Source organism: Anastrepha obliqua, chromosome 6 (genome assembly GCF_027943255.1).
Source record: "Anastrepha obliqua isolate idAnaObli1 chromosome 6, idAnaObli1_1.0, whole genome shotgun sequence".
NCBI lineage: Eukaryota > Metazoa > Arthropoda > Insecta > Diptera > Tephritidae > Anastrepha > Anastrepha obliqua.
Window position 1 is genome coordinate 78,123,650 of NC_072897.1, and position 72,089 is coordinate 78,195,738.

A 72,089-nucleotide genomic window follows, 5' to 3' on the forward strand; every position below is an offset into this window, starting at 1 on the left:
ACATTTTCATTTTCGCCACCATCGTCTCCAGCACTGAACAAAGCTTCCGCACCTGCAGCAAAAACAAAAAATGCGAAAGTAAGTGAATTAAACGAAACTATTAAATCTGCTTTGACGGAAAACAATAAGTTAACTGCTGAGTTAATTTATATCGAGAAAAAAAAGGTTGCTGCTATTGAGTTATTGACAAAAAGTGTGGTTAGTTTCTTGGAGAGAAATTAATTAACTAAAACTTATAAATCCTTTGAAATATTGTTTGTGAAAGTGCTTAAAAATTAATATGTGAAATGATATTTAAGTTTTAATGAATTGTGCCTTTTAAAGTTGCACTATGTGCCTACTACTATCTTTTTTCAAAAATGAATAAAATGTTATTTTATAAAATTATGTATTAGAAATTTTATTGTTCTGGTGAAAAGTTGTTTTTCAAATTCAATCCAATTGGACTCTTTGTGGCTTTTGTAGGTCGAAATATTTAAATAAATATTTGGTTTGAAGATAAAATTGTTTTAACCAAATAACCTTTTTAACCAATAAATTATGGTTAATTTAATAAAACATACGGGAGAATCTAGATGAAAAAAGTTATATTACTCACTGAAATATTCCTTTAACGCATTTCTTATCGATTCTCCTTCAAATCGGTCAACTGCATTGGTGCCGTATTGAATATTGCGCCTGGAATCGCGATGCATTCCCACTAGCCAATTTTCCAAAACTAAATCCTTCTCAGCAATCAAAAAATTATGTAAAACACATGCACATGAAATAACTGTGTTTACATTTTTGATGTGGTTATCCACGCCTTTTCCAATTCTCCTAAATCTAAAATAGAACCTGTATTACCAATTTTTAAAAATATTAGAATCTCTAAGTTGTATTTACCGGGCTTTTAAATGGCCAAAAGCATTTTCCACAACACGCCGGCACTTAGACAATCTATAGTTGAATTTTTTTTGTTCGGGTGTATTGGTCACACTATGCGGATATGGCTTCATTAAATGCTGAAAGAGACGAAAAGCAGAGTCCCCTATAATATGGACTGGTATTTTTGTGGATCCATACTGCAAGCTCAATTCATCAAGAAGTGCACAACTTTGCAACTCGCGCTTTAGCGATGATTTTTCAAAAATTGAGGAGTCGTTGCATCTTCCAGGACTGCCGCAATGTATATAAACAAATCTATATTTTGCGACTACCAAAGCCAATAATATTACGGAATACCACCCTTTGTAGTTGTAGTAATCAATGGCTTCTTCCTTTCTTGGATGAATTTCAATATGACATCCATCTGTATAATAAAGATGCTCTTGATTAAACGTTATTTTTATCGCATTACTTATAAACCTACCTATTGCTCCAATACATTGTGGATAGCCCATTGCATTAAAATCTGCGACTCCACTCTCAATTTGCGCCCTTGTCAGTGGAACATTTTTCAAATATATTAGAGCCAAAGATGTCCCAACTTCATTGCAAAACTCGATGAGTATTTTGCAAACAGTTGCTTTGCCTACTCCAAACAAATGTCCAATTGATCTGTATTCACTAGAAGATCCTAGTGCATACAGAGCAATTGCCACGCGCTTTTTTAGTTCGTTTTTCTTTTGGCTATTTTTTCAAGTTTGCTGCACAATTTTTCAAAGCAGGATCTTTCCATTCGGAAATTATCTTTGAAAAACTTGTCCCCATTACTCTGGCAGTCTACTTCCCACTACTGGTACTGGAATGTTCCTAAAATATACATTTACATTATACACAAATAATGTATCATAAATCTGTTTACCATACCAAAGACCATACACTTTGCGAACGCATTAAATTGGCAGCAACGCTTAAAATTATTTTATTTCCCCTTAACCTTTTTTTTAAATAATATGTGACCAACTCACTATCAATTATTTTAAAATAAAATGATAAAATCAACATAACAAATTGAATTTTATGCACCATTTTATAATTTTATCAATTTTTATAATTTTTATTTCACAATGTCAACAAAAGACAGTTCAAACACAATTTCTCCCAAACTTTCGGTGGAAACAGTTGACAGTTCTCCCAAACACAACTCCTGCAAACAGGTGTTTGCTTTTGGTGGAAACGTAATAGGACTATGAATAAGTTCGTGCGGTTTTACAACAGATGGCGTAACTTGATTATTATTCCATCGATCCACATTTCCAAACATTCATTGGAGAGCTACTGTCGTAAGGCACAAACGTCAGTATAAGTTTTTTATTTGAAGCGTAAACAACAATATTTTTACCACACTTGAAAATGTCGAATTTTGTGCCAAATAATGTGTTTTTGCGGGGAATTCTTCTTCATTATTTTAATATGAAGAAAAAAGCAGCCGAAAGTCATCGTATCTTGGTGGAAGTTTATGGTGAGCATGCTCTAGCTGAGCGAACGTGCCAGAAGTGGTTTGCACGCTTTAAAAGTGTTCACTTTATTTTGACGCTGTCGGTATATCGACGAAATATCATTCTAATATCAGAGAATGTTAATGCAATGAGAAGGTGCAAATGTTACTGTGAGCTTTTTTTAGTACAATTGAGATTTGAAAGATTTGTAATAAGGTCATTTAGCACACCGAGTTTATAGACACCTCACTGACTTTTGCCCACACAAAAATTAGAAACACCACACATCTTTCACCTCAACACACAACACATTTCTCACCTCGACATTAAACCAATTAAATTTTTACTATTTCCGTATTTTTGAAATAATAAGCGAATACGTAAAATGTATTACATAATTTTTTTTTTTTTCAATTACATTAAAAAAAACGATTTAAAAAAAAAAAATTTATAAAAAAAAGTTTGCGCCGGGAATTGAACTCGAGTCTAACATGTGGCGAGGAAAAATAGGCGGTGCGTTTATTTCTTCGACTGCTTATTTTTTTACCATTTTGTTACTTTTGAAATGATAAGCGGATAAATAAAATTTTTTACAAATTTTTTTACGATTACATTAAAAAAAAATTTAAAAACGAAAAAAAAAAAAATTTGCACGGAGAATTGATGGCGAGTCACGTGAGGAGGGTAAATACGCAGAGCGTTTATTTCTGCGCCTGCGTTGTGAACAAAAGGTTTTGTGCATGCGCGCGACGCGAATAAATTTTAATAAAGTTCTGAAAGTAATTCATGAAGTTTTTCATTACACACATATGTACATAAATGAACGTATACTTTATATGTAAATAAATGATGGTATATGATAATATACATAAGTACATAATATGTATGTACATGTCAATAGGAGGTATTTGCATTCAGAAAAAAAGAACGGTTTAAGATAAATCAACACTTATTTTATATTTTATGTCAATTTATAGTTTATGTATTCGACAGCATTTACATACATATGTATGTATGTACATTTGTATATGAAAAACAATAATGCACATGCGCAAGAACATCATATCACATACATATGCAAGTATGCCCAAATAACCTTGACTTATGTATGTACACATGTCATAGCACATCACATTCTTACAAGAAATCAAATACACATACGCACTAGTGAACGAGTTTCTTCCTAACAAGTGCAAAAACAATTCTGCTCTATGTATGTATATATACCCACTTTATGTCCTAGCATATATACATACATACATATACGAGTATACCTACTTGCCTTCTAAACTTCCTACAAAATAATTGTATTCATATGTTACTACATCCATGCACGTTCATACATTCATGCATATATGCGCGAGCACAGCGTTCCCTTCTTGCTTCCGTGTACTTTTGTCTTTCATCAGTCGATATTCCTAATATTATACTTACAAAAACACAATACTTTGATAGACGCAAAAGCAACAGCAAGCGCAACGCGATGGCCGCTTTCCCACCACACATTCTAAAATGTTCTAGAACACAACAAAAACACATACCTCACATGCGCATGTCGCCCAAAGCTAAAATCTAAGCCTAGCGACTACAAAAACAAAATACATTCGTAGACGCAATCGCAGCGGCCATGATTCTATCAGCGACGGCGCTGAACAATTCAGAACAAAAACAAAAAGTTCATTCATAAGTTAGAGCTCATATTTCAATTTCATTCATAAAACGAGCCGCCCATATGCCAATTTTCGTGACCATTCGAAAATAGTCAATATTGGAATATTTCGCGTGGAATTATTTGCCAATATTTGATAAATCTTAAATTTTTGTCATGTCGAGTGGCCGCGGCTCCGTATGTATGTATGCACCCTTATATGTATGTAAATATGTCTTCTAACTGTGCGACAGTCGCGAGTTAATGCGACTTCCAGCGAATCACACATTGCTGTCCGCAAAGCCGCATATATGTACCTTATGATCAGAAAGTACCGGGAATGTTTAAATTAAACAAAACAGAGTTAAATTTAAGGCAAATTTATATAATATTATCTCATTCAAAATATGACCCGTCTGAAGCAACACACATGTGCCAACGTTTAACCCAGTCCTCCAAACACCCCCGGCAGGCCGATTTGTATTCTCTTTAATCAGTGCGATGGCGCGTTATCATCATGCAAAATCTGAGAATTGTTTGCTCACATTTCCGGCGGTTTGCAACACACAGCATCTCTCTAAGGTTTCAAAACGGATAAATAATATTCTCTATTGACTGTCTGGCCCGATGGAAGGTACTCATGGTGGACTATGCCTTGGCAATCGAAGGAAACAGTCAACATCGCCTTCCCGGTTCTTTTTGCTCATAGGGTATACATATCCCATCTTTTCACTGACAGACAAGAAGACGGTCGCAGTTGTTGTTTTTTATATGCATACATTTTGCGTTCGTTGAAGGTTTGTATATATTTGTATACATATGCGTGTATGCGCGTTTGGCTTTCTGGATGCATCCATGGATATTAGAATATTTTCTCATCAATATGTGTATGTAAGTAGTTCAGATTTGACTGAAGAGATTAAATATAGGAATGCATATTCATATGATTGCCTTTATGGCTGTTTTACATATAAATTAATTCAAAAGAAGTATGAATAATGTTATATAGAAAATAAATTTCTAAATAACAGGTATTAGAAAAACCTGAATACACTATTTTAAATCAATTCTAATTAAACCAAATATAAAAAATGAAATAAAAATATCGAGCAAAAAACCGTGTACAGGACTTGAACATGAGTCAAATGTGGGACGATGTACTGTATATACGACACGTCTTTCACGATTGCGCTAAACTACTATTAATAATGAACTTTTCTAAATCACTCATTTATTCGATTCGCAGTTTTATATGCACATATTCTGCGTTAGTTGAAAGTTTGTATGCGTAATTATATGCATATGTATGTGTGTTTGCGCGTTTGGCTTTCTCATCAATATAATTTGGATTTGATGAAATAGATTATAGACATATGTACATATTTTCTGTTTTGATTGATTTATATAAAAATCAGGTCATATCCAGTATGAACTATTTTATACCGAAAAGAAATTTCCATTTATAAAATACAAAAAAAACAGTATTTTAAAGAAATTTTAATTAAAATAAACTCAAAAATTTTACCAAACTTTCCTGGTTTGAATTGTAAAAAAAAATGTGCAAGAAAAAAAATATGACTTCAGGACTTGAACCTGAATTAAATACGTGCCAAGAAACAAAACAAATTATTCCGCCGACTTTAGCTTCTGCACCACAAACTAACTGCTGCGCGGCCTTCTTAATCGCAAATTTATTCGCTTCGATTTCCTTAGTAGTGTGCCGAAAAATCTTATGAACTTCCTCAGTAGTTTGGTAAACGCAGAAAATATCTGAATTCCTGTCCTAGCGTGGTAAGTAAATATAGAAACCCTCCACTCGCTTCACTCGCGTGGTAAATATCTGCAATTCCCCACTCGTGAGGATAGTTGAATTTGAAATGACCTTATTATGAATCTACAAATTAGAACTCGAAAAAAGCTCATTTAACATTTGCTCCTTCTCATTGCATTAACATTCTCTGCTTCAGGACTTGAACCTGAATTAAATACGTGCCAAGAAACAAAACGAATAATTCCGCCGACTTTAGCTTCTGCACCACGAACTAACTGCTGCGCGGCCTTCTTAATCGCAAATTTATTCGCTTCGATTTCCTTAGTAGTGTGCCGAAAAATCTTATGAACTTCCTCAGTAGTTTGGTAAACGCAGAAAATATCTGAATTCCTGTCCTAGCGTGGTAAGTAAATATAGAAACCCTCCACTCGCTTCACTCGCGTGGTAAATATCTGCAATTCCCCACTCGTGAGGATAGTTGAATTTGAAATGACTATATTATGAATCTACAAATTAGAACTCGAAAAAAGCTGCTGGACAGCACATGCATGAGCGTGTTCCCTAAGCATTAGAGGACATATTTACATACATATAAGGGTGCATACATACTTACGGATCCGCGGCCCCCGACATAAAAAAGTTCAAGATTTACCAAATATTGGCAAATAATTCTACAAGAAATAGGTATTCCAATATTGACTATTTTCGAATAGTCGAGAAAATTGGCATATGGGTGGCTCGTTTTATGAATGAAAGTATTTTGCTCTAAGAAATATGAGCACAAACTTATGAATGAATTTACTTTTGTTTAGTGGAGCGTCTGGAGCGTTAAAAACATTAAAACCTAGGATGTCTTAGGGACTAGATGAAATTAAATTATCTTTGCGAAAATGTGTTGTGCATTTGATTTTTAAATAGCAAAAATTTATGATTGCAATAACTTATGTGCTATAATGCAAATAACGTTGTAGAATTTATATTTTTTTGTAACAGAAGTGGAAGCAACACAAAAAATAAATAGATTAAGAATCATTAAATGTTAAAAAAAATATTACGTAAACTATTTGTTTATTTAAATAATTAGCATACAAAAAAAACATAAAAAAATTGATTTCTGTTATTATAGCATAAAAGTAAAATCGAATTAATTATTAAAAAAATAATTAACAAAAAAATTTGTCTATTGAAAAATTTAAATTTTTTCAAATATTATCTGATGCTTTCCATTTCAATTCAACCGGGCTATTCGGGTCATGTTCTTCGATTTCGATGTAACTGAAATATGTTGCTTTCTGGTCAAAATAATGAGACACGTATTTTTTTGTTCGCCCGAAAAATTTTTTTTTTCAAGAGTTATCGGCAATTTTGTTTTTCGGCTCAAACTCGATTTTTTTTAATTATATAAGAAAAAATTTTTTTTTAATGCCCATAACTTAGTCAAAAATGAACCGATTTTAATAATTCTGGGTTCAAAATGATCGTAATTACTTACACGAGCGACTTCATATAGAAATAATTGCAAAAAAACTAGGTGAAAATTTTTTATTTAGTAAAAAAAAAAGCCGATTTGAATGATTCTGGGTTCAAAATAATCGTAATTACTTACACGAGCGACTTCGTGCAGAAACAATTGCAAAAAAGTAGTTGAAAATGTTTTATTTTGCAAAAAACAAAAAGTGCGAAACAGGATTTTTACTCAAAAATTCATTACTCAAAAACAACTCATTTTAGCTACTGGGCATTCATCTTAATTGAAGTTTGAGGTGTCCTCTTGATTTGGAAAAAGTTATAAAAAAAACAAAAATACACTTTTTGAAATATTGAATTTCGAAAAAATTTCAATTTTTTTTCTTTTTTGCAATTGTTTCTACATGAAGTCGCTCGTGTAAGTAATTACGATCATTTTGAACCCAGAATTATTAAATTCGGTTCATTTTTGACTAAGTTATGGGCATTTAAAAAAAATTATTTCTTATATAATTAAAAAAAATCGAGTTTGAGCCGAAAAACTCTTGCCGATAACTCTTGAAAAAAAATTTTTTCGGGCGAACAAAAAAATACGTGTCTCATTATTTTGACCAGAGAGCAACATATTTCAGTTACATCGAAATCGAAGAACATGACCCGAATAGCCCGGTTGAATTGAAATGGAAAGCATCATCTTCAATTTCACTGATGTTAATCATAGGCGCTATATTTAGACAGCTGTCGTCGTTGCACTGTAGGCATGCTACACTGCAGTATAATCCACTTTTTCGGCATCCGCATGCAGCTCCACATCCTTTTTTGCAATTGCAAAATAACATTTTTAATAAATTTTCCGGAGCAGGTAATTGATTCGTAAATATCGGATAATAGGTATTATTGGAATAGTTCCATACCCAATTTTCGATGATTAAATCATTCCCTAACCACATCTGGATTTGTAGGTAAGCCCGTTCTCAAAATTTTTGATAAACTTAATTTTTCCTTTATTGTAAGACGCAGAAGTAGTATCACAGCCCGTGAAAGCATGTAAAAATAGAACATGTTCTTTACATGCTGGTAGAGATTTTTCTAAACTTTTCGATGAAAATATTTGTTGGTTAACTTTGCCTCGGGATGGTTTTAAAAAATATATTTCACGATCAGTAGGCGCCAATGCCGTTAACACAACCAAGACGTCAATGTCTTCAGAAATTACAACAATATTTTGAGATTCTAAGCTAATTGCTGTATCAACAATTAATTTATCTGCATCGCTTTCCGCTTGGCATGTAAAAATATTGTTATCAGCTAATTTTATTCTTAACATTTCGATTAGGCGAGATTTATTTTTTTTATTCGTTAGAAATTTATCTTGAGCGATTTTTAATGGCATATTTTCATCAAATTCAATATCTGTACTTATATTTTTTAGTGCGCGACGATTCCTTTCAGCAGATTTAATACCGTCCTTCTTATATCCATCAAATACCACGTATGCGTTATTATAATTATTCCTCAAATATCTTACGTAATGTTCGCATATCATTTTGAATGTTTCATTTAATTGCCATTTGCAACGATACATGCCTCCATCAATAACATAATGAACATTTTCTAAGCTTTTCAAATTAATCTGAATTTCTGGGAATAATTCGTAGAAAGTTGATTTTTTTGTCTTTCGCAGTTGGCCATCTTCTAACAGAGCAAGTGGATATGGTGCCAGTTCATAATTCATATAAGTTTTTAGTTCATCATTTGTTTTTTTCAACACACAAATACGTTGAAACAGCAACAATGGATCAACGGGAATAACATTGTCATGAATTTTTATTTTATTAGTTTTAGCCAATAGAGAATTTATTTTATCTTTCCTTAATAACTTCAATTCGCGCACATTTTTCCCTTCGATTTTCTTCATAACTTTTAAACCTTCGTCAAAAGCATTGTAACAATTTATACTTTTATCACCGGTAATTCCAGTGGCAATTGACATAATTGCATCTGTATCAGGAAAAGGACTATGTTCTATGAAAAAGTTTACCAATCTTTTTACATCGATACCATCCCTTTCTATTCTAACATCTGTAGAATCTGTGTTGATGACTTTTATTGAAAGATATGTCACAAAAATTGTCTATGCTTTCAATAATATCTTTACTATAAATAACTCCTCTGATCCATTTATAAACTACACTTTCAGTGGCACCTCGTTTAAAAGGACCCCCTTCGAAGCTCATTCCTTTCATCAATAGTCTGATCACTTGCAATACCAGAAAAGTTTGACTACCTGCTCAAGGTCTCTTCGACCATTCAAATAAAATGGAACGTTGGGAAGATGTTTGTCTTTATCTATATTATTTAAGTAAAATTTAACGTAGAACTAAAAAAAAAATTATTTCCAACTAAATATTATGCTCCAATATATTAATTTTTCATATTTTTTGTTTAAACAATGAAAAAATTAATTGCACAATATAATATTGGTAGAAGTTACAATTTAGAGCATACAAAAGAAAATCCTGTTGGTTACATGGCAATTCATTCAGTCCCTATGAGATCCGAGGTCAAAACCCCCGGGCGCTCCACTTTCTCACATACTGTCTGACATGGAGTATAATTTTTTTCTTTTCGTCTTTTATTATGTACCTTCAACATAACTTCCTGTGCCGATTTTAATTTATCTTTTATATTTTCATGTGGTTTTTTATTGTAAAGCACCTCATACGGTTTTTCTTTAATTGTCGAATGAATAGTTTTATTGTATTGCTGAGCTGCTCTAATAATGGATTCTAAATCACTTATTAAATTCAATTCCTCCTTTAAACATCTTCCTATTTCAATGAGAGTAGAATGCACTCTTTCTACCTGACCATTAGTTACTGAATGTCTTGGATCGCAATAATATATTTCAATACTACATCTATTAGCAAATGATCTAAATTGAGCCGATGCAAAACTTGGTTCATTGTCCACTGTAATTCTCTTTACTTCCTGTAAAGCTTCCAAAATCTTTTCGATTAAATTTGTCTTATCTTCAATATGCTTAACTATCAAGAACTTAGAATAAGAGTCAATCAAAGTTAAAAATTTCAGTTTTTGAGCGTAAAAAATGTCAATATGAACTTGTTCACCTTCTTTCTCTGGAATTGGTGCCCTTCCAATTGGTACCTTTTTGGGTTGTCTATCGTATTTATTCTTATTACATACCTGACAATTTCTAACATATTGCTTGAATTGCTTCACCATTTGGGGCCAATAGTATTGATCCCTGATCTGTGCCAAATTTTCCCTATAATTTCTATGTGCTCTACCATGTGTTTGCTCTATAATATTACCCTGGTCCTCCCTATTCGTGACATCAATTGGAAAACACTTCACACGTAAAAATTTCGTTACCGGAAAAGTATCCATCAACACGGTTTTTATTTCATATGCCACTTCCGGAGTACAAAATATTCCTGTAACCAATTTTGGATTTAATTGTTTAGAAAGAACAGGTATTATATTTTCTGGTTTATCATATTCTATTAAAAATCTAGTGTTACCGAAAATTAAAACTCTTTCTTGGGTAATAATTTTTGCACCTTGATTTATTAATATTTGCTGTTTAAAATGATTCAATGGCTTGTTAGTTTCCCTAATTGAAATTTCATCACTACTCTCGGCTGAATGCTGTGTATTCGCAAATGAATCCTCCGATTCTGAAATTTCATTATTCGATTCTGTTAAATTATTTAACTGCTGTATCGATAGTGCATCTGCTACAACATTTGTTGCTCCGGGTTTATAGATTATTCTTGGCGAAAATTCTTCAATAAATGCCCTCCATCTTTTCATTTTAACATTAGGGTTTCTTTCAGATATCGCAAACGATAGCGGTTGGTGGTCCGTATAAATTTCTAAATCTTTTACAGCATAAAGGTAATGTCGCAATGTTTTCAATGCCCAAACAATAGCATAAAGCTCCTTTTCGTTAGTTGCATAATTCTGTTCCGTTGAATTCAAAGTCTTTGAAATAAATGTTATGGGTTTTCCTCGTTGTGATAATACAGCTCCCACAGCTACATTTGAAGCGTCGGTATTTAAAATTAATTTTTCATTAAAATCAGGTTGCGTTAATTCAATGCATTGGCATAATACATCCTTTAACCTTTCACAAGCGGCTATACCTTCTTGGTCAAGATCAATCCTTGTCTTTTTTGATACATGCTGCGATACTCCTCCATTTTTTCCTTTTAAGTGCTTTGTCAGTGGCTTAGCTATTGTAGCGTAATCTTGAATAAATTTTCTGTAATATCCTGTTAATCCCAAAAAACCCCTTAATTGTCGTAAAGTTTTAGGTATGGGATAATTTTTTATCGTTTTTATAGCCTTATGAGATACTACGTATCCCAGAAATTCAACTTCTGTTTCTATAAACCTTGATTTTTCAAGAGATATTTTCATATGAGCTTCCCTTAATCTTTCAACTATTTGTTTTAACTGCTGAATATGTTCTGTCAATGTCTTTGAAAATATTATAATATCATCAATATCCACTTGGCAAAATTTACCGATATATTCACGTAAAATATCATTCATTGCTCTCTGAAATATACTAGGGGCATTCCTTAGCCCAAATGGCATCCGTAAGTACTCATATTTCCCGTTATTAACTGAGAAAGCCGTTTTTTCAATATCACCTTCCTGCATTAAAATCTGATGAAATCCTGACTCTAAATCAATTGTTGAAAAATATTTGGATTCCCCCAAATTCGAAAGTATCACCTCAGGATTAGGCATGGGGTATCTATCTGATATTGTTTTTTCATTTAAATTTTTAAAATCTATGACCAACCTTAGTTTAGGACTTCCATCCTCGTTCATTCCCTTTTTCGGAACAACCCAAACAGGAGAATTATAAGGACTTTTGCTATTCCTTATTATACCCTTTCTTAGTAAATTTCCAATTTCCTCATTAACAAAATCATTTACAGACACAGGATACGGATACTGCTTCGACCATATGGGTTTGTCATCCTCAGTTCTAATTTCCGCTTTTATGTCTGTCCTGAAAGGCAAATCCATGTCAATGTTCTTATGTGTTTCCTTTATAATTCTAATAATATCCTCTCTCAATAGAGGAATATTAAAACCTTCACTTTCACCAATATTTTTTTTATATTTCTTAGAAAATTTATTCCTCATTTCCAAATTTTCAACTTCAAAATTATTTAACATATTGCTGGAATGATCTTCATCGGGCGCTTTAGAGGTTTCTTCCTCCAAAGTTAATTCTTTATTTGTTTTATGCTGGTATGACTCATCAGCTGGCGTCATAAGACAATTTTGTCCCATGATAACTTTTGTATTTCCAAAGCATTCCTTCTTTGAATTTTCATTTTTTTCTTTTATATTGCCGGTATTACCTTCGGCGGGCGCTTTAGGACTTCTGTGTCCCAAAGGTTTTACTTTTGTTCCTGATTTTCCTATACAGCTATCCTCATTGTTACTTAAAAACCGTAATTTTTCTGAATATTCGTTCCCATAATTAATTAACTCCTTTTCCATATCAATCTTAGCTCTAATCTTCTTCAAGAAATTAACTCCTATCAAGAAATCACTTTCTAAATTATCTATTTCATAAAATCTTTCCATACATCCCAATAGATGTACGTTATGACACAAATCAATGACGGTCGAACCATGAATAGTCCTTACCCTCTTCTTAATTGCTAATTCGTGTCCATTGTCATACACTCCCTTTCTAATATAACAACTAGTAGCACCGGTATCTATTAGTATCCTCATTACTTTTCCGGTTTGCAGATCTGTCCGGAATATGTAGGGCAGGTGGAAGTTTGACCTAAAAAATGATTTTCACTAATATTATTGATTCTCTGAGCCTTTGCAGGTGGTTGACCACTAAAGTTTGTATTATCATTTCTTTTTATCGGTGGATTAAACCTATTTCCAGAGAAAATATTACCCTGTTGTGATCTTGCAAACATCCCTCGTTGCACCACAGGAGCATTACAAGATGAAGTATCCATGGGTTCTGGCTTTGGGAAATTTACATTTGTATTCTGTCTTACTTGTGGATATCTCAAATTATTTTGGAACACCATTTTTTGATCACCTCTAAAATTATTTTGATAATTTCCATTAACATTATTTCCCTGGTTTCGAGCTCTAGAAAAGTGCAATGCAAATTCTGATCGCATTTGATTTGATTGAAGCTCCTGAGCCTTAGCCAAAGCGTTTGGTAAATCGACTGGAGCCAATGTGAAAAGTATTTGGTTAAGTGGAGGACGTAAACCGGTAATAAATGTCCTCAAAGCAGTTTCACGATTCTTAATATTAAGTTGGTTTGTTATTTCTGAATTAGTACCATGCGTCATTATGGTCTTATTAATTAGTAAAGTTAATTTACGGTTTACTTCATTATAATAATCTATTAGGGATTTTGATCCTTGTCTTAAAATACTCATCTCTTGATCAATTACGTGAATTGGTCGTCTGTCAGCATATGCAAAGTCCAATCTAGCAAATATGGCCTCTAAATTCAATACAGCCCCATGATTAGTCAAAATATAGTATCGTTAGCATCTCCTACAATTTTATTTCTTAATAAAGTTAGTGCGCCAAAGTATCTTCTGCTACCTTCAATATACAAACTCATAGAATTTTTTGCAGCCTCTCTCCAACTAACATATAATTTACCTGAAAAAACGGGCAAAGATCGAATTATATCCAAGCGTTCATTACACATTAATGCATCGTCAATAGTCTGAGTCCGATACTCAGTTACCTGAGAAGCTGTGGTCAGAGCCCTAATTTGGTTATTCAATTGACCTATTTCAATACGTAAGTTTGCGGTGTGAGTAGCTATTAATCTAGCTATATCTTCCGCAGATAAATTATTCACTGCCATTCTTGCAAATCTAACTATTATATCGTCCAGTGTATAAAAAAATTTTTTTTTTTCTTTTTTTGTTTTTTTAAGGTCCTTTCCTCACCTTTTGCACTTATTCTCTTGATAAATCTTTCACTCAATTACACTTTTTCACTATCTTCTTATTTAAATATGGGCACTTAGACTCTTTGTGATTATTGCCACAGTAACTGCAATAATACAGACGCACGTATTTAGGGGTACTTGAACTATTTCCCATTTACCTTATTTCTACGGGTTTTTTTTTCTTATTATTATGATAAATTAACTTACATTAATATACTCCTGATTCTGGCGTCGTCCTTTGCTGGTACTTAGATTCCTTGATTGTTGCTTTCTGTTTCTTTCACAGCTATTTCACTGCCGTTTCCTTTCTCACTGCTTTGTAGTCCTGTGAGAATTTTCTACTGCTTTGTGGTCCTGCGAGAATTTTCTTCTGCTTTGTGGTCCTGCGAGATTTTTCTACTGCTTTGTGGTCCTGCGAGAATTTTCTTCTGCTTTGTGGTCCAGCGATAATTTTCTACTGCTTCAACTTTGTTTTAAAAAAAAAATGTCTCGAAAATTTTTATTTTTTTCGCCCAATTCATGGGGTACTTTTTTTCAAAATATATTGTGTTATTTGTTTTTTCGCCCGATTCGTGGGGTACTTATTTTATTGTCACCGACCGTATGCCCTCTCGCACGAGGTATTTGCTTACGGTTGATGCTCCTGGCAGGATCGCCAATTAAAGTTATAACGCGGGTGAGCGTTAAAAAAATAAAACAACACGCTTACTCTATACTTAACAAATAATTGTTTGTGTTTACAATAAATCTTTCACTACTGGATGAGCTTATTTCATCATCCTCTAATTTGTGCTTATGCTAGCTTTAAAAGTACTTGACAAATAATTGTTTATGTTTATAAATTTGTGCTTATGCTAGCTTTAAAAAGTATTGCTTATTGTAATTCTATCCTTAACAAATAATTGTTTATATTTACAGTAAATATTTCACTATTGGATGAGCTTATTTCATCATCCAATTAGTAATGGAGTGGCTGGAGCGTTAAAAACGTTAAAACCTAGGATGTCTTAGGGACTAGATGAAATTAAATTATCTTTGCGAAAATGTGTTGTGAATAACATAAATAATAATCTCTACCTATTTAAAAGTTGTGCATTTGATTTTTAAATAGCAAAAATTTATGATTGCAATAACTTATGTGCTATAATGCAAATAACGTTGTAGAATTTATTGTTTTTGTAACAGAAGTGGAAGCAAATGAAAAAATAAATAGATTATGGATAATTAAATGTTAAAAAAAAAATATTATGTAAACTATTCGTTTATTTAAATAATTAGCATACAAAAAAAAATAAAAAATTGTTTTCTGTTATTATAGCATAAAAGTAAAATCGAATTAATTATTAAAAACAAAAAAATTATGACTATTTAAAAGAAAAAAATGAATTAACAAAAAAATTTGTCTATTGAAAAATTTACATTTTTTCAAATATCAACTTTAATTTCACTGATGTTAATTATAGGCGCTACATTTAGACAGCTGTCGTCGTTGCACTGTAGGCATGCTACACTGCAGTATAATCCACTTTTTCGGCATCCGCATGCAGCTCCACATCCTTTTTTGCAATTGCAAAATAACATTTTTAATAAATTTTCCGGAGCAGGTAATTGATTCGTAAATATTGGATGATAGGTATTATTGGAATAGTTCCATCCCCAATTTTCGATGATTAAATCATTCCCTAACCACATCTGGATTTGTAGCTAAACCCGTTTTAAGTGTTTAAATGCTGCATCAGATGTGGGAGGTAACGAAGATAAAAGAACACTTGTGTCTTTGCCAGTTGCTTTGATGAAGGAATTGAACCTGAATGTATTCAAATCTGCCATTTTTGCCGAAGCACCATACAGTCCCAAAATACATGTAATACCAGCTTGAAATATATTATTTGCATCTTCATGCACATTTTTAAATACTGCTGCTGAGTCATGTAGATCATTCCGCTTCTCAAAATTTTTGATAAACTTAATTTTTCCTTTGTTGTAAAACGCAGAAGTAGTATCACAGCCCGTGAAAGCATGTAAAAATAGAACATGTTCTTTACATGCTGGTAGAGATTTTTCTAAACTTTTCGATGAAAATATTTGTTGGTTAACTTTGCCTCGGGATGGTTTTAAAAAATATATTTCACGATCAGTAGGCGCCAATGCCGTTAACACAACCAAGACGTCAATGTCTTCAGAAATTAGAACAATATTTTATCTTGAGCGATTTTTAACGGCATATTTTCATCAAATTCAATATCTGTACTTATATTTTTTAGTGCGCGACGATTCCTTTCAGCAGATTTAATACCGTCCTTCTTATATCCATCAAATACCACGTATGCGTTATTATAATTATTCCTCAAATATCTTACGTAATGTTCGCATATCATTTTGAATGTTTCATTTAATTGCCATTTGCAACGATACATGCCTCCATCAATAACATAATGAACATTTTCTAAGCTTTTCAAATTAATCTGAATTTCTGGGAATGATTCGTAGAAAGTTGATTTTTTTGTCTTTCGCATTTGGCCATCTTCAAACAGAGCAAGTGGATATGGTGCCAGTTCATAATTCATATAAGTTTTTAGTTCATCATCTGTTTTTTTCAACACACAAATACGTTGAAACAGCAACAATGGATCAACAGGAATAACATTGTTATGAAATTTTATTTTATTATTTTTAGCCAATGGAGAATTTATTTTATCTTTCCTTAAAAAATTCAATTCGCGTACATTTTTCCCTTCGATTTTCTTCATAACTTTTAAACCGTCTTCAAAAGCATTGTAACAATTTATACTTTTATCACCGGTAATTCCAGTGGCAATTGACATAATTGCATCTGTATCAGGAAAAGGTCTACCAATCTTTTTACATCGATACCATCCCTTTCTATTCTAGCATCTGTAGAGTCACTGTGTTGATGACTTTTATTGAAAGATATGTCACAAAAATTTTCTATGCTTTGAATAATATCTTTACTATAAATAACTCCTCTGATCCATTTATAAACTACACTTTCAGTGGCACCTCGTTTAAAAGGACCCCCTTCGACGCTCATTCCTTTCATTAAAGTCTGCTCAATAGTCTGATCACTTGCAATACCAGAAAAAAAAATATCTGATCGCCTAGATGTGAAATATCCTGTTGTATATTTTTCGAACTCTGCTGGATCCATTATATACTGTAATTCCTTCATATCTTGCAGATAAATTTGTGCAGCCTTCGCACAGGGAAAATGTCCTGATGCGTGGAATAATGGAATCATCAGCTCAATACTATGTAGATGTAAATTCCAATCCCCCATACGGTCGGCAGCAATGAAGTCTTTCAATATTGTTACCATTCGAAAATACGTAATCCATAGTTTTGATGTTTTATTTTTATTTTCAAGCTCAACTAACTTATCTTCAAAAATTCTACTTAGCATTTGAAATCCTTGGTTTTCTGTACTTTCATTGTAATTGAACATTTCAAAAAACATCGATATTTGTTCGTCATTCAATACATTTAAAAAATCCGCATTATTCTCCTTAAGATCTTCAAAAATTAATTGTGCTAAAGCTTGCTGCAATAAGGTATGAGCACGTACTGCTCTAGCATAGGCACGTCCTGACGTTATGTGATCAATCGTATTTTCTGCATAAATGGTAGAAAGAACTTCTTTTATCCCACTTCCAGCCATAATATAGCCAATAGATCCCATGTAAAACATTAGAGTATGAAACGAGCCTAATCTGAATACAACTAATATTTCATCTGATAAACACACAGCAGAAGCTGCCGTTCCCCTCTTCCACTCGGTAAAAAAACAATTGTTCGTGAAACTGGCGTCAGAAATATGCGAGGTTTTCAAGTTGCTCCGATAACTAAACACTTTTGCAAAATTTTGGAAGTTTTAAATAAAATCCCAAAATTTTCACTATTACGTATTCACAACATTCGCTCAACACGTGTCACTTATAACTGATTTAGCCAGAACAAATTTACATCGCAGCTGCCGTTCCCCTCTTCAAGTTTGACTACCTGCTCAAGGTCTCTTCGACCCGTCAAATAAAATGGAACGTTGGGAAGATGTTTGTCTTTATCTATTTAAGTAAAATTTAACGTAGAACTAAAAAAAAAAATTTTCCAACTCAATATTATGCTCCAATATATTAATTTTTCATATTTTTTTGTTTAAACAATGAAAAAATTAATTGCACAATATAATATTGGTAGAAGTTACAATTTAGAGCATACAAAAGAAAATCCTGTTGGTTACATGGCAATTCATTCAGTCCCTACGAGATCCGAGGTCAAAACCCCTGGGCACTCCACTATAGTGCTTATGCTAGCTTTAAGAAGTATTGCTTACTCTAACTTTTTGTATATATTTGCCGTTATGCGGCTTACCAGAGTAGGGTATTAACTTGTAGGTATATATGTGTATATGTATGTATGCTAAGACATAAAGTGGGTATATATACATACATACACACCTGCATAGACTTTAGAGCAGAATTATTTTTGTACCTGTTAGGAAGAAATTTGTTCACTAGTGCGTATTTATATTTGACTTTTTGTGATGTGCTCTGACATGTGTAAATAAAGGGTAGTTAACTTTCAAGGGCCGGTGTTGATTTTAAATCAAATACAATTTTTTTAGAAAATTATTCTAATTTTTCTTTATTATGATAGTATTAGTATGGCTCAATTACGTATGGAACAAAATATCGGCCTCGGCGGCACACCTCCATCCGATTGTCCAAATTGTCGATGACGCTAAGGCATAATTGAGGTTATATGCCGTTAATGTGCCAAATTAAGCTCTTGAATTATTGCTGGCTTATCGACGTACACCTTTTCTTTCAAATAACCCCAAAGAAAGAAGTCCAACCGTCCAAAGAGCCATTGTTTCGTTAGCTGTGTGACAAGTGGCGCCGTCCTGTTGAAACCACATATCGTCCACATCCATATCTTCGAATTCGGGCCATAAAAAGTTCGTTATCATCTCAAGATAGCGAACACTATTCACAGTAACTGCCTAACCGGCCTCATTATGGAAAAAATACGGCCCAATGATGCCGATGGCCCATAAACCCCACCAAACAGTCACTCTTTGTGGGTGCATTGGTTTTTCGGCAATCACTCTTGGATTATCATTCTCCCAAATGCGGCAATTCTCCTTATTGACGAATCCACTGAGGTGAAAATGTGCCTCATCCCTGAAGATGATTTTCTTCACGAAGTGCGCGATATGCATTTTGATTTCAACTCGCGTTTTCATAATAAGCCTGAATAACTTTAACGTGTTGCTCGATTTGATTTAGTAAAATTGAATTAGTCTGAGATTGGAAAATGTCAAATGAAATGCCGAAAAAGCTTGACGTATATGTGTGGTTCACAGTCAACATCGGCCCGTGAAATTTAATCACCCTTTATAATACATAAGTCAAAGTTACTTGGGCATACATGCATATGTAGATACGCATACCTATGAAATGAAGATTGTTTTATTGCATTATTGTTTTCATGTACATACATGTTGTATATACATATGTAATATGCCGTCGAATATAACTATAAACTACAAATTGAAATACAATACAAAATAAGTGTTAGTTTATCTTAAACCATTATTTTATTTGTGAATGCAAATACTTGTCAATAGGAATTGCACATAAACATGTATGTCCTACATTTGATAATGTTATACGTGTATTTTCCTTCAGTAAATACATAGTTTGTACATTCATTTACATATGTATGTAAATTATGTTTTTCCTTACTGGAATAACATTTTTAAAAAAACGTGCTTCAGTTGAAGACGGAGTAAAAACTAAACTTTATTCTATAAATTCCCTTATTTATATCTTTACAATTTGTTTACTTAAATTTATGTATTTCACAATGATGGTTTGGCATTGCATCAGCCTGGTCAAAGAAGATATCAATTTCATTTTCAATTAATTTTTATTACGCAGCAGCATAATGCTGAGCTGGCGGATTTGTAAGATGCAAAATATGTTTTCTCAATTGTGTTTACATTTAGCATTGTAATGGGGTAAGTGGTCTGCCGTTAACTTGTATGCAATGAAAAAACGCTATGAATTACTTTCAAAAAATGTATTAAGTCGCAGAAGCAAGCGCACCTCGCCTTTATTCCTTTCAAATGCATGATTTGACATCAATTCTCGGCGCCAATTTTTTGTTTTTATTAATAAAAAAAAAATTTGTGTAATAAATTTTACGTATTCCCTTTCACATCTCATTTACGCCTTCCCCTTCCATTAACATTCGCTGGTGGCACTCTCTCCCTCTCATTTCTATCCGGCAGCCACATTAATTAATTCCAAATGCATGATTTGTCATCAATTCTCGGCGCGAATTTTTTCTTTCAAATAATCGAAAAATATTTTGTGTAATAAATTTTACGTATTCCCTTATTATTTCAAAAATATGGAAATAGTAAAAGTCTAATTGGTTTAATATTGAGGTGAGAGATGTGTTGTGTATTGAGGTGAAAGATGTGTGGTGTTTTCAATTTTTGTGTGGGCAAAACTCAGTGTGGTACCCATAAAGTCGGTGTTCTAAAATCCCTTACTACAAACCTTTCAAATCTCATTTGCGCTTCTCATTCCAGTTACATTCTCTGTTGGTACTCTCTCCCTCTAATTTCTATCAGACAGCCATATTAATTAATTTCCCACTGTTAACTTGTGGTGAAGTAATTTCTGAGTTCAATTTCTTACCCTGAACTTTGGATTCTACGTCATTGGTTTTGTGTTTCACAAAATTTAGCTTTAGCTTAGTGAAACACAAAACGAATGTTGTCGCCATATCTGTCAAATTCGCTCAGAACCGAATAACGGTCTGCTAGGTAGCACACCTCTAAAAATCTTTTCACCATGGCCCAAAATGAAAAACGGGCCAGGACTGAACCTTCTCTATGTACACATATATACGTTCTCTACACATATTGCAACAGAGTAGTCAAACTTCTGAAGTCCCATAATTTTTTTTTGTTTGTTTTTTATTGACAATTGTATTTACAGTTAACTATAAAATACAATAAGATTATAGCTATGGCTACTGTGGCCTTAAGCTAATATACTGGATGTGTATATATTAGGGTGTCCGTTATTTACCAATTTGATTATTTTTCTTGCGTCGCCCCCTAAACTTTTAGTTTTCCGTCTAAGAAAAATTATCAGATCAAAATCAGCTCTTAATATTCAGCATAAACCTTGCCCCAAACACGATATATTTCGCATTTACATAACATGAGATTTTGCTACTTTTTGGAATAAACTTTTGTTTTCTCTAGTATGCTAATTTACTGCTATGAAAAACACATATTCTGATGGCAATTTTAACTCTATACAAAAAAGATCTCTTACAATTTTTCGATAAATTGACTCCTTTAAAAGTTAATCGAAGTTAAAGTTGAACTGTGTGTAAATTTCAGACTTTTTCACTTTTGCATCAAAATCATTACTGTTATAGCAAAATTCTGACGTCTAGGATGTTTGATGTTTGGAGCTGAGGTATTGCAGTATTTGCAGATATTTACCCCTTTTTTTTGTTAAACATTCGTGTGTTAGTCGTGTGTGTCAAAGCCGTAGTCTAATTATTTTTGTTATTTCCCTTCTAGTAATGTTAATATTATGTGTAAATGTGTGTTCATTGATTGCTTGCTTCATTGGGTTAACAAATTTGTACCAGCTTGTTGTTTGTTCGAATGCGGAGTGTTGTTTGTTTTGGATATTTCGAATATTTTTGTTATATGTCTTTTAATATCTGTGTGTAGGAGGTTCAGAGGCATAGTTAGGGGGCGGTTTTGTGCTTCTTTTGCTGCTAAATCTACTAGTTCGTTGCCTTTGATTTTCGCGTGTCCTGGTATCCATATGAGTTCGATATTATTTTTGAATTTCAATAAGCAGTTTCTTATGTAGTCTGTATAATAATTATTATTGTTTATATTTTTTACCATTTCTATTGAGGCTAAGGAATCGGAACAAATTTTCCAGGTGTTTGGCTAGCATATTGTTCTGCTTCAAATATGGCTATCGTTTCTCCAGCTAAATTTGTGCTGTAATAAGGTAAGACTTTGCTAATTAATATTTTATCATTGTATATAACGCTGAAGCTTGTTTGGTTTGCGCCTTTTGAACCGTCTGTAAAGATTAGTTTAAATTTTTTTTATAAGTTTGCTGGTTAATTCTGAGAAGAGTTTTGAAATATTGTTGAAGGCGTATTGTCTTTTTCCACTGGTGGAGTGATGTATCTATGGCATTGAAAGGTAGTTGCCATCCAGGAAATCGGGTGATGGTCTTACGTTTATTATTGATCGGAATATCTAATTAAAGAGATTTTTCTATTATGCGATTGAGTGTTGATTGAATTTTGTGTTTTCGTTTAGAAATTATTATTTTGTTTGTTAGTTTGGAAAGTGTTGACTGGTCATTAACGATTCGGCTTTTGCAGTTTTGTTGTGGCAAACTCTCTCATTTGTGTTAACGGTGATATGCCTGTTTCGAACGTGATGTTGCGAATCGATGTAGTACGGTATGGGCTTAAGGCGGTTCGTATAACAGAGTTTAGTAATGAGTTGAGTTTGTTGACATTTGATTTAGGTGCGTAGCCAAAAAGGTATAATCTACAATAAATTTTTGAGACAATTAAAGATTTGGTAGCAGCAATGATTGAACTAGTGTTAGCGTTGAATTTTGGGCTTGAAAGGCATTTTATTATGTTCAAACGTTTATTTAGTGAGTTGACAAGTTTTGAAATGTAGGTTTCCCGTCTATATCTTTTATTAAATTCGATACCTAATATTTTTAAGTTTTCGCCGTTGTTTACTGTAAAGTGGTTGCATGTGATATTTGGATGACAGTGTTTTTTCCTGCATATAAGTATGTGTTTACTTTTTTCTGTTGAAAGGCTTGCACCTGACTAATTGCACCAATTCAAAATATCATTGTGAATGTCGTTGAGATCTATGTTTGCATTTTCATATTTATTCATTTTTTTTATGAAAGTGAAATCGTCTGCGTAAGCCAGAAAGTTTATTTGTTTGTGTAATGATAAAATGTTGCTGAGTTTGTGGTACGCTATAAGAAATAGTATGACTGAAATTGGGAATCCTTGGGGTATCCCATACTGGAGTGGATATGTTTCGGAGGATTGAGAATCTATTCTTATTTTAATTTTTCGCTTTGTCATAAAATTTTTGATGTAGCTTAATATTTTAGAACCTATTTTCCATTCTAAAAGCTGGTCAAGAATGGTGTGTACTCTGATTTTATCATATGCTTTAGTAAAGTCGAGTGAGATTATTGATAAATGCTTTTTTTGGGATAGGGAGGACGTGATCTGATGGTCTAGATATACTGGATAATCAAACACTGATTTACCCTTTCTAAATCCAATTTGCTAGCTATGTAGTAGTTTGTTGCAGGAAACAAACCACCATAGCCGATTAGCTACTACTTTGTCTAATAATTTTGCGCAGACCGGATTCAAGGATATTGGACGGTAGGATTTTTTGAAGGATTTATCTCGGTTTGTTTTATGTATAGGGAGGACGAGACTGTTTTTGTACATTTAAGGAATTTTATTGCTCAAAATGTTGTTATAAAGACAAAGTAAACGGCTTTTCGTGGCCGCCGGTAAGTTTTTTATCATGGGGTAAGAAATTCTGTCGATACCTGGGGTACGACCTTTAAGTTTTGACAGAGCTATAGAGAGTTCTATTGGAGTTATATCAGTTTCTATTTGGAGCGCAGTTTTACTTGGGGTTAAGCTGTTGATTGAGGTTAAGGAGGAGTATTTGTTGTCTAAAAATTATCGGGTAAAGTTGCTGTCGCTGTCTTCATTTCACCTGTATTTTCCAAATGAATTGGCTATTGTAAGTTTATTGGTTGTGGTAGTTTGGATTGGATCTTGTAGGACTATACCATATATCGGAAGGTATGATTTTAGGCCGTATAATCGACGTATAGAGTGCCATAATTGTCCAGTGGGTGTATGGGGGATAATAATAGACCTCCAAATGAAATACCACATGAAATTCTTATAGAGGCATTTTAGAAGCTGATTAATGAAATAAAACATATATTAACAACTCACTCTTTTGAAGTGTCATCATTAGCTAAGCGACTAGCTGAACTCACTGACATTGAAGATGCAGTTGTAGAAAATCGTGATATTATATCACTACTAATAGATAAGTATGGTGAAAACGTTTTATTTTCATATCCAAATGATCGATAGAAATCATCATTAGTGTTTATGGGCAACATACCACTGGATGAAGTCATTGAACATATTCGTACCATACTTCAACAAACTCCATTGTTCAAGTGGCAAAACAACTTCGTAAAGAAATATTAAGTACTGAAGTAATACCAGATGGGGTTTTACGTGATGAAATTTAATTGAACAATTTTTAAAGAAAAATCATTTACCGAATAATTGGCAAATTTTTATGCAAGCTTTGTTCAGTGCTAAAAATAAAAAATTAAGTGAAAATTACAATCGACGAGCGTTATCAGTGTTTCATGATATATACTTCACGATTACTGAGAAACTGACTCCAAACCATATTCTTTTAGCTCAATCTATTCATCATTTGACTCGATCGAAAAATTTAATCAATATGATGAATAAATTTGGTCATTGCATTAATTACAAAGCATTAAAAAACATCGATAAAGAAGTACTAACGTCAATTGTATGTGAAGATATAGACAGAAAATTACTTATTCCTAAAAATATAGTTCGAGATTCGTCGTTATTTCTTCATGGAGCTATAGATAATAATGATTTCAATGAAGAAACATTAAGCGGAAAAGACTCGACTCATGTTAGAAAACGGTGAGGCTATGTTAAGAACGTATGAAAATGAACGATTTGTTCAGAAAAATAAAAAATATCCGATCCTATTAAAAAAACGAAATTTGATAACTTTGTAACTGCTTCTAAGAAAGTAAGTAAAAATATTTTTAATAAAATGTTGCAAGATGCAACAGATATAAGTCTCTTTCAAAAAACATTTATGTTGGCTAATCAACGAGGATTCGACACAAAAATTTTAGCATCTTACGAAATTGTGGAGTACTGCAAATACCTTTTTGACGCAGAAGGATTTTACAGAAAATCTCCAAAATCGAAACTTGCTCATGAAATTGAAAATAATTATAAATGTGGTACAAATACGCGGCAGGACGTTTCAAATTTACAAACTCCAAAAATTTATGTTGTTGATGGTATGGCACTTGTTCATCGAGTCCAATTAAAAAAATTCAACACCTTTGGGGATTTTGCTGAGGCATTATACAATAAAATCCATACTCTCTTCTTGCAACCAAATGTAAAACGAGTCGATATTGTATTTGACAGATATGATAACATTTCGATAAAATATTTGGAATCAACTTTACGGAGTAAAGGTGAAAATATTAAAAAATTTATAATTTCAAACGATCACACTGAAATTCCAACTAATTGTAATAATTTCTTTTCAAGCCCTGAAAATAAGTTACAGCTCGTTCGATTTCTCTGTAATGTAGCTCCTAAATATGCACGAGTAATAGAAGATTGCGAATTATATATTTGCGGAGGATTCGATGAGCCAACAAAATGTTTTATATTACAAAACTCTTTATTTTTTGAAGTACCTGATTTGAATTCGAATCATTTAGAAGCTGATTCAAGGATGTTTTGTCACATATTTATCGCAGTAAAAAAAACATTCTGCTCATATCATAATTCTTAGTGCTGATACAGATGTTTTTATTAGTGGAATTTACTTTTGGAATAATCTAGCACGTCTAGGTTGTTTAGGTCTATGGTATCTAAGTGGTTGCGATTCGACTAGCAGATTGGGCTAAAAAAAAAGTTTAAAAGCTGCATCGTTTGATTTTGTGCAAAATGGTCTAAGGCATTTAGAAAATCCATACCTAACAGTCGAACAGTTAACGGAATTAGAAACCATTTGAACCTATCTTTTCTTAAAAAAAACATTAACTGCTTCGCTATAAATGAATTTGTCAAAATATCGGCTTAAATTTATTAATTTATAATTTGCACATCAGATGCTCTACATTCACATTTGTTAAGAGCTTCAGCACAAACATATATATGGATAAATTCTGACCAAACAGTACTACAGCCTATTGATTACACCCTATTAGGCTATGAAAAAAAAGAAGCGACCATTACCGGAATTGTTAATTCAACCCTGCAAATGTACATCCAACCGTCAAACAAAGGCTTGTTCTTGCAAAAAGTTACAACTAAATTGTATTTCGTTGTGCAAATGTATTAATAATAACTGCCAAAATAAAAAAGATTAATTACACAGGCCTGCAAAATCTCGCTTTTTTACAGCTTCTAAAACCGCTATGGTTGTTTCTTGAAGGTTTTTTTATGCTGAAAACGAATATGACCTTGAAAATGCTCCAGCACGTCAGGATTTTTGGCAATTTGAGGTTAAATAGTCAAATCATGCAGATTTTGGCCATTTTTTTAATTTTTTTTTTAGCAAGGTAAAGTTTTTTTTTTAATTTTCCACAACGGCATCGCGACCTGTTTCAATCAGGTCATTATTCACTTTTTTAAGGAATTTTTTCACTTCGCATACGTTTTGGGGTTTCAGTTCTTCAAGGATTTCACTCTCGGGTATTGATCCTAGTTCGTTACAATATATTACTCCTTTTGAATAATTAAGTGTCTTGTGTGGTGTAATCTCAACAATGATTGTATTTGAAAGCGCTGTTAGTATCGTCAGTTAGCTTGTGAGCCGTTTTTGGTTTTGATTAAAATTTGGCCGCTAATATTTTTTTCACAATATTCAACTTCGTTGAGTTCATTGTTTTTTGAATCAGAAAGGGTGATATATTCTTTAAATTGTCTGTATTATTTGTGTTGAGTCCGTCTATGCATTTAATTTAAGTTTTACTTTTATAATATTACTTAAGGGTTAATGTCAGCAATGTAAACACTTAATCGCTTTTGTTATATTCTATTTTCTGCTATATCCTTTGTTCTTACACATATGTATGTACATGCGTAGCTACATATTGCTGTTTAATTAGAGGTCTTTGAACTTAGATTTTATTTACTGCTTTTGTTATTCATCCCGCAATTACCGCATATTTTACCGCTTATGTTTTTACCGCATAACTTACCGCTTTAGGGAATGCATATAAATGCAACCGCGCTAATTGTTAAATAAAATATAAGAATCTATTGAAACAAAACGGTTGTGTTTTTCTTCAAGCAATCCGCGTCAACAATTGGACTTGGACATGAGTAGGTATACCGGCTTGTTTGATGTAAAGTTTGATTGTTTTGTTTTGTCCCATTTGAGTGCAGGTAAATTAGGAAGTAAATTTATTTTATTGTCAGGTGGCTTATTCATTTTGAGTGGGGAAAAAGTAAGTAATTCTTTTTACACAAATTAAAAGTTTACTTGTTCAATCTTATTAATACCATATATATATTGTATATATAGGGTTTTTCAGTAAGAGCGCTTCAACTTTTGAACTTTTTTGAATAAAACACAAACGGTTTGACTTTTTTAACTAATTCTTTTTTTATTATCGAGTTTCAACATATACATTTAAGTATGAAATTCGATTTCTTTTGCATGACCACCGCGTGCACGTTTTACGAAGTCCAATCGTTGAACCCAATTTTCGACCACTCTTTTGCATAAATCGGCCGAAATTCCAGCAATTTCGCGTTCAATATTGGCTCTGAGCTCACAAATCGTCGCCGGCTTTTTACTGTAGACCAATGATTTCACATAACCCCAAAACGGGACGTCTTGTTAAATGGACCGTAAAATGGCCGTAATGCTCTTAAAGTAGCAGCAACAGAACGATTATTTTCATAAAAAATTTGCACGATTTGCAATCGTTGCTCAAGTGTGTAGCGTTCCATGATGAAATGTGTACTAATGAAGTTTACAAATGACAAGCGAAAAATAAAAAATATTGCGTCGTTCGCCCTCCCTATCGGAAAAAAGTTGAAGCGCACCTATTAAAAAACCCTATATATATATATACCTATATACAAATATATGTATATTTCAAGTTTGCTTATTCACTAGTTGTTAAATTAATCTAGTGTTTATAGACTTCGCACGTTTTGCTTTAGTACCGATTTTTGCGAAAATACGTTCGTGTACTTAGAGCAATAGTTTGCGAATTAAAGCTTGCTTTTGTTCCGGTGACATGCGTGCAAAAATAGCACCACGAATCACAAAATTGTTCAATTCATCAGGCAAGTTTGCTCGTATCATTTTCCATGTTCTTTCAACCATAGTAAATCTGTAATTTTTCCTCCAACTTGTGTTCAAATCTCGGGTGGTCAAATGATACCGATCTGCTTTTTCTATAGTGAAGATAGACAAACCCAACTCTGGATCTTCATGTGTGCAGGTCTCAACAGTTTCAACACTCACTAGACTATTACTATTTGATAATGTGGCTGAAACATTTCTTAATGATGTCACATGCCCATTATACCTTTGATATCTCCTCCATTAACGCAATTGATATCGTCCAAATTATTTACTGAGGACTCCAACGATCGAATTTCAGTATCATTAACTAACGCTCTGGAAGAATCGTCACAATCACCCAGCTCAAGCATATAGTAAAGATCATATGTAATTTGTTCTTTTTCTGGTAGATGTCGAACGTTAACAGTAACAACGGTCTGTTCTGGTGGCACAATGCCACAGTCACGACACTTATTGCCGTCAAGCTATTATCTCCAGTTATCATAACAGTGCGTACGTTGGCAGCAGTAAATGACCGTATGACTTCATTTGTATCTGGTTTCAGGCGATTCTCCAACACAATGAATCCATTGAATTCAAGATCGTATTCGACACTTTCAAGTGCTAAGCGCTGTGCTTTAGTATAACTCATTTTACGACTGTGCGGTTGCTATAATGCGATACTATGCTTTTGCGAAATATGCAAGTTGCTGAGAATAGTTTTCTGGCAAGCTGTTTGGCGAGCAAAGTTGCTGCAACATCTTCGGTGAGCCTTTGCAATATACATTAAAATTTCTTCCACATTCATTCGTTGCAGATTAGAGGTAAAAGGAAATTCACGAACTATCCCATGATCATTGTTCGCTTCACCATTAACCAAGCCGACATCAGCCAACAAATCATCGATTATCCAGCAATGCTTAAAAAAGGAGGAGACAGGCTGATTGAGGATCTTCCTGAAATGGATCTTCACAGCTTGACTTGCACTTCATTATATACCATCCCAATGGTGACGCGTAAGAGTAGTATTTATTCCGAAACCAAGAAAAGACGACTATTCGCTAGCAAAAAGTTTTAGACCAATCAGTTTGACATCGTTCGTTTTAAAAAGTTCAAAACGAGTGGAGGGGAAACATATTTGAGTGCGGGTTTTGCCGAGAAGTCCACTTAGTAGAAATCAACACCCTTACCAGAGTGGAAAATCATGTGAATCAACCTTACACGATCTTGTTAGCAAGATTGAAGCCGGGCTGGAAGCTGACGAATACACAATGGGCGTGTTCGTGAACATTGAAAGGGCTTTTGAAAATGCCACTTTCGGCTCAATATGTTCTTCTGCCGAGCGACACGGAGTTAATCAAACCATTGCATAATGGATATATTGCATGCTCTCAGAGAGGTTGTTAACCGCCGGTGAGAACAGTGACGAACTAATCACCGTCAGGGCCAAGCAAGGATGCCCCCAAAGGGGTGTTCTTTCTCCGCTGCTGTGGTGCTTGGGCGTAGATTCTCTACTAACCGAGATGCACGAACTCGGTTTTCAGGTCCAAGCATATGCGGACTATGTCTGTGAGCTAACACCAAATAAATATCTAAAGAGGCTTTGCATGAAAGTGCAGAGGATTCTGGACAGAACTGATGACTGGTGCATTAGACAAAGTCTTTCCGTAAATCCGAACGAAACCACCAGAGTCTGGCTTACGAGAAAACGGAAATTGGATTGACTTAGTCTTCCAGCACTGAAAGGTGTGACACTTGGTCTTTCCGATGAAATTAAATATCTAGGAGTAATTTTGGATAAGAAGCTCACTTGGGAGACACATGTTTCACTGAAGGTGAATCGCGCATTCATAATTTTTCAGCAATGTCGCAGAGCCTTTGGTAAGACATGGGGTCTGAAACCTGCTGTTGGCCTATGGATATACACAGCACTTATTAGACCAATCATCACTTACGCCTCTGTGGTCTGGTGACGACGGAGCATGGTTAAGTCCACACTCCGCGAACTATACAAGCTGCAAAGAAGCGTATGTTTATGCGCTACGGGTGCCATGAGTACAACCTCTGGTCATGCCCTAAATGCTATGCTTGATTTACTCCCCTTGGATCTTAAGATACAACAGGAAGCAATAAAAGCAATATGTAGAATATAAATATAAATATCGTCTCTGGCCCGTCTGGGTCTGGAGAGCGATGGTACTTAAGCGATAGTAATAAGTATCACTATGCTATGGGGGAAATGGCAACTGTTTTCCAAACGGAAAGTTTTGCCATCCTGAAAGCAGCCGAGTGGATAATCGACAGGAGATGGAGCGGGAAACCGATTAGAGTTTTCGGTGACAGTCAGGCTGCACTGAGGGCCCTGGAGAGCGCGAGGTAAACCTCAAAGATTGTTCAAGAACGTAAGAAGAAGTTTAATTATGTCGCAAGACAGAACAGGCTTGTACTTATATGGGTTCCAGGACACTCCGGTGTTCAAAGAAACGAAATTACCGATGAATTGGCCAACCGTAGATCAGCGGTTCCCCCACAAGGGCCAGAGCCAATAATCGGAATCATCTCCGCAGGAACCATGAAATGGATCAGCGACTATGTAGGCAATCTACATAAAGAGCGATGGTCCGGTCTAGATCGCTGCAGAGCTGCAAAGTGTTTTGTGACAAAACTTGGAAGGAAAGACCTTCGGTTGATGGTCGGTGTCATCACAGGACACAACCCATGGGGTCAGCATATGACCACCATTGGAATCATTGAGGACACAATGAGCCTGTCGTACTTGGAGGAGGCGGATAGCACTGACCCCTTTCTCTGTGAGTGTCCTGTCTTTGCTAGAGCACGGATACGAGGTTTGGGTTCAGATGTCGTGAGAATGAGTAATGTTCGTTCTCTAAAACTGTAGGATATTTACAGATTTGTCAAAGAATCTTAAAAAATTCTCAAAGGACTTACTATCTTTATCTCTGTCTCTATTCTTTCCTATCTCTTTCTCTGATATATTTCTCCTTCCCTCCTTGACTATCTACCCTCTTTCCAGAGCTTCAATTACAATAGGCTTTCTAGCCTGAGTGTTTTAGGAGCCACCAAATCTCCTGGTGCTCCTTGGCTCGACCTTTTCAAATTTCAAATTTCAATTTTCATATAAATCTCGCCCAAAATCAGTAATCACCGAAAACTCCATGGGAATTGTTCGTAAATTTATTAAAAACTACCCGAAATTATCGTTGAAATTCATGGAATCGAAGTTGAATATCTCCAAAACATCGATGTATCACATTTTAACTGATTATTTGGGCTTACGAAAGGTCTATGCACGTTTCATTCTGCACAAGTTAACTGAGGGCCAAAAATTGCTCAGAAGTTAACATTCGAAAGACCTCATTAAATAGGTGAGAAAAGACGAGAACTTCATTTACAACATTGTAACTGGTGATCTGGTGATGAAACGTGGTGAGGCGTCAAAGTGCCAAGAGGAAGGCCCCAGACGAGCCACCACCCAAAAAATTGCGTTTGGAGAAGTCAAAAATCAAGTCGATGCTCTTTTGTTTTTACGATTCCAAGGGAATTGTCTACAAAGAGTTCGTGCCTATGGGCCAAACCGGCAATGCAATTTTCCATCTTGGCGTTTTGAAGCTTTTATTGCATCGCATTCGTCGATTTCGCCCGGAATACCGCGAAGGAGGGAGCTGGCGCTTATTGCATGATATTGTACCATCTCATCGATTCACTCTTGTGACTGATTTTTTGACTAGAAATTCCATTTTAAGCATCAATCACTCACCATTTTTGCTTGATATGGCTCTCTATGACTCGTACTTATTCGGGGAATTGCATTTGGCTATGAAAGGAAAATGTTTTGCCTCCGTATAGGTTATTCAAAAGGCTTGTACCGACATCCTGAAGGACATTCCGGTCAATGACCTGAAACACTCTTTCAAAAAGCTTTTCGATCGCGCACAACAGTGTATCAAGGCCAGTGGAGATCATTTTGAATAAATAAACTCGAAGTTATCTGAACAAAGCTCCTGTCGTTTCTACATAGCTCAGTCTTGTTTATTTTAGACTTCACCTTGTAGTTATTGAATGACATGTTGCCATCCCAAATAAAAATTATCGTATGGTAAGCTCTTGATTTGTTTTAGGGGAATTTGGAATTCATTTGTTACTGTTTTTGGACACCCCGCATATCCAAACCTTCAGGGAGTGTACCCGACTAAAATAAAAAAATAAAAATATTTAAGAGGATAATTTCAAAAGTGAAATAATGAAAAATCACTTTGTCGAAACAGCAACAATCAATACTGCCGACGACGTTTATATATAGATCGTGGAGATAGTATACAATATATGATTTTCTTTTGAAGACGTGTTTGAGCATAAAAGCGACCTACAGTCATGGCTGCTGGTAGCGAAGGTGGCAAAACGATTGTTATCAAATCCAAATCCGCGCATTATCTATAGTAAGATACAAATGCTAAATTATTGAAACAACACTATTTCTTGTCCTTGTTTATTGGAATTCGCTGGAAGGGATGACATCAGTTAGGAAGCTGGAAAGAGTTCAAAGATCTGCCCTCATTGGAATCAGTGGGGCACTTCGGACCACACCTACTCTAGCTCCCCATCAAGCTCAAGCTCTTGGGCCTCCGGGTCACTGTAGTATTTTCCGAGTGGTTGTTCGCTTCTGTAATTACAGTAAAGGAAGGAAATATCGACTCCGGCAGCCAAGTGGCAATTTGGGTAGTGGGCTCGTTATTTATGTGCTTGAAATTAGTCGAGGAATGCTTTTCTGTCGATTGCATCGGAATACTTCGATATTAGGCTCATTTGGATTCCCGGTCACAGCGGTATAGAGGGAAACTGCTGGGCTGATGAGCTGGCTGGACAGGGGACCCTTGAGACAGCTTCATCGCAATATGAAAGGATTGGAGTTCCCTTAAGAACCTGTGGCTTACTCCTGGAGAGTGGGGCTTGGCGTTGCTTCAAGCCCTTTCTGCAGAAGCTGTCTGAAAGTTGAGGTGGAATCATCTCAGCACCGCCTTATCAGCTGCCCTGCTCTCGTAGGGTTAAGGTATAAACATCTGGGCTCTCACTTTTTCGCTACACCAGTGAATACTGCGGGTTTAAATATCACACATCTCGTGAAATTCATCAGCAGCTTGAAGCGGTTAACACATACGTAAATCGCCACTGTTGGTCGTCATCCTCAAATCCTCTAATCCAAGCACTGAATTCCTTCTGGTTCCTTCCCCTCCTTAAAATTGGCATCATTCAGCCTAGAAAAGACTTTCTAAAGAGCTTCGATGTGTTCTTGAAGTTAAGTGCCAAAGACGAAAATATCATCTAAGTATACCATGCAAACCTTCCCGATCAAACCATCTAAGACTGTGTTCATCAGTCTTTGAAATGCCGATAGTGCATTCTTAAGACCGAATGGCGAACGTAAAAACTTGGAATGTCCACTCTGCGTAGAAAAAACTTTCTTTACTCTATCTTCCGGATGCTTTTCAATTTGTTACATCAATTATGCTATCAAGTATTCCATCCATTATGGGGATAGGGTATATGTCGCTTACAGTGATATCGTTTAACTTACGATAATCTATTACAATTCGCCATTTCGACTTGCTATGGGGAATTATACCCTGCTTCAATGTTTCTTTAATTTGTTTTTCAACTTCCGTATTATGTATTTCAGGAAACTGTAAGATGTTACGTATATAGGATCTTCGTGGATCGTCTTGTGTTTGTGTTTAATTTTATTTGTAAACGTTAATGAGTCACCTTCTTTGTAAAATATTATATATTCTTACACTTTTTCAAAAGTTTGTTTATACTGACAAACTCTTCATTATTAAGGGGTCTGGAAATTTCGAAAAATCGATTTTTTTGTTTTTTCGATATTTCGAAAGTATAGTATATTAAGAATATACTATGAAATTTTCATGCGAAAATTCCCAATATTATAGCGTGTACAGCCCAGTGTCAAAAAACAAAACTATTCAACCGAAACGTCTGAAATTTTAATATGTTGTTCACAACATCAATAGCTATCGCCCGTACTAAAATCATATTATTGACGTGATAACGTCTTATAATTCGATTTAGCCGGCTGCTCGCACGAAAAAATGTGTCGTTACCTTGCTCATTTGTCGTCACCTTGCTTATTTGCCGTTACCTTGCACATTGTCGTTACCTTGAATGAACTGCAAGCGAAAGCGCGGAACGAACGACAAAGCAAACAAAGCACTCTCCTTCTTAAGTGAACATATACATATATGTATGTATGTATGGAAGAACAATACTTCTTCACAGAAGTTAAAAGCAAAAGTGTTTGTTTATTATGGAATACATCTGTGTCAGTTCCTAAAAAAGGAAATATTGAGAGGCATCATAAAACTGTACATTCGAATTTTGAGAAGGCATTCCCGTTAAATTCTGCCACCAGAAGAGAAAAACTGAAACATTTAAAAATCCAGTTAACTGGACAACAGTAAATATTTTTGAAAACAATCGACAAAAATAAGGCTGCAACTGAAGCATCTTATCGTGTTTCCCAAATAATTGCACAAAAGAAAAAAACGTATGAAGACGGGGAAATCATAAAACAAGCATTTTGGGAAGCTGCAGATTTTTTATTCGCCAACTTTAGAAATAAAGCCGAAATAGTGTCTGCTATAAAATCTATGCAACTTTCTGCTAATACAGTGATGAGGCGAGTAGAAATAATGAGCAATGATATTTTTTTACAATTAAGAAGTGACTTAGATAACTGTATTTATTTTTCACTGCAACTGGATGAATCAACAGATGTAGTTGACACCTCACAGATGGCCATATTTGTCAGGATGGCTTTTAGTGATTTTACAATTAAAGAAGATCTTTTGAAGTCATTTACACTCAATGCATACTTATATTACATACATACACACATACCAATTAAGCGCTCTCATTTTAATCATTTTGTCTATTACTTATATTCGTTTCTAATTTACTGTAACATCTTGTACATACATTTTTGCTATATAAGGTCCTACTCAACTTATGTACATTACCATTAGAAAAAATACACTAGCGAAATAAAGTGAATTCGAAGTCAAGACAAATCAGTCTTCCGACTCTTAACATTGGTGACCCCGACGTACATTTAATACGTCGTACAAACAAAACAAAAACAATAAAAAAACTAAAAACTAATAAGCAAACGTTGTTGCTCATCTTAAGTACCGTGTGCTTAAGTACATTCACCTATATAACCGTTGCATACACGGTCAGCTACCTAGCCTACGGGACTTGCATTTACTTTTGCAGCTGTATACTCACCCCATCCTACCGCTAAATTAGTACTGTATACCGCATACAGTTGGGAATTTTTGTAATCGCTATCAAAGGCACTGTGAAAATGTCAAGGAATGAAGACTCTCTATCCGCACGACCAGGATGGTTCCTGAAAAGGAAAAGTGAAGCTATTTTTAGGCAAATGGAATCCATACATCGTCTCGCAACAACCGAAGCCCTACGCTCACTGGATCATGTAGATCTCACGTTGAAATTGGAACTGGTAGACAACATACGGAGTAATTTTGAGCTCACACAAAACCGCCTGGAAGAAGAAGATCCTGACGAATTAGATACTGATGCTCGACAGCAGTTCTTGAACATATTTATTTCAGTCAAAGGCGCCATCACTCGCGAGCTACAGTCCAACCGCTTAGATAGCCATTTACATTCAACCACACGCAATTTTTCGCCTCAGGACTCGCAATCTGTGGTTGTTCTTAAGCAACCAAAATCTTGTTTACCGGAACTGAAGTTGCCAACGTTTAGAGGCAACTACTCAGATTGGCCACAATTTTTCTCCATGTTTCGCACCATAATTGACCGAGAAGCTGAATTAACTAAAGTGGAAAAACTCCAACATCTCCGCTCATGCCTTGCAGATGCCGCGTTGGACACCATAAAGTCCTTAGAAATTCGCGAATCTAACTATGATAAAGCTCTTGAATTACTAAATAACCGATTTGATAACAAGCGTTTAATTTTTCAGGCACATATCCGTGAGTTGTTTGGACTAGAAAGTGTCGAAGGAAAGGTGGCAACAAATCTCCGGCGGTTAACGGATAAATTTTTGTCACATATTCGTGCATTACAGACTTTAGGCAGCGTAGAACAATTGGCCGACAGCTTGCTGATACACATCGTTATGCAGAAACTTGACTCCGCTACTCAAAACATGTGGGAGGAAAAAATGTCATCCAGTGAGCTACCCACTTGGGAAGGCATGGCGTTGTTCCTAGAAAAAAGGTGTCAAACTCTGGAGAATGTTGCGTTTGCTACGCTCGGTAAGACTCCAACTAAACAGGTGAGCAAATATGTGAATCGCAACAAGTCTTTTGTGGTCTCGAAGCTTGCGCAAAGGTCATGTGTGTTTTGCAAACACCTTGATCACCTCATTTATACTTGCCCGTCATTTGCGAAACTCTCCCCAAGCGAGCGCTGGAAAGAGGCAAAAAGTGCTGAACTTTGCCTGAACTGTCTTAAGCTTGGACATCGAGTACAACAATGCAAATCCACTCACTGTTTTCGTTGTAAAGGTGCTCATCACACCCTTTTACATAAGGATATTCCAGAGCAACCCTTCCAAAATGCCTCATTGGCAGAAAGGTTTCCTCAACCAGGATCAGCAGCATCTTTGGTTTCCATGGCGCCTCCATGCATATCAAACGAGCACTCAAGCATTAAACTAAACGAATCCGTACTACTAGCTACCGCAACGGTGTTTGTAAAAAACAGTGTTGGATGTTCTATCCCCTGTCGTGCTATCTTAGACTCAGCTTCGCAACTAAATTTCGCTACGAGCAGGTTATCCAACCAACTACAATTGAAGAAATCGAAGTTCCCAGTAGCAGTTTCGGGAATTGGAGACTCAGATACAACAGTTGAGTACACAATCAATATTATTTTTAAATCTATTCACAGCGATTACACAAACACTATTACGGCGTCAATAATTCCCACCATTACTGAGCAGCAACCAACCACCACTTTCAGCATATCGCAATGGGTCATACCTAAGAACATAAAATTGGCCGATCCATCATTTAATACTTCTCGTAGGATTGACCTCTTAATTGGAGCCGGCATATTTTTTGACTTGTTGTGTGTCGGCCAAATACGTCTTAAGGAACCAACACACATTTTGCAAAAGACACGTCTCGGGTGGATCGTCTCTGGCGGTAAACAACGCTGCAACATCAGCTCTTCGTGCGCGGTGTCATCCAAACTCGTCGAAAGCAACGAACCACATGGATCACTTGATCAAATGGTCCGCAGTTTTTGGGAAACAGAAAATTGTCTCGAAGGAACCACGAAGGTAACAAAAGAAGAACTAGATTGTGAAATACATTTCCAAACAAACCATTGCCGTTTGGGTACTGGCGAGTACTCAGTCCGTCTTCCTGTCAAACTGAGTCCAAGTATGCTTGGTGACTCATATCAATATGCCTTACCCCGATTAATCTCTCTAGAACGACGCTTGCAGCGAAACGACAACGTAAGATTACAGTATTCAGCGTTCATGCGAGGATATCTCGATTTAAAGCACATGACTCTTGTGGATGCTCTCCCCAATGTACCAACATATTATCTTCCTCATCACTGCGTTTTTAAAGAAGATAGCACAACAACGAAATTACGGGTAGTATTCGATGGTTCAGCTTCTACAACAAGTAACTACTCTCTGAATGAAATTCTTATGACAGGTCCAACAATTCAACCAAAACTTGCAGAAACTTTAATACGTTTTAGGTCAAGGCCCATCGCATTAACAGGTGACATATGCAAAATGTACCGCTGCGTACGCATCACCTCACCAGATGACTATCTTCAGTGCATACTTTGGAGGGAAAACCCGATGGAAGATGTTAAGACCTACAAATTAGAGACTGTCACTTATGGAACACGACCAGCATCATTCTTAGCTATTAGAGCTATGCACCAGCTGGCTAACGATGAAGCCGAATCTTACCCCCTTGGTGCTTAGATAGTACTGCGGGATTTTTATGTTGATGACATGATCACTGGATCCGATACTGCTGAGGAGGCAATTGAAATAATGGGGCAAACTTCGCAGCTACTTGCAAAGGGTAACTTCAAAATACGAAAGTGGTGCTCCAATGATCAAGCTGTAATAGCGCAGATTCCTCTAGCTGATAGGGAAAAAACTTCTAAGGTTTGACGACGGCAGCAACATAACAAAGGCACTAGGGTTGCAATGGAACACAGATCATGATTTATTTTTCTTTGCATTTACCCCATTTCAGAAACCAACAAAAATAACGAAACGCTCTGCACTTTCCATTATTGCCCGTTTGTATGATCCGCTCGGCTTAGTCGGCCCATTTGTATTAAAGGCAAAAATATTTCTTCAGCGTCTATGGATGGAAAAACTTGACTGGGACGAAAGTTTACCGATGTCTCATGAAACAAGTTGGGAGAACCTATGCAGCCAATTCAACGATGTCAAACATTTGACATTTCCCCGCTTCATCGCTAAAAGGAATGCATCATTGGAACTTCATGCCTTTTGTGACGCCAGTTTGTCTGCATATGGTACGTGTGTTTACATACGTGCTAGCAATGGTAAGAGCGTATGTATAAATCTGCTTTGCTCAAAGTCGCGAGTTGCTCCGATTAAATCTCTCACTGTGCCAAAGCTCGAGCTGTGTGCTGCCTATTTGCTTGCTCAGTTAGTGCACTCCATCGCTCAACTTAATATCTTCAGCTGTATGTTTTATTGTTGGTCAGACTCCAGTATTGTGCTCTCATGGTTGAAGGAGGACTCATCCCGGTTCAACGTATTCGTAGCTAATCGCATTAACAATATGCAAAATCTCACAGATGGTATGGAGTGGCGTTATGTCCCAACAGCTGTAAACCCTGCTGATATACTATCACGCGGAGCCACACCAACAGAATTACTAAATTCTTCGTTGTGGAAACATGGACCGCCGTTTTTGTCTAATCCGCACAATGAGTGGCCTAAATGCTGCGTTCGAACTCAAGAGCTTCCCGAAATACGCAAAACCTTTTTGCTAACTACGCGCTCTGCTTCTGATATGTCAATCAACTGCAAATACGTAAATTCTTTTGCATCTATGCAACGCATCTACGGCTACGTTTACAAGTTTGTGAAGAAGGATATCTCAGGTCATTTAACACCTAGTCACATTCAGAATGGAACATACTTCTTAATTCGCATGATACAAATGGTACACTTTTCAGCTGAGTATACCTCACTTCAAAGAAAAGAAACAATTTCCTCTAAAAGTGCATTGTTTTCTTTATCACCTTTTCTGGACCCGGTTGGGCTTCTGAGAGTTGGTGGCCGTCTCAAGAACACAACCTTAGATTTTGATTCGCGACATCCTATTATAATGCCAAAACATCATCCTCTTACAACATCTATGATTAGTTATTTCCATTTAAAATATCTACATGTAGGTCCTCAGGCATTGCTTGCAACGATTCGTTTACAATATTGGCCAATAGGTGGTCGGAAAACGGTGGCACAGGTTATCAACAAATGCATCATTTGTTTTCGTGCGAAACCAAAATTCATGGAACAAATCATGGCAGATTTACCGGGCGAACGCGTAAAAGCGGCCAGATCATTTTTTACTACAGGAATAGATTTTTGTGGCCCGTTCTATTATCAGTCGGAAATTCGGAACAGGCAACCACTGAAGTGCTACATCGCCTTGTTCATATGCTTTGCCACGAAGGCAGTTCATCTTGAACTCGTCAAGGATTTGTCGACACCCGCGTTTCTAGCTGCGTTGCAAAGATTCATCAGCACACGAGGTAAACCTAAAACAATTTGGACGGATAACGCAACAAACTTTGTTGGAGCCAAAAACGAGCTGCTGGAACTAAGGCGATTATTTCTGAGTAGCGAACATCAACGTGAAGTGGCCAAACATTGTGTCGAAGATGGAATCGAATGGAAGTTTATACCGCCAAGATCTCCTCATTTTGGTGGACTTTGGGAAGCTGCTGTTAAGTCAGCGAAATTTCATTTCTACAGAGTCGTTTGTTCTTCGAGGCTGTCCTTCGAAGAGCTCCGCACACTTGTTTGCCAAATCTCAGCAGTAATTAATTCACGGCCTCTTATTCCTCTTACAGAGCATCCTGATGATCTTGCAGTTCTTACGCCGGGACATTTTTTGATTGGCGGCCCTTTCACAGCTACAGTAGAACCAGACATCACTGATGTGAATATTAACAGGCTCAGTCGTTGGCAGCGAATTTCTCACATGCAACAAATATTTTGGAAGAAGTGGAATACAGAATATCTTACCCAATTACAACAACGATCCAAATGGCGAACCCATAGGGAAGGACTTAAAAAAGGTGCTCTAGTACTCATAAAAGACGAAAATCTGCCGCCACTTCGTTAGCCTCTGGCACGAGTTATTGACATAATTCCTGGACCAGATAGTGTAGTACGCGTAGCAAGCCTAAAAACAACTTCAGGAATCACCAAAAGAGCTATAACTAAATTGTGCTTGTTGCCATTAGACGATCATCTTGAAAGCTTAAACTTTCAACGGGCGGAGGATGTTGGGAACCGCTGCAATGAATAGAACCCAGCACTTTGACTTTGCAATTTCTTTCGTTTTGTTGTCATTTACAGTCATTTACACTCAATGCATACTTATATTACATACATACACACATACCAATTAAGCGCTCTCATTTTAATCATTTTGTCTATTACTTATATTCGTTTCTAATTTACTGTAACATCTTGTACATACATTTTTGCTATATAAGGTCCTACTCAACTTATGTACATTACCATTAGAAAAAATACACTAGCGAAATAAAGTGAATTCGAAGTCAAGACAAATCAGTCTTCCGACTCTTAACAAGCACTATAAGTCATAAGTTTATTATATATAAAACGTATATATTATTATATAAATACATGTATTGTATGTCGAATATAACTGTGTATTATTTAAATTATGTTGGCTTGTGCAAGTAGCTCGCTGTTTATTTCAAAGTCTTGAAAGTAGCTCAACACATTGAAAAGGTTGGCGACCACTGTTGTATACTAATATATGTATATAAACATGCATATACATCTACAATTTCGCGCAATTTTCAAAAAGAAAAAAATCTATATGTAAAGATGCATACAAGTCATATGGACATATCAAATATACGAATCTATTCCGTACGCAAGCAAATGTAAGCTAATGTGCTTGAACTGCAAGCGAGAGCGCGGAACGAACGACAAAGAGCACAATCGGCCCCCGCGTTCGGCAACGTTCGACATCTGGCTCTGTCCTACTTGAGTGAGCATATATATGTATGTATATGTATGTATATGCGTATTTGTATATAAATTCACATATTTGTATTTGCATATGCTTTCTTGCTGTGTGCATGGTAATGAACTATTTCTCTGTTGAGAATAGGAAGATGATAGAAAATGTAGGAAATGAAAGGGAGTGTTACGAGTGTAAAGTGTCTTGAAAAAGGCAAATCGATGATGGTGCCTCTTAGTGTTGTTGACTTATTAACGTCTGATGCACAATCGAAATTGAAGATATCTTTCATGAATTTGATAAATGTTTCGTCACTTTTCACGTTTGTGTAAATGTAACTTGATCAATTCCATTGCAATTCCATTTACCTCCTCCTCTATATCCATACAAAATATCTATCAAACAAATAAAATTAAAATTTTGTTTTGAAAATTGCAACCATTCCATCAATATTTTCTTATGACGTTGTCACGTTAAACTATCATCAGTAAACCGACTTTACAGACAACCTCTTTTATTTCAATTATTTCGTATTTTTTTGATTAAGAAACTTGAAAAATACCAGAGTATCAAATTCAAAACCACGCCATGTCGTCAAATTTTTTTTATTCTAGTATAGCGTAGAAGAGCCAAAATGGACAACACCTTCCAGGTCCAATTTTTCGGAAGGGCCCACTTCAGCGCCACTTTTAAAATCATTAAAACTAAAAGCAACTTTTTTTTTTCATTTTTGTAATATATGTAAAAGAAATTAAATAAAAAGGATAAAAAAATTATTATATATATCTTTTTTCTTTTTTTATTGTAAAAACAATTCCTGAAAATACCCTACATTTTCGAGCTCTAGACCAAGGGGTCCCAAGCTAAAGTCTAAGTCTAAATTTTGGGTCTTTGGAATTAGTGGTTGCTCTTAAATCTTCTAAAAATACATATGTTTTTGATTCAAAATTATCTACAAATTTATCGATGACATTGCTTGAAATTATATTTTTATTAACAATATCAATTTTTGCGTTAAGTTGTTGAAGAATATCATAACCTAACAACCCATCGTATTTTCCAGAGAAGTTAAAAACGTAAAATACTAACTGAAATTGTTATTTTTCAGGATTTTTTCTTGTTCTGGATTTTGTTTAATATTATTTCTTGTAAAATACGTATACTTGTATTATTGGGATGTAAAAATTTGTGTTTTAAGAATATTAGGTCCACTTTTGGTAGGTATCCGAGGCTTCTAGCTAAAAAACATCGTTATCCTGTTCCATGGGTTCAGGATTACCGTAACGCTTAATCCTATATTGATTTGTATTGTTCTCCTTGGTATTATGTATTAGGTGTGAATTCATTATTGGGTTATTATATAAATTTCGATTGCTGTTATATTGTGCGTCATAGTATTGGTTTTGTGGGCTATTGTTAAAACAATCATTGTAAAAATGAGTTTGTTGAACAATTTTAAAATTATTAATGTAGGACTGATGTTGTTGTATGTCAGTAAAATTTTTATTGTAAGGCAGATATTGTTGCGTATTAGTAGAATTATTATTATTATTAGCTGAATTAAGGTAGGGATTTATATTTCTATAACCATTAAATTGCTGTCTTCGTTGTCATAGATTCTTGATTACTTTTGAAAAATTTTTCTGTTACAACATTATTATAAACATGGTTTCGTTTTAATACCAGGATAGCGGACCTTACGTCTACAGTGTGGGCCATATAGCGTTTGCTTTTTGAACCACCTATTTTTTTGAGAATGGTAACACAAATGACATGTCAAATATGTTCATAATTTACTTAAAGGTTTGACATTTACGAAATGGGACGCTATACGCTTGAACAAAATCGGGAAATATTGAAAAACTATTTCCAAAGTGGAGAGTCTTCTTCTTCTTCCGCGGCTACAGTAAATGGCGAGCGTTACCGTGACATGCTCAACGAGTTTTTGTTTCCAGAAATTGAAGAGAATGACATGGATGACATTTAGTTTCAACAGGACGATGCAACTTGTCACACTGCCAAAGTCTCACTCGAACTTTAGTAGGCCCTTGGACTATTTTTTGTGGGGAGCCGTTAAGGACAAATGCTATGCGAACCATCCATAGACGATTGATGCTTTAAAACATGAAATCGAAGTTGCCATTCATGAAATTGGAGCCCAAACAATCGAAAATTGCTTAAAAATTGAGTTGATCGAATGGCCTACTGTAAAGACAGTCGTGGCAGTCATTTGAACGATATTATTTTTCATAAATCACAATGTTCAAGCTTGAAAATAAAAAAAAAAGTTTGAAAAAATATTGATTAGCTATTTTTTAAAGCCGATTCAAAAAGCAAATTTTGCATGGCCCACCCTATATAACCATATTGGCATTAATTACGCTATTATGGGGCGATTCCCTCTTAAATAAAACGCTTAAACAGTCCCCATATTCTTTTTTTTTTTTGCCACTCCTCTCGGAAGCATAGGGCCACGACAAGACTCTGTCTTGCGTTGGTTTCGTTAATCTGTTTTGATTTCTGAGAGAGTAGGTGATTTTCCTGCCGCTACCAGTCCTAAGTAGTGGGAATGTCCACCTGTCGTTGCTTAGGAGTAACGCCTTTTTACTGCTTGGAGCGCCATCTGCGTTTCACATTTTTCTGGCAGAAGGATTGCACAGATGGTTAAGGACCTCGCTAAATTTCGTGTGTCTGCGCTATTACCGTAGTCGCCCGCTTTCTCTTGCTGGCGTCATTGATACAATGTGTAACTGTGAGTTTTTCTTAGTTTTTTGCTTGTTTTAGCAGCCACAGTGCAAATAATGCGCAAACTAAGACAGGAGTAAGGATGGAAAGGATAAGTTTTTGGGGTTGAGGAAAGGAATTGGAAGATCTTTTTTTTAAACAGGGAAAGTAGGTAAATTTAGAAAAGTGCGAGGACACTTACGCTAGACTACCGAGGCCGCATAATGTGTATGATCATCCATAGTCATTAGGAAGTAGGATCTTAAATATCGGTTCCTGCTTCTGGCTAGAGCCTGGCATGTGCAAACAAGATGTGGAATCGTTTTTGCAACTCCTACAGCCTTGACAGAAATTATGCATGTAAACGCTGAAATGCCTCCTGAGCCCGTGGGGTGGCTTGGCTGTCTGATAGAAAGCAGATATCTTTTGATGGTATTTTGTTTATTTATAACCATCTTAAGGCTTCATGAATATCGTTTATTTCTGCTTAAAAAATACTACAGTGATCCGGTAGTTTAAAGAATGTACTGATAAAATATATAAATATCGAAATATAACCCTGCTCTTGCTTACGCTCTTCTTCTTCTCTTCTTCTTAATTGGCGCGATAACCGCTTACGCGATTTTGGCCGAGTTTAACAAAGCGCGCCAGTCGTTTCTTTCTCGTGCTAACCGGCCCCAATTGGACACACCAAGTGAAGCCAAGTCCTTTTCCACCTGATCTTTCCAACGCAGAGAAGGCCTTCCTCTTCCTCTACTACCACCAGCTGGTACCGCATCGAATACTTTCAAAGCCGGAGCGTTTGTATCCATTCGGACGACATGACCCAGCCAACGTAGCCGCTGGATCTTTATTCGCTGCGCTATGTCTATGTCGTCGTAAAGCTCATACAGCTCATCGTTCCATCGTCTGCGATATTCGCCGTTGCCAACGTGCAAAGGTCCAAAAATCTTCCGCAGAATCTTTCTCTCGAACACTCCAAGCGTCGCTTCATCGGATGTTGTCATCGTCCAAGCTTCTGCGCCATACGTCAGGACGGGCATGATGAGAGTCTTGTAGAGTGTTAGTTTTGTTCGTCGAGAGAGGACTTTACTGCTCAGTTGCCTACTTAGCCCAAAGTAGCACTTGTTGGCAAGAGAGATTCTACGTTGGATTTCATGGCTGACATTGTTATCGGTGTTAATGCTGGTTCCTAAATAAACGAAGTCTTTTACAACCTCGAAATTATAACTGTCTACAGTGACGTGGGTGCCGATACGCAAGTGCGCCGACTGTTTGTTTGAAGACAGGAGGTACTTCGTTTTGTCCTCGTTCACCACCAAACCCATTCGCTTTGCCTCTTTATCCAGTTTGGAGAAGGCAGAACTAACAGCGCGGTTGTTAAGGCCGATGATATCGATATCATCGGCATACACCAACAATTGTACGCTCTTATAAAATATTGTGCCTGAGCGATTAAGTTCTGCGGCTCGTACGATGCTCTCCAACATCAGGTTAAAGAAGTCACACGACAGTGAGTCACCCTGTCTGAAACCTCGTTTGGTATCAAACGGCTCGGAGAGGTCCTTCCCAATTCTGACGGCGCTACTGGTGTTGAGCAACGTCATCTTACATAGCCGTATTAGTTTTGGGATATCAAATTCAGACATCGCGGCATACAGGTAACTCCTTTCCGTACTGTCGAATGCAGCTTTGAAGTCGACGAAAAGGTGGTGTGTGTCGATTCTCCTTTCATGGGTCTTTTCCAAGATTTGGCGTATTGAGAATATTTGGTCGATGGTAGACTTTCCAGGTCTGAAGCCACACTGATAAGGTCCAATCAGTTGGTTGACGGTGGGCTTCAGCCTTTCACACAATACGCTCGCTAGAACCTTATAGGCGATATTTAGAAGACTAATCCCGCGGTAATTGGCACAAATTGCAGGGTCGCCCTTCTTATGGATTGGGCAGAGCACACTTAAATTCCAATCGGCAGGCATGCTTTCATCCGACCATATTTTGCATAGGAGCTGATGCATGCACCTTACCAGCTCCTCGCCGCCATGTTTGAATAGCTCAGCCGGCAGTCCGTCGGCGCCCGCGGCTTTGTTGTTCTTTAGCCGTGATATTGCTATTCTTATCTCGTCATGGTCGGGTAACGGAACTACAATTCCGTCGTCATCGATTGGGGTATCGGGATCTTCACATTCTCTACGACATGCGCAGCTGTCACTGTTTAACAGGTTCGAGAAGTGTTCCCTCCATAATTTAAGATTGCTCTGTACGTCAGTCACCAGATCGCCGTCTTTGTTCTTACAGGAAAACGCCCCGGTCTTAAAACCTTCTGTAAGCCGCCGAACTTTCTGGTAGAATTTTCGGGCGTTGTTCCTATTGGCCAGCATCTCAAGCTCCTCGCACTCACGTATTTCGGCCTCTCGTTTCTTCTGTCGGATAATACGTCTCTCTTCCTTTTTCAGATCTCTGTAGCGATCCCACATGGCTCGCGTTGCGCCCGATCGCAGTGTAGCTCTATAGGCGGCATCCTTTCTTTCTGCGGCAGCATGACATTCCTCGTCGTACTAATTGTTTTTTCGGGCTCGCCGGAATCCGATTTCTTCTTCGGCGGCGGTACGTAGGGAACGAGAAATGTTGCTCCATTGCTCGTGCATGCCGGTTTGTTGGGAAGTGCTCTCTGAGAGCAGGAGTGAGAGTCGAGTGGCGAATCTTCTGGCTGTCTGTTGTGATTGCAGCTTTTCGATGTCGAACATTCTTTGCGTAGGTAGATGTACGTTTTTTGCTGCACAGAGGCGTGTGCGCAGTTTGGCTGCAACAAGGTAATGATCCGAGTCGATGTTGGGTCCTCGGATCGAACGTACATCTAATACACTAGAAGCGTGTCTTCCTTCTATCACAACATGATCGATCTTTCTTACGCTACATATTGCTAATTCCGCTGATCTCTGTCCTTACTCAATAAATTATAATAGGTCTATTTCTGCGCAGTACACCACCAGACAACATTTTTATTTAGAAAAATCGATCTGACCACTGCAATATAAAACCAATGAGCAACCTTAGTTTTAATTCCCCAGATCTTACTTAAAGCTCTCTTACAAGCATATAAAGCTAGGCTAGCTTTCCTAGCTCTTTCTAAGATGTTTTACTTCCAAGTCAATTTCCTCTATATATAGTCCCAAATACTTGGTTTCTTCTGAAATCACAAGACCTTCCTCCTTAAGCATAATTGGACTTAACTGAGGTTTTCTCTGTTTCCTAGTGAACAATATGAGTTGTGTTTCGTCTGGGTTGACTCCTAGAAAGTACATCTAGAGCATTTTGTATGAGGTCTTTTAAAGTAGATACACATTTACCCGAGACTGCAATAACAACATCATTGGCGTAAGCTATCACCTTACAACCCACCGATTCTAGTGTTAACAGAAGTTTATTCGCAACTGCGTTCCATGAAAACAGTGAGAGGACTCCATTTTGTGGTGTACCTCTACTCACCAATCTCCTGAGTACCGATTCTCCTCGATTAGCTTTAATGATTCTGCTAGTTAGCATTTTGCCAATAAAGACTAGCAAGCCCGGCCCTACCCCAAAATCAGCGAGTGTTGCAGTGATTGCCTCTCCAGCTAAGAAAAGCAGCTGGAGTAAATTCTTGTTTGTACAATGAACTCTCTGCCGTGTAAATAAGTTTATGTAGAGTTGTCTCTACCGATTTACCTTTTGTAATGGCATGTTGTTCAGTAGAAAAGGAGAAATAGATATTGGTCTTAAGTCTTTTGGGTTAGTATGTAAGCGCTCCACCACTTAGGCTTGGGTTGACTCCTCAGTCTTGTTATAGGGCAGGCTTCGGCTAAGGCAGTATTCATGTTATAGGTAACCTTGCCAACCAAATATTTTAGTCCTTCTTTGCTTTGTGGTACAACAGATGGACAAGTTCCTAGGGTAACCATAATACTATGTAGATTGTTTCTTTTCCCCAGTCTGTTTTCTTGATATTTCTATCAGGCTTAGGCTTCAGATTCAAAAGTAAAAGTAGCGTCTAACACTTCCTGTCTATTATTTATGACAAAAGTAGGTTTATTACTTTTATTACAAATCTGTAGTTTAGTTACCATCAGATAATCAAAGAGACACTAACCTCTACCTTTAGTATCAGTGCTGCCCCATATCACGTGATGGGCATTTACATCCGCACCAATTATTAGCTTTCCGCCAAGCTTTTACGGCTGCGCTACCAGATCTTTGAATATTGATCTAGGTAGCTCCCCATGGTCATGTGCGAGGTAAGAGGAAGATAGCCACATCCATTTGTTTCTTGGCACCAGGGTAATGGTCAATTGATCGGTGTCGCTGTAATTAGAGAGCATAAAAGCATTTTTTCCCTTTCTTATTAGCACACACGCTCTAGGGTTACCTTTGTTGCGTGTATGCATCAGTTTATATTTTTGAGTCCTTAGTCCGCACATAAGTCCATATGATACCCATGGTTCTTGAATCAGGATAATATTATGTCCACCTTTTGACAGGTGGATTATGTTGTTGTCGGACGCAACCTTTGATTGGTGAAAATTAATTTGAAGGACCCGTAACATCATTTACGTTTTATTAGCGTCATTCGAGTCTGATGTCAGTAACTCTTCCTCATCAGTGAAAGTCGCATCAAGTACTCTGTCTAACAAGGAAGAGATACTCCCATTAGTAAATGCGCTTCGTAGCGCTGTAGTGCTACGTAGCGAAAGTAGTGCCTCGGTACTCACCCTTGGGATCGTCTAGCTTTGTGACCTTCCATGACGATGTAGGAAGCTCCGGATTAAATACCCGAAGCATTTCAAGGATCATTTGAGGGTTTGATGTCTCCGCTGGTAACCAGTCCCTAACTCTTGGTTATCTTGGAATATAATTTCTTCACATTACCTCAAGCGTAAACCGAGGCCATACGTCGCCGATTCTAAAAATGGCTCGGCATAAGCGATAAGCTTCACGTGGCTCTGATGCCATCGACTATTGCGATAAAAGGAGCTGCACCAGGATTCTCCTTCCGAATTTGGAAGAAAACTCTCAAGAGCCTGGCTTCCACTTTCTTCCAATTGTCTGGCGAAATAGTGCCGTCAAGGTTGCTCTTGCCAACCATAGCCCATAATTGTTGACTGCTTATAGCTGGAGAAGTTTTGGTGCGTCAGGGCCTCTTCAGCGTACTGCGATTGATGGTTGCGTTATCCGACAACTGACGTTTTGGGTTCGATTCAGAGGCCCGAGGGGACTCCTCCGTTACCCTTGTCGCCCAGCTAAAAAAGATGTTCTGCTTATCAGACCACTCCCCCTCTGCAACAGTCTTTAAGCTTCTTGGACTTTATTTTATTTTTTATTTTATTTGTCCCATGACTTCTGCTGTTGCTAGGTTTGTCCTTAGCGCCAGCTTCCGTCGTACGAAATGGGCTAGCCATAGAAGGCTTAGTGGTATTGACACTTTCACTAAGCTTTGTTATCACAGCTCCCGTTGTAGGGATAGAAATCTGGCTTGAGCCAGATTTGTGTGTGGAAAATATAGCTTCCTTTGCATTAAAGAATTGCAAGGAACATAATAGTCGACCATGACAGCGCCCCATACAACGGCAAGGTCATGGTTATACCCCGAGGTGACGGGGTATCGCACAGATGGTTGAGGACTTCGCTAAATTTCGTATGTCTACGCTATTACCGCAGTCGGCCGCTTCCTCTTGCTGGCGCCACTGATGCAATGTGTAACTGTGTGTTTTTCTTTGTTTTTGGTTTGCTTGTTTTAGCAGCCCCAATGCAAATAATGCGCAGACTATTGTGGGGGAGTAAGGATGGAAAGGTAGGTCCCTCCATTTGTGGAAAAACATCAAGACGCACACCACAAATAGGAGGAGGAGCTCGGCCAAACAACCAAAAAGGGTGTACCCGCCAATTATTTATACAATATATATAAGGATGGAAAGGATACATTTTTTAGGAATGGAATTGGAGGACTCTTTTTTTGTAGAAAAAGGGAAAGTAGGCTAATTTGAAAAAGTGCGAGGACCGTACTTTACGTGGAATTCGAAACCACAATTCCTATGTAGCAGACTAGTGCACTTACGCTAGACTATGGAGGCCTGCACATATTTTGCGCCAAGAAATTTTTGTTGCCGTCGAACGGCGCAATCTTCCCTTCTCTCCTTTGTTTCAGCTCTTATTTTTCTGTCGTGACTTGTATTTAAATTTTCTCTTGTTGTTACAATATTTATAAAACGTAATTGCTGACAGAGGCTGTCCACCGTGCTCTTACGCTTTAACTACTGTAACAATTCTCCTTTTTGATAGGGTTGTTCAATTGAAGATTGCGGAATCGTCACTTAAAGATCGATTGTAGGTCATTAGCATTGTCGTTGAATATTTGAGATAAATGGACACGCCTATATGTAGCTGCAAACCGTAATTGCTTCAAGGTCGTTTGAAGGTTTTGAACGTAGATCACTTTAATATTTCAAATTCATCAATATCACATTTTGCATAACTCGACTTAAATTTTATATCACTATAGTCCAGGATTTGACTTATATTCTTTTCTTAAATTTTTAAACTTTTTGTTTTTTAGGTTCTGATAGGATCATTTTCGTTGATCCTACCAACTGCTCCAGTAATATTAATTGTATTTTTAAGTAATATTAATTTTATTTTTTATTATTTGTGGAAATAAATTTTCAATATTATACGTTTGCTGTATGAAAATTGACTGAAGAATTTTATTATTTGAAATATAAATTTTGTTTTTTTTCAATTTCTAAGATAACAATTATGCTTTATAAAAAATATCACCAAAGTTTTTGAGTATTTTAATATTTCATTGAAAATTAATTAAATCCAATCGCTTCCGTGTGAAATATAAACTATCTCGTCCTCCAACTAGCGCTTCGGCTCCATTTTGTTGCCACATCCTCGTTATCAACATGCTTAACAGCAATTTACAGCAGGACTATATCCAACCTGTGCGGTTAAGGAACCTTATTAGGCTGCTGACATCTAAGCCAGATAGTTGCTCGAGACTCTCGAACAGCGGTTGGCCCAGGGTTAACATTCTGTCCTTCCATATGGCAGTGCATTCACAGAGGAAATGGAAGATTGCTTCCTTTTTCTCCGGTTGCTTACAACTATGACAGTATGTGTTGTAAGAGATGCCTATTTTGGCAGCTTGATATGACTGCCGTTAGTATACAGGCGTCCCGTCGATTCAAGTTTGTCAATGATTGCTTGAGGTTGTAGGTGGGCCATAATGTCCTGCTAATTTTGCATTTTGTCAGGTCTCTACATCTACAATCCGCGATTCAAAGGTATTTTAAGGAAAATTGCATTCCTGGCTGCACTTAATGGTGTGTAATCAGTCCTCTCCGAGATTAACTGAGTTTGTATGTACGTGGCCATACGTTTTTTCTTCCCAGGCACCCGCTTCATTTAACATAAATTCACTGATGGTTGCCGTCTTCTTAATACTCGTATGTAGGTTTATTGTGTCAGTGCATTGAGAGCCTCCCTAGGATATGATCTGATTGCACCGACCGTTATTGCACAGGCTGATCTTTGTATTTTGCCGAGTAAATTGGTATTGTACTCTCTGCCTACAGCTTTCCACCAAAACATACGATAAAATACGTCGTATAACCGCCTTATACAACCATAATGTATGCATTTTTCCTAGCATACGTTTACACGCATATAAAGCCATTTCTGCCTTCCTTACCCGTTCTTCGATGTTTACTTTCCAGCTATGTTGGGACTCCAGAATACCAAAGTACTTTGCACTGGGTGAAAGCGTTTGTCCGTTGAAATCTGGTCGAGTAAAAATTGGTACCTTATATCTGGTGGTAAAAAGCATAAGTTCTGCTTTACGCGGATTTAAACTTAGGCCACATCTTTTTAACCGGAAAGAAGGAAGACTGATTGGCCTGAAGTTCTTCGCTGATTCATGTCCCGTCCTACCCATTTTCGGTGTGAAGACGACCTTGACTGATTTCCTACTATCTGGAATATGGCCTACGTTTAAACACGCTTTAAAAATTGCTTCTAGCCAAAGTAGGATACAGTCCAAGGTTTCCTTTGATCCCATTTGACCCCGGAGATTTGAGCGGTGAAAAAGATTTGATTGTCAATGCAACTTTCTCTTTGGTAATTATTTCATTTGCAAGATGCTGTGGATTATATTGGCTCCGCCGAATATTTCCCCTCCCACTTTCGTAGACGCTGCATCCCGGGAAATGCGTGTTTATCAGAAGTTCTAACGATTGGCGAAATTCCCTCCAGCTCTCTTTCTCGGCGACCCTGTACTGTCTCCGACTCTCTCCTTACAATTCCCACGGGATTAGCCCACGTATCCTCTGGGTAGCTTCTGAACACCTGTTCGGGAGTGAGCTAATGTGAGAAGGCGAAACATTCCAGGATAGCTGGTTGTGCGCTGGGTTTGAGACCCGCCACTTACAAACCCCCCCCCAATGAAAATATATACAAAGCCTAGGTACGGAAGAACTTCCAATAGTGATGACGACCCCTGCAAACGAAATAAGGAATACGATTTGAGGGCATGCACCTGGAATGTCCGGTCCCTTAATGGGGAAGGTGTCTCTGCCCGGCTGGTTGATGTCCTCGTGAGAGTAAAGGCTGACATCACTGCCATCCAAGAGATGCGATGGACGGGGCAAGGCAAGAAAACCATAGGACCTTGCGACGTCTACTACAGCTGCCATGTAAAGGAGCTCACATTCGGTTTTGGATTTGTTGTGGGAGAGAGACTTCGTCGCCAAGTACTGTCGCTCACTCCGGTGAACGAGCGTCTCGTAATAATCCGCATCAAAGCGCGATTTTTTAACATCTCGCTAATTTGCGCCCACGCCCCGACGGAAGAGAAGGACGACCAAAGATTCCTCCTATGAGCGCTTGGAACGTTCTTATGAGCGCTGCCCTCGCCCCGACATAAAAATAATGCTTAGTGACTTCAACGCCAGGGTGAGCAAAGAGGAAATTTTCGGTCCCGAAACATGGTAGTCTGCAGAACCAGATTCCAGCAAAAAAAGATCCACCAAGTTACCTGGATGTCCCCTGATCGAAAAACGCGAAACCAGATCGATCATGTTGTGAAAGATGGAGGACACGCTTCTAGTGTATTAGATGTACGTACGATCCGTGGACCCAAAATCGACTCGGATCATTACCTTGTTGCAGCCAAACTACACACACGCCTCTGTGCAGCAAAAAACGTACATCTACGCAAAGAATGTTCAACATCGAAAAGCTGCAATCACAACAGACAGCCAGAAGATTCGCCTCTCGACTCTCACTCCTGCTCTCAGAGAGCACTGACCAACAAACCGGCATACACGAACAATGGAGCAACATTTCTCGTTCTCTACGTACCGCCGCCGAAGAAGAAATCGGATTCCGGCGAGCCCGAAAAAAGAATTGGTACGACGAGGAATGTCATGCTGCCGCAGAAAGAAAGGATGCCGCCTGTAGAGCCGCGTTGCGATCGGGCGAAACGCGAGCCATGTGGGATCGCTACAGAGAGCTAAAAAAGGAAGAGAGACGTATTATCCGAAAGAAGAAACGAGAGGCCGAAATACGTGAGTGCGAGGAGCTTAAGATGCTGGCCAACAGGGACAACGCCCGAAAATTCTATCAGAGAGTTCGGCGGCTTACAGAAGGTTTTAAGACAGAGCAATCTTATATTATGGAGAGAACACTTCTCGAACCTGTTAAACAGTCTTAGCTGCGCATGTCACAGAGAATGTGAAAATCCCGATACCCCAATCCGTTACCCGACCATGACGAGGTGAGAACTGCGATAACGCGTCTAAAGAACAACAAAGCCGCGGGCGCCGACGAACTTCCGGCTGAGCTATTCAAACATGGCGGCGAGAAGCTGGTAAGGTGTATGCATCAGCTCCTATGCAAAATATGGTCGGATGAAAGCATGCCTGCCGATTGGAATTTAAGTGTGCTCTGCCCCATCCATAAGAAGGGTGATTCTGCAATCTGTGCCCAATATCGGCGGATTAGCTTCTAAATATCGCCTACAAGGTTCTAGCTAGCGTATTATGTGAAAGGCTGAGGCCCACCGGCAACCAACTGATTCGACCTTATCAGTGTGGCTTTAGACCTGGAAAGTCTATAATCGACCAAATATTTACAATACGCCAAATCTTGGAAAAGACCCACGAAAGGAGAATCGACACACACCATCTTTTCGTCGATTTTAAAGCTGCATTCGACAGTACGAAGAGGAGTTACTTGTATGCCGCGATGTCTGAATTTTGTATCCCCACAAAACTAATACGGCTTTGCAAAATGACGTTGCTCAACACCAGCAGCGCCGTCAGAATTGGGAAGGACCTCTCCAAGCCGTTTGATACCAAACGAGGTTTCAGACAGGGTGACCCGCTGTCGTGTGACTTCTTTAACCTAATGTTAGAGAGCATCGTACGAGGCGCAGTACTTACTCGCTCAGGCACAATATTTTATAAGAGCGTACAATTGCTGGTGTATGCCGATGATATCGACATCATCGGCCTTAACAACCGCGCTATTAGTTCTGGCTCCTCCAAAATGGATAAGGAGGCAAAGCGAATGGGTTTGGTGGTAAACAAGGACAAAACGAAGTACCTCCGGTCTTTAAACAAACAGTCGGCGCACTCGCGTATCCGCACCCACGTCACTGTTGACAGTTATAATTTCGAGGTTGTAAAAAACTTCGTTTATTTAGGAACCAGCATTAACACCGATAACAATGTCAGCCTTGAAATCCAACGTAGAATCTCTATCGCCAACAAGTGCTACTCTCGACGAACAAAACTAACACTCTACAAGACTCTCATCATACCCATCCTAACGTATGGCGCAAAAGCTTGGACGTTGACAACATCCGATAAAGCGACGCTTGGAGTATTCGAGAGAAAGATTCTGCGGAAGATTTTTGGACCTTTGCACGTTGGCAACGGCGAATATCGCAGACGATGCAATGATGAGCTGTATGGGCTTTACGACGACATAGACATAGCACAGCGAATAAAGATCCAGCGGCTACGTTGGCTGGGTCATGTCGTCCGAATGGATACAAACGCTCCGGCTTTGAAAGAATTCGATGCGGTACCAGCTAGTGGTAGCAGAGGAAGAGGAAGGCCTCCTCTGCGTTGGAAAGATCAGGTGGAGAAGGACTTGGCTTCACTTGGTTGTCCAATTGGGGCCGGTTAGCACGAGAAAGAAACGACTGGCGTGCTTTGTTAAACTCGGCCAAAACCGTATAAGCGGTTATCGCGCCAATTAAGAAGAAGAAGTGTGGATCGAACTTAGGATCCAAATCGAAGAGGATCCAACTATGATCCGAAAAGACAATTATCTACCTTTACTGAGCTGTTTTCAGACAATAGAGTAACATCAATCAATTCCTCCCAACCTCTGAAGTACTCCGCACCAAGAAAGGTGAAAGTGGGAGTGTTACCCCTGTTAATGAATTCATAAAAAGACTCAGCTTAGTCGTTTGTTTTAGAGCTTCCCATAAAGCATGCCTCGCGTTGGCGTCGTATCCGGATAAAAAGATTTTGTTTTGATTCCACAGCCTCCTCGCTGGCCGATCATGTGCCATATATAGGGTTGTTCAATAGGTGCGCTTCAACTTTTTTCCGATAGGGAGGGCGAACGACGCAATATTTTTTATTTTTCGCTTGTCATTTGTAAACTTCATTAGTATACATTTCATCATGGAACGCTACACACTTGAGCAACGATTGCAAATCGTGCAAATTTTTTATGAAAATATAATCGTTCTGTTGCTGCTACTTTAAGAGCATTACGGCCATTTTACGGTCCATTTAACAAGCCGTCCCGTTTTGGGGTTATGTGAAGTCATTGGTCTACAGTAACAAGCCGGCGACGATTTGTGAGCTCAGAGCCAATATTGAACGGGAAATTGCTGGAATTTCGGCCGATTTATGCAAAAGAGTGGTCGAAAATTGGGTTCAACGATTGGACTTCGTAAAACGTGCACGCGGTGGTCATGCAAAAGAAATCGAATTTCATACTTAAATGTATATGTTCAAACTCGATAATAAAAAAGAATTAGTTAAAAAAGTCAAACCGTTTGTGTTTTATTCAAAAAAGTTCAAAAGTTGAAGCGCTCTTACTGAAAAACCCTTTAAATAGGAGCAAGTTTGATGCTGACGCCGTCAGCGGCTTCTACCTCAACAACCTCACTGAATTGCTTGATAGGTTCGGAGAAAACCGCACCTGATCGCAGATCTAGTGCTTCTTTTGCCCCAGGGCTTTAGTGGATGTTGTCGGTTCGTTTATAGTTGTTGGCGTGCTGTGGTCGGCAGCTTTACCCTCAACTGTTTCCCCGCTAGAGGCCAGGGGCTCATCCTCCGTGGAAGAACCGATCCCCAGTTTGTCATATACGACCGATTGTTTGTCCTTTCGCTTAGTATGTATGCCCATTTGTCTGTCCTGTGCTGTAGATGCGTTCATCTGTCTTCCCGCCATTTTTTCCGTCTGTTTTCCGCCGCTATCCGAGTTTTCTATTCTATTTGTTTTCATCATCTGGTTCGTATGGTCACTTACCCCGCCCAAGGAGGCCATGCGCGGTGACCAAAGAGGAATAAGGGGAACCTGTCGACCATGGCAGCGCTCCATGCCATGACAAGGCCACTATCACAACCTGAGGCGGCCTGATATCAGGAGGGCTCCGTTCGAAGACAGCTTTATTTAGTCCCCAACTGCCAAACCTACCCAATAGCCACGGGTCGCATCACACTTTGGGTTGAGAGAGTTTTTTTAACGAAGTTTACGTGTTTGGCCTGTATGGTTCGCGCAATACATGCCTTATATCCATTTCTCTTGATGGACCTTCGCGCTGTATCCGATAAAACAATGGTGTTTAGAGATGTTTGCAAGCCAGTAGCTTTATTCGGAGCACTTTTAAAAGGATTTTTTTTTTCTATTGTTCTCTTGGTAAGGCCTTCATCTCTCTCAGTTAACTTCCTAGGACGATCTGCTCTCTGCTTATTTTCAATCCTTTTCTCCTTTTTCAATCTTTGTATTACCTTTTGCACTTTTGCTTTACTCCTGTTGATAGTTTTCTCGATTTCTGAGTATGATTTTCCATCTTTGTGCATTCGTACAACAATATTTCTCTCCTCTAATGTCAATTGGATACGTAAAAATTCGCGCAGATGCGAATAATGAATTTTATCAGTTATACTGAAAATAGTCTGCGAAGAAATATTATTTCGAAGCATCGCAAATCAAAAATACCGTTATTTCGCGCATTGGCTGCTTCAACGTGCAACCATATCAACACTTTTGCTGTACGAATTTCTTACATTTTTGCTTGCCGTTGTTGATGCAGAAGACAAAATTGATTCTTTTTTTTTTTTTGATAACAGATATATACAATATATTAATAAAATTTTTCACAATTTATAATAATGTGTGAAATTTCTCAAAATTATACTTAGAAATGGTAGGGTATCAAGATTTATGCTGGGCGCTGTATATGTACGTACATATACATAGTAATAAACTAGCAAACCCGGCGAACTCCGTTTCGCCACCAGATGGCTTCATTTTTTGTAACATTGCGTTTGGGGATTAAAAGATGAAGAAAAATTATTTTTTTTTTTTTGTTTTATATTCAAAAAGGAAAAATTTTATTTCATTTCACAACAGTAATGAATTCATTTCGATTACAAAAATGAAGTATAATTTTGTTGAACTTCTCTAAGTAAAAAATGCAAGTGAATCCAAAGTAAACACTTAATCGAAGCGTTATACGTGTTCGCAAATTATCCGTTCATTGAAGTGCTCTTTGGTAAACCACATTTTTTGTTCTTTGGTCTAACGTTAACACAAACAAAGCGGATGGTTTCCAAAGCCATTGGCCTTGCGACTTGTCAATTGTCATTGCGAACGTAAGGCGAACCGGAAATTGCAATCGTTTGAAGTCAAACGTAAAATCAGTCACAATCATTGGTATTTGAGAAATACATACATACATTTTCACCTGCGAACTCTCCGTTAATAATGGTTGCCTCAATCAAATTCGGCATAAGTCTTTTCACCGCAAGTCGAGTACCGTTGCAAAGTCGCAGTGCATTCAAATTACGCAATATCATAATAATTGAACCAACTTTGAGTTGCAAGTTATGTGATGGAAATCTTGGTAACTCCAGAGAGTTCAAAAACTCCGTTTTATTACATCATCGGAATTTGTTATGGAATCAACCAATTTGTATGCCACCAAATCGCCATCGATTTTTGATTGAATGGTGAAATTCATTATTCTTTGCGGCGAGAATTGCTCGTTGACTTAACCAAGTATAATTCTGATAATTCTCACTAATGTTTGGGAAAACATTTTCAATAAGAGCTAATTGAGAGTCTACAAATCGGCAAAAGTCGTTGGTAAGAGTAATTAATCCAGCTGTCGCATCAACTGGGACTTTTACATTTCTAACAGCTAACAATTGTTTGGAAAATTGAACTCTCATATTAGTGGTTAGCGATAATGTTTTTACGTTATTCCACCGCCAAAGATGTTGTTATTTCGCTGAAGATCCTTCAGTGTGAAGTTAAGTGCTTTAAGTGATTTCATATGTGCCATTGTGTACTAATCTCACATCAACAATTTTCCCATTGCACTGGATCGGGAAATATAGCATCGCGCAAGTGTATAAATCCTCAGATCGTAGCTTTGTCTGATTGAATCGAATGAAAGCTAAACGATCGGTCTCGACCCTGACATACGGCACTTCAGAATGACATTCTCCTCATGTGTACGAATCATCATACGATACGCATAGTAATTCATTGCGCTTAGATTTTGGTTCGTTGATACGCCTGAAAATGCAAAATTAAATGGATTGTTAAAGGAAACGAATAATAGCAATAATTAAAGTGTGAATATTGTACCTGTAACTGGATCGACCATCTTCAACGTGATGTCGTATACCTCTTGCCCTTGCCAATAAATGATGGGATATTGTAACGCATCGTGCAAACGATGTGTCTCGTTTACACGATGCATGATATTGCTTCTTCGCTGAACGACAATGTCTCGTGATGTAGTTGGATCGTTAACAATAATTGCAGCAACATCATCAACGATGGGTGCATTGAATCTTCGCACTTGTTCACCTGTTGGGGTACGATCCGCTCTTATGACAAATTTGTGCGTATTCAATGGCATTCGTTCCAATGCTGTTTTGAACATATTAACCACAGCGTTATTAGCATGAAAAAATGATTGCAACTGTTCAATAATTCGTATCTTTAACTGTTGTGTTCCCTGTGTATTGCACCGCACATTCAGCTGATCCACCATCGACGAAATGAAATATATTTGCAGAAAGTGATGCGGTTCATCTGGTGTTGGCACCATTGAACCATGCAAATGATATATTATATTTGTCCGTGGATCTGTGATGGCGGTGTGACTTCTGATCGTGTGATGGTGTAGTGTGTGGTGTATGTCTAGTTGTTATGGGTTGCAATTGATTGTGTTGGTGTGATTGATTGGTGTGAGTGTTTGGTTGTGTGTGTTGTATCTTTTACCTTGCAAGTCGGCATGAAGCCGCCTTCTCGAATGATATTAGCTCCAAAAGAATTCATACGAAAGCAGTTATTGTATTCAAGGATGCGTTGAAGAAAATGGTTGGAATCGGGATCAGTTCCATCGAACAATGGTTTCAGTGGCTGTGGTGGTGTAAGTAATGGATCCAGTTTGACTTTTCCACTTGCGCAGCACAAATCCATCTGTTTCTCTTTTGAACTTAAACGCATTGCAATATCAGCATACAGTCGTCATTGGTCCAATATCTAAATTGTCACCATCACTGTAGTTTGCAGTGAGATCATATTGGAATGCCAAGCGATTGTATGATGCCAATGATCTTCGTGTGCTCACGCGTTGTCTCAATCCGGCATTTTCCTTTATTATATTTTGTCTTTCTTCGCTTAAGTTCTGTGAATACACTTGTTGCTTGCACGTCGTCCTCTCGGCATTTTGGACTAGGGACTGGCTGGTAATTTAGACAGTTCAACTTACCACATTAAGGACAAATGCCTGCTTTTGAAGTTGAATAAAAATTTGCACAATACGCGCGATTGATTTGATGGTTTCCAATGGAACTGTTAGGCAACGAATAACTTTAATCACAATTGCACAGTGAACACAATACCGGTTTGAAGTTAGCGTTTGAAAGAACGTTCGCATAATAAATGTCACATGAAATTAACTGATCAGAGTGCATGCTATAAACCTCACGGAGCCCGAGACCTTTCCAACAAACCGTGGTAATCGGTTCGTGCGTTCTGGAGTTATAGCGTCAGGAAGGAAAACCTGACTTATTTTTATATTATAGATAATTTACTAACATAATTGAAAGCAACGTTTATATTTTTCATGAAAATGTTTGAAAAAGTTATTATCAAACAAATAAAATTTAAATAAAATATAAAAAGGGAAAGTACGGAGGTGCCGGTTCCAGAATTTGAATCTGGTGCCAAGCATCTGCGGATCTTGTTGCAAAAGCAATTATTGAGTAATTCAATGAAACAATAAATCATTATAGCTACCAGCGCGGTACAAGTATCAGAACGAGCTCACACATCAAACTCACATATCGAAGTACATACATCAACTGACCTCTGAAATATATGCTGAAAGCGTACCACGCCATGCCATATTTTTCAATTTCCTGCTCATCCCACATGATGCCGAATTATTGTCAAACTTCGTTAAAAATGAGTTACGCAACAAGTTCGAGTGGAAAATAATACAAAATAATTTTTGCTCGACATTGTGACTCTATGTTATTACTTATTCAATGGTTCAAATAAGCGTTCCGAGTAAGCGTACGGTAAACGTACATATATATGTGAATATATTTATATAGGCGTGTGTGTATATATTGTACATACATGTACAATGTCACACATGAGCACAAATTGTGTTATTTAGAATCTCTGATGTTTTGGGAATACATATTTCGAAATGATTGAATAAATTACTTATTTACGCAGGTATCTTCATTTATTTTATTTTTATTTCTTATGAAATATTTTATTGTACTTTCTTTTACTCTGCTTTATTTTATTTTTTATCTAAATATTTATATGTCACAAAAAAGTAGATAATTAAATGCGTGTATGTAGGCATGTACGTACTTACTTATCTACAAAAGATACTTTTACTGAGCTACATACATATGTACATACAGTTTGTCAAGAATATCTTCGCTTAGTGAAGAAAAATATAAAATTTTAGCTTTGATCGAAAATTCCAACAACACATAAAAAAGCACGAGTGGGGAATTGCAGATATTTACCACGCGAGTGAAGCGAGTGGAGGGTTTCTATATTTACTTACCACGCTAGGACAGGAATTCAGATATTTTCTGCGTTTACCAAACTACTGAGGAAGTTCATAAGATTTTTCGGCACACTACTAAGGAAATCGAAGCGAATAAATTTGCGATTAAGAAGGCCGCGCAGCAGTTAGTTTGTGGTGTAGAAGCTAAAGTCGGCGGAATAATTCGTTTTGTTTCTTGGCACGTATTTAATTCAGGTTCAAGTCCTGAAGTCATATTTTTTTTCTTGCACATTTTTTTTACAATTCAAACCAGGAAAGTTTGGTAAAATTTTTGAGTTTATTTTAATTAAAATTTCTTTAAAATACTGTTTTTTTTTGTATTTTATAAATGGAAATTTCTTTTCGGTATAAAATAGTTCATACTGGATATGACCTGATTTTTATATAAATCAATCAAAACAGAAAATATGTACATATGTCTATAATCTATTTCATCAAATCCAAATTATATTGATGAGAAAATATCATTCTAATATCCGTCCAGAAAGCCAAACGCGCAAACACACATACATATGCATATAATTACGCATACAAACTTTCAACTAACGCAGAATATGTGCATATAAAACTGCGAATCGAATAAATGAGTGATTTAGAAAAGTTCATTATTAATAGTAGTTTAGCGCAATCGTGAAAGTCGTGTCGTATATACAGTACATCGTCCCACATTTGACTCATGTTCAAGTCCTGTACACGGTTTTTTGCTCGATATTTTTATTTCATTTTTTATATTTGGTTTAATTAGAATTGATGTAAAATAGTGTATTCAGGTTTTTCTAATACCTGTTATTTAGAAATTTATTTTCTATAGAACATTATTCATACTTCTTTTGAATTAATTTATATGTAAAACAGCCATAAAGGCAATCATATGAATATGCATTCCTATATTTAATCTCTTCAATCAAATCTGAACTACTTACATACACATATTGATGAGAAAATATTCTAATATCCATGGATGCATCCAGAAAGCCAAACGCGCATACACGCATATGTATACAAATATATACAAACCTTCAACGAACGCAAAATGTATGCATATAAAAAACAACAACTGCGACCGTCTTCTTGTCCGTCAGTGAAAAGATGGGATATGTATACCCTATGAGCAAAAAGAACCGGGAAGGTGATGTTGACTGTTTCCTTCGATTGCCAAAGCATAGTCCACGATGAGTACCTTCCATCGGGCCAGACAGTCAATAGAGAATATTATTTATCCGTTTTGAAACCTTAGAGAGATGCTGTGTGTTGCAAACCGCCGGAAATGTGAGCAAACAATTCTCAGATTTTGCATGATGATAACGCGCCATCGCACTGATTAAAGAGAATACAAATCGGCCTGCCGGGGGTGTTTGGAGGACTGGGTTAAACGTTGGCACATGTGTGTTGCTTCAGACGGGTCATATTTTGAATGAGATAATATTATATAAATTTGCCTTAAATTTAACTCTGTTTTGTTTAATTTAAACATTCCCGGTACTTTCTGATCATAAGGTACATATATGCGGCTTTGCGGACAGCAATGTGTGATTCGCTGGAAGTCGCATTAACTCGCGACTGTCGCACAGTTAGAAGACATATTTACATACATATAAGGGTGCATACATACATACGGAGCCGCGGCCACTCGACATGACAAAAATTTAAGATTTATCAAATATTGGCAAATAATTTCACGCAAAATATTCCAATATTGACTATTTTCGAATGGTCACGAAAATTGGCATATGGGCGGCTCGTTTTATGAATGAAATTGAAATATGAGCTCTAACTTATGAATGAACTTTTTGTTTTTGTTCTAAATTGTTCAGCGCCGTCGCTGATAGAATCATGGCCGCTGCGACTGCGTCTACGAATGTATTTTGTTTTTGTAGTCGCTAGGCTTAGATTTTAGCTTTGGGCGACATGCGCATGTGAGGTATGTGTTTTTGTTGTGTTCTAGAACATTTTAGAATGTGTGGTGGGAAAGCGGCCATCGCGTTGCGCTTGCTGTTGCTTTTGCGTCTATCAAAGTATTGTGTTTTTGTAAGTATAATATTAGGAATATCGACTGATGAAAGACAAAAGTACACGAAAGCAAGAAGGGAACGCTGTGCTCGCGCATATATGCATGAATGTATGAACGTGCATGGATGTAGTAACATATGAATACAATTATTTTGTAGGAAGTTTAGAAGGCAAGTAGGTATACTCGTATATGTATGTATGTATATATGCTAGGACATAAAGTGGGTATATACATACATAGAGCAGAATTGTTTTTGCACTTGTTAGGAAGAAACTCGTTCACTAGTGCGTATGTGTATTTGATTTCTTGTAAGAATGTGATGTGCTATGACATGTGTACATACATAAGTCAAGGTTATTTGGGCATACTTGCATATGTATGTGATATGATGTTCTTGCGCATGTGCATTATTGTTTTTCATATACAAATGTACATACATACATATGTATGTAAATGCTGTCGAATACATAAACTATAAATTGACATAAAATATAAAATAAGTGTTGATTTATCTTAAACCGTTCTTTTTTTCTGAATGCAAATACCTCCTATTGACATGTACATACATATTATGTACTTATGTATATTATCATATACCATCATTTATTTACATATAAAGTATACGTTCATGTATGTACATATGTGTGTAATGAAAAACTTCATGAATTACTTTCAGAACTTTATTAAAATTTATTCGCGTCGCGCGCATGCACAAAACCTTTTGTTCACAACGCAGGCGCAGAAATAAACGCTCTGCGTATTTACCCTCCCCACGTGACTCGCCATCAATTCTCCGTGCAAATTTTTTTTTTTTCGTTTTTAAATTTTTTTTTTAATGTAATCGTAAAAAAATTTGTAAAAAATTTTATTTATCCGCTTATCATTTCAAAAGTAACAAAATGGTAAAAAAATAAGCAGTCGAAGAAATAAACGCACCGCCTATTTTTCCTCGCCACATGTTAGACTCGAGTTCAATTCCCGGCGCAAACTTTTTTTTATAAATTTTTTTTTTTTAAATCGTTTTTTTTTTAATGTAATTGAAAAAAAAAAAAATTATGTAATACATTTTACGTATTCGCTTATTATTTCAAAAATACGGAAATAGTAAAAATTTAATTGGTTTAATGTCGAGGTGAGAAATGTGTTGTGTGTTGAGGTGAAAGATGTGTGGTGTTTCTAATTTTTGTGTGGGCAAAAGTCAGTGAGGTGTCTATAAACTCGGTGTGCTAAATGACCTTATTACAAATCTTTCAAATCTCAATTGTACTAAAAAAAGCTCACAGTAACATTTGCACCTTCTCATTGCATTAACATTCTCTGCCATTACTGTACTTGTCTACGACTATTAGGCGCAAACAGTTATTGAATAAACACACATATTACAAAAACAACAACAAAAAAGGTTTTTACTCTATTTAAAAAGTGTCAAAAAATCTTTGCATAACTGATGAAAACAACAAAAAATGCAGTTATTTTCCGCGAATTTCATTCATTTGGGTTGTTTTGCAAATGGTATGGAATGTGAAAGGGGTAAGAAATTATTTAGTTATAAGTTTAGTTGTCTTCAGTGCTACAAGTGGTCTCAGATTTGAATAAAAAAGTTCCAGAAAAACGAGTTTCTAAAAATATTATTCAGTTAATGTATTTCAATCACTACAAAAGCAAATCAGCCAGAGAAATCGCCGATATTTTCTCCCTCAAAATTAGAACTGTATATAATGTAATAAACCGTGCTGAAAATGAAGAAAGACTCGAGTTGAAAGGATGTACAGGCATACCAACAAAAGTGACGCTGCGAATTGAACATAAAATTATTAAAACTATTTATAATAGCCAGCAAAGCAGTACAAGAGGATTAGCTCTTCAAGTGGAAAAGGACTACGGGTTAAGAGTTTCTCATGAAACTGTTCGAAAAGTGTTGCAAGAACACAAATATTTTCCAGAGTGGCTTGGAAAAAACCCCTGATATCAGCACAAAACGTTGATAAAAGATTGCGATTTGCCACCGAGCACATATCACTTTCCACAGAGTACTGCGATGACATTATTTTCGCAGATGGAACGAAAATTATGCTTTACTACCATAATGGCGTAAGCCTCTCACAGCACTACAAAACAAAAATATTATCCCTACCGTAAAGTTTGGAAAACTGTCAGAAATCAAAATTTTGGACGAAATAATGACTAAGGAAGTATATCTTGATATTTTAAAACACGAATTGACTTCCAGTATTAGAAAATTCGGCTTTGTTGTCCCGGAAAAGTCGAACAAATTTAAATACAAATACTATCAAGATAATGATCTCAAACATAAATCTTATTTATGCAGGTCCTGGTTACTCTACAACTGCACCAAAGTTATTGATTCTCCCGCGAAGAGTCCCGACATTAACCCAACTAAAAATATGTGTGTTCATTTAAAAATAAAAGTAGGAAAAAGATCGCCAATTAATAAAACTGAATTAATAAGATTCATCAGAGAAGAGCGGGAAAAATACTATTGGAATATGGTATTCCGTAACTAATTAAATCAATGCGAAGTCGTCTTTAAGCGGTAATTTATGCCCAAGGAGGACATACAAAACATTAACGCCAAAAGATTGCATTTTTTGTTGTTTTCATCAGTTATGCAAAGATTTTTTTGACACTTTTTAAATAGAGTACACATCTTTTTTTGTTCTTGTTTTTGTAATGTGTGTGTGTCTATTTAATAACTGTTGCCTAGTGGTCGTAGACAAGCACAGTAATGCAATGTGTGTATTCATTTTTTGTTTGCTTTTTTTTTGTTGTTGGAATTCTCGATCAAAGCTAAAATTTAAAATTTTTCTTCACATATTCTTGACAAACTGTATGTATATATTATTTTATATATTAATACATTTGAAAAACGTACCATATGTGCATCTAGTATGTATGTATATGAACGCATGTGAATACAAACCTATATTTATGCTGAGCAGTCTGTACGAGAGCACAAAATATAAAGGGTGGTTAAATTTCAAGGGCCGATGTTCAATGTGAATCACACCTAAACGTCAAGTTTTTTTCGGCATTTCATTTAACATTTTTCAATTTCAGACTAGTTCAATTTGAACCATGGAAAAATACACAATCGAGCAACACATTAAAGATATTCAGGTTTATTATGAAAACGCGAGTTGAAATCAAAATGCATATCGCGCACTTCGTGAAGAAAATCATCTTCAGTGATTAGGCACATTTTCACCTCAGTAAATTCGTCAATAAGCAGAATACTGCATTTGGGTGAGTGATTGCCGAAAAACCAATGCACCCACAAAGAGTGGCTGTTTGATGCGGTTTATGGGCCGGCGGAATCATTGCGCCGTATTTTTTCCAAAATGAGGCCGGTCAGGCAGTTACTGTGATATAGATGATAACGAACTTTTTATGGCCCGAATTGGAAGATATGGATGTGGACGATATGTGGTTTCAACAGGATGGCGCCACTTGTCACACAGCAAACGGAACAATGTCTAGTTTGCGCGAAAAATTTGATGGCGGAATAATCTCACGTCGCGGCGAGGTCAATTGGCCGCCAAATTCATGTGATTTGACACCGTTGGACTTCTTTCTTTGGGGTTATTTGAAAGAAAAGGTGTACGTCGATAAGCCAGCAATAATTCAAGAGCTTAATTTGGCACATTAACGGCATAGAACCTCAATTATGCCTTAGCGTCATCGATAATTTGGACAATCGGATGGAGGTGTGCCGCCGAGGCCGATATTTTGCTCCATACGTAATTGAGCCATACTAATATTATCATAATAAAGAGGAATGACAATACTTTCTTTAAAAAATTCTATTTTTTTTAAATCAACACCGGCCCTTGAAACTTAAGTACCCTTTACATTGCAATACTCAGCGAACCTTATAAATACGGAAATGGCAACGTGTCGGATCAACGAGCAAATCAGCTGTCTGGAATTCTGGAATGAGCAGGTCACGGATGACGAACATAAACACAATTCTTGGCTTTGTACAAGCTCGTGTTGGAAATCTGGTTGCTGACAGCTGTTATCTTCCACCTTTTTTTTAAGGAGGTTTCAATCAAAATGTCACTATAACAACCCTCCTTATCGGTTGAATTCCAACCTGGGACTGTGGTAAAATTTTATCAAGGTGGATCCGCGTTTACGTCTATTGACACAACGGGTACCTGCGTCTAGGTTCCTCTCACAGCGTATAGAGGTTATACGCTATCAATCCATTGCTTCCCCTTCATAAATGGTTCTGCAAGAAATGGAACATCGAAACAGATGTCGTAAATATTACCGAAATGTCGTCATCTGATACCGTCGTGAGTACTAAGCGCAGGCGGCTGTGATTTCTCGTCAGTTCGTAGGCAGTCCGCCTCAAGTCTGTCTGAGACGAACGCGGTAAGAATATGTGTTCCGCATTTTCCATCGCGTTGTTTTAGTTTGCGTAGAACGGGGTGTCCTCCATATTAAACCGCTGGAGGTACACCAAAAACCAACCCTGGCCACTCCGTACTTTTGTGAGGTAATAATCAACGGCAAGCGTGTTTGAGAGAAAAATTCTGCGGAAGATTTTTAGACCTTTGCTTTACGACATGACCTGTCCGAATGGATACAAATTCTCCGGCTTTAAAAGTATTCGATGCGGTACCAGCTGGTGGTAGGATTGAAAAAGGAAGGCCTCCTCTGCGTTGGAAAGATCAGGTGGAGAAGGACTAGGCTTCACTGTGTGTGTCCAACTGGCGGCGGTTAGCACGAAAAGAAATCGCGGAAGCGGTTATAGCGCCAAATAAAAAGTAGAAGAAGTCAACGTCTCCGTGTTTCCTGCTCACAATTGGGTAATATTTGAGATAAGCCTATAAATCCAGCTTCAGTTAGTTTATCAACCCCATCTAATTTGTCATTCTTCTATCGAATGCAGTTGCTCTTTAGTTTTTCGTCTAATGACGGTTTTACTCCTTTGCCTGAATGTCAGCTGTTATAACGCCTATTGCGTCTCTTGAGACCGTTCTGTAGTCGCAAGCCACCCTTATGGCACTTCGGCGAAGTACCTGTGCTGTGTATTGTATGCTGGACTTTTTGACTCCGACCCATATCGGGCAGCGTAAAAGACTACGGAGTCTACAACCGTCGATAACACACTTCTTCTGCTGGAGCATTCGTGTTTGTACTTTATTGATGGCATCAGCTCTTGCGCTTACCGCAGATAGGTGCTGCTTGCAGCTAAGTCGTCTGTCCATCATAACGCAAGGATACTTAATCGACTCCTTAGAGAGTATTTCAAGGGTGCCGATACGTAGTTTTATTTCCTCCTTTTTTCTCCGCACACTGATAAGTACCGCATCGGTTTTTTGGGTGAAGTAACTACAAATTATGAGCAGTAGATAACCCGGCACACTTAGTTCTCTGAGAGAAATTAGTATGTTGCCCCACTTTGCAGAGTTGGATTCATTTTTGTTGTCCAGTGTAATAATAGCGCAGTACTTCATATGCAAGTGCCCACACCTGATTCCTGTGTGCGCAATGTCTGTCACAGCTCTGATTGCATCTACCGTTGACCTCGCCTTCGAAAGTCATACTGATTGTCCGATAGACCAGATGGGCATTCGTGGTAAGCTTTTAGCCGGTCTAATACTTTTCCCACCGTATCGAGCATACAAAGCGGTCTGTATGCTGATGGTTTATAAGGTTGCTTTCCTGGTTTGAGGAGCATCACAAGTCGTTGAATATTTCATCTATTTGGGAAAGTTCCCTCTCTAAGCAAGTCTCGTACAGATTCGCAAAAAGGTGTGGTTCATCCATACAGCTGTCGTCAGGGCAGCATTAGGTATACCATCTGGCACTGAGGCCTTTCTTTCTGTAAAAGAAAATACCGAAAGTATACAGAGCCAGACTTCAAGCCAGAATATGGGGAGTAATCTCAATCCAACCTAGTGGTCATTTAAGACTACGCGATTTGAGCACTTTGTGAGACAAAAATCCATGGGGATTTGCATATCAGCTTGTGATGAGAACAAGAAATGGCTTCAAACCGGTTATACTGCAAAACGTGGTCAAAACATTGTTCCCCCAGCAGGAAGGCATTGCAGCGAACGTTGCCCACTATAGAGAAGACGACGAAAATCGGTGTTTAGAAGACAGTGATGAAAATTCGCACACGTAAAACATGCTCTACTACAGATGCTGTTATAGCGGTAAAATGCAACGCTCACAAAGCGAACGTCTAGTCACAACGTTGGACGTAAAAGATGCATTTAATACAGCTAACTGGGGCAAAATCCTAAATGCGCTGGAGAATTTTCGAGTTCCGGTATACATTCGGAAAATTGTTGCAAGCTACTTCTCCAACAGAATCCTGTAATATAAAATCGACGAATCAAAAGGTGCAAAGTCTAGTGTTTCAAACTACGTCCAGGGTCCCAAATCGTAGGGTTTGCTGATGACATTGCAGTCATCTGGGTTGCTAAACCTTAACCAGGCTGAAGCAATCTGCAATCAAGCGGTCGAAATCACAAGAGATTGGCTACGCCATAGTAGTTTATGCCTTGCAAACCATAAAACGGAAGCAGTTCTTATCAGTAGCAGGAAAATAGTTAAGACGGCAAATCTTACACTAGGTGACAACCCATTCGAGTCTAAGCTGGACATCAAATAGCTTGAAGTAATTATTGACCACAGGTTGAGCTTTAAGCAGCACCTAGCAAACGCCAGCAATAAAGCAACGAAGGCTGCAACTGCATTAACCCGGATTATGATGAATACGAGAGGCCTTAAACAGGCTTTTAGGAAGCTACATATGGTGTGGTATGATCTATCTTGCTATATGTATACCGACCGCTGTCGAAGCAACAACCTGCAACTCATACATGAAACAAATTAAATCGGTATCTCGGTATGTGCCGTCAGGGTATGCTGCGCATTGCGCACAATATCAGAAGATGCTGAATTATCCCTCGCGGGCATGTTACCGGTTTTCGGCTGACCGCTTTCGAATTCGCCGAAATAAAAAAGCACCGAGCGGATCCAGCACAGCTGACCAACCGAAAGACTGAACGGGAGCGAAGCATCCTTACGGGGCAGGAGGAATGGAGAAGCTCCATGAACGAAAAATGGACGTATCGATTGATTCCTAATATCTCCAAATGGATAAAACAAAAACATGGACAGATATACTTCTACTTGACCCAAGCACTTAGTGGACATGGAGGCTTTAAATCTTATCTGCATAGATTTAAGCATGAAGACGACCCTGACTGCACTTTTTGTGACAATCTAGTTGAAGATACGGAACATGCTTTCTTTGCCTGCCCTCGTGAGTTGAAAGACAAGTTTCACACTTTTCGGCTTTCCATGTTTTTTGCCATCTCCATAAAAGAAAATACATATATATTTATGTATGCACGCCCATACGTTTGGTTAGGTTAGGTTGAAGCAGGGTGTCCTGTGGAACACACTCAAGCTCATAGCCCATTGATATGCCGCGTGTAGAGCTTGTCCCTATCTCTCCTAAAGTGTGCTTTTCAGAAATTTTAGAATATCTCTGATTTCTGCAGAACTGATATCTTACAACTCATTAAAAAATTGTCTACCTAGAATAGTAAACCTACGTTTGGATAGAGCACGACAATGGCACATTAGGTGCGAGAATGTCTCTTCCTCCTCCTCATCTAGACAACTTCCACAGAAGTCATGTGTTTGCACACCCATCCTTTGAGCGTATCTACCTATTTGGTAGTGATTTCATTATAACTGAAATCAATGCGCTAAGACTATGCCTATTTTGGCTTAGCAGAGATTCTGTGCGTTTAGCATGGAGAGTCGGCTACAGTTGCATGTTTGTAAGGGTATGCCTATACAAGTATCATTGTCTATGTACTCAGCGGTCAGTTTGGTCTCGCTAGTTCATCGACTCTACAGTTACCCTCAATGTCTTAATGGCCAGGAGCCCATGTTACCTTTAGGTAAAATGACTCAGCCATCACGTTAAGAGATGTGCGGCATTTCATGGCTACCTTGGAGGCTCTCGACTTTTTTATGAGGGATTTTATCGCTGCTTGGCTCCATAGAAGTGGAGATATTACCCCACCTTGGGGAGTACCTATGATCGGAA

At 37.3% G+C, this 72,089-nt stretch overlaps 2 protein-coding genes and 1 pseudogene across 2 annotated transcripts; 1 reads left to right on the plus strand and 2 right to left on the minus strand.

Annotated features, from left to right (window-relative positions):
• Positions 1-28,742: 28,742 nt before the first annotated feature.
• On the minus strand, positions 28,743-35,528 carry LOC129250777 (polyamine-transporting ATPase 13A3-like; annotated as a pseudogene).
• Positions 35,529-35,992: 464 nt separating this feature from the next.
• Positions 35,993-38,554, plus strand: LOC129250779 (uncharacterized). Its single transcript, XM_054890374.1, has one exon. It carries the CDS (start codon positions 35,993-35,995, stop codon positions 38,552-38,554), a length of 2,562 nt encoding a protein of 853 aa, XP_054746349.1.
• Positions 38,555-59,316: 20,762 nt separating this feature from the next.
• On the minus strand, positions 59,317-59,787 carry LOC129250780 (uncharacterized). Its single transcript, XM_054890375.1, has 2 exons — positions 59,511-59,787; positions 59,317-59,438 (listed from the first exon to the last, which is right to left on the minus strand). Exons 1-2 carry the CDS (start codon positions 59,785-59,787, stop codon positions 59,317-59,319), a joined length of 399 nt encoding a protein of 132 aa, XP_054746350.1.
• Between the last annotated feature and the right edge of the window lie 12,302 nt (positions 59,788-72,089).

Coding starts and splice junctions, on each gene's coding strand:
- LOC129250779 (XM_054890374.1), top strand. CDS start 35,993: ATGGAATCCATACATCGTCTCGCAACAACCGAAGCCCTACGCTCACTG.
- LOC129250780 (XM_054890375.1), bottom strand. CDS start 59,787: ATGCCATTGAATACGCACAAATTTGTCATAAGAGCGGATCGTACCCCA. Junction 59,439..59,510: donor GATGGTCGATCCAGTTACAG/GTACAATATTCA, acceptor TTGCATTTTCAG/GCGTATCAACGAACCAAAAT.